Source organism: Dipodomys spectabilis, unplaced genomic scaffold (assembly GCF_019054845.1).
Source record: "Dipodomys spectabilis isolate Male_0828 unplaced genomic scaffold, ASM1905484v1 ptg000058l, whole genome shotgun sequence".
Lineage (NCBI taxonomy): Eukaryota > Metazoa > Chordata > Mammalia > Rodentia > Heteromyidae > Dipodomys > Dipodomys spectabilis.
The window spans coordinates 1241150-1313238 of record NW_024870735.1 but is presented as its reverse complement, the minus strand read 5'-3'; the positions used below and the strand labels follow the sequence as shown (position 1 = coordinate 1313238).

The 72089-nt window shown below is 37.5% G+C and overlaps 1 pseudogene; it reads left to right on the top strand.

Annotated features, from left to right (window-relative positions):
• Positions 1 to 38251: 38251 nt before the first annotated feature.
• Positions 38252 to 41666, top strand: LOC122108363 (annotated as a pseudogene).
• Positions 41667 to 72089: the final 30423 nt, after the last annotated feature.

The window sequence follows — 72089 nt, the reverse complement described above, 5'->3', positions numbered from 1 at the left end:
TAAAGGTCCTTTAAAATGATTAGGATTAATCTTGTGCTTTGTGTCCTACTCCCAAGAAAATGAGTTATTTTCAACTGTTAATAGTTTATAATTGAATCTTCACAAGAAAAATTTCAAAATGCAGTAGTATTGATGACTTTTTAAACCAATTGTATGGACAAGTTGGAGAGTCTTTAATTCATGCTTCGGTCTTGATGTCTATGATTTTTAATCCCTTGTTGCTAACATTAATGATAGCTCAGACGGCATTTTGGGGTATATGAAAGGTAAAATATTTATCTGGGGTCAAAGGTGATTTTTATATCAGTCTTGCTTTAATAACATTTTAAAGTAGTATATTTCTCTCAGAATGTTTGGTATAAAAAGCAATCAAAATACTTCTAATGGTAAAGAACCTAGGTGAGCTACAATGTGGAAATGATTGGTCCATAACACCTGCAGTCTGTTTCCATCAGGAATTGGGCAGGACACTCTTTCGGTATGACTGTGTTAAACAGAAATGGGATCCCCAGGCAGTTCAGTGTTGAGTGAAGGGATAGATTATGATTTCTACTATTTTGAGCTAGAAATCAAGAATGTTATACTTTAGCAGTTCCTTTCACCAGTAATGTATAAATTGTTTATGAACTTGGAGTTTTCATATTATAGCTACCTATTTTCTAAAAAAGATAAAGTCAAATATAATTAGAGTGTACACAATAATTCTGGGAAATTTTCCTAGAATTAGTAGACTAAGTGCTGGTATTTTAGTCATAAAATAAAATGAGGTTATTTGATACAGCAGGAGATGGGCCTCAGGCTAACACTTACCATGTGTGCAATGCTGTACTAGTAATTCCAATTCTGAAGACGTCAATACCATCATCTGAGAATTAAAAATGGAAGTAGTTCCACTTTATGGGATTATTGTGAGGATTAAGTTAGATACCATAGGTAAAGTACTTGGAAAAACTATAATTCATCATTTGATACTTTCTACCTGTTATTATTTCATGTGATGAAGTCTAAAAATTTTACTGTGATTTTTATATTGTGTCTATTTACAATAGGCAATGTGATATATTGATATTCATTGCATTGGTCAGTTTTCTGACATTATGAGGAAAATACCTGCAAAGAAAATTTCTGAGGAGGAAACTATTATATTGATTTATGGTTTAAGGGAATACAGTTGAAGATCAGATGTCTCCATTGTTTTTAATTATATTTTTATTAAATAGTTGTTCAAAGGAATTTCCATTCCACAAATCAGTTTATAAGTACAATGGATCTTTAATAACTTTCTTATACCCTTCCAAACCTCACCCCACTTTCATGTTTTCTAGTTTCATACTATCTGCATTGAATATTACGCCTTCACTCTCTTCCTCCATAACTCTCTTTATTCCTTCCCTTTGACTTCCGCTCACATCTTTCAAGTGATAGATTCCTGGTATTCATTTTGTTGGATTAAAAGTTCAATTTTATAAGAAATTACACCTTTTAAATACTCCTCTGCAAATAGCATGCTTTGGTTAATACTGTTGTGTAATTGTAACCCCTCTGTATGGTATTTTCACAATAAAAATCTCAGTTTTATGGTCAATAGATTTTGAAAAGGATGCCATGACTTTATGAAATAAAAATAGAATTTTAAATGGTTGTTGTGGCACTATTGTCTCCCTCTATTTAAAAAAATTTCTTAGACTACTACCTCAATCCTTATACAAAAATTTGAAGTTTTTAAATAGAAGATGATTATCAAACTAAATGTGAGATGTAAAAACATAAAACATAAACATAAAAATTCATGGCATTGGATCAGTAAAAGTTTCTAAAATATGACATGGAAAGCATTAGTGGGTACAGAAAAGCAAGAATAATCTGGATAATATCAACTTATAGTCTTTCATAATTCAAAGGACAATATAACAGAAGTGAAAAAATATCTAACAGATAGAAGACACATAATTGTTAATGCTACAATGTTAATGCTACAATGATTCTGAGTCTAAGTATTTTTATATCTTCTAATTCTATATAACTTTTCCCAAAATATAAAGAATATATGTAGATAGTAGGAGCATATAAAATAAGTTCCTCTTTAGTATCCAAGAAATAATAAAGAGAAAACTCACTAGTAGGACTATAATATAAAAAGGTGACACAAAATATAGTAATGCACTTGTAGAGAAATTGATATACTCCACATAGCAAATGAATTTGTATAATACTTCAATCATTAAAGCAAGCAAGTTTTCAAAAGGTCAAAGAGAATTGAATAGGTTCTATCCATTACACGTCTATGTATGTATTAAAGAGAAGTAAAAAACTTGTTTGGACAGGGAATGTAGTTCATTGAGATTGCACTTGAATACTTTGTGTGAGACCCTGAAAAATAATCCCCAAAACCAAATTTTGAAAAGGATCACTATCGAGGATGTATGCTGGACAAATTCCTGTAAATAAATCTTATATCTACTTTAATGTCTGTTCTAAAATTTACAGCATTTCTATTTGAAGAAAAGCAAATTTGTGAAAATTTTAGGCTTGGAAAACCTATGATTGTGCAATTCACTTCCAAATCACTAAAATGCATACAATAAAAGGAGATAATATATTTGAGGTGAATTACATGTCAGCAAAAAAAAAAGCTATTGTTAAAATACTTCACACAAAATGTAGAATACGCAAGAAGATATTTTCTGTGTTTGCTTATAAACTTTGTAAACTGCAACATTTAAAACAATAATATGATTTCTGTTCATTTTAAGTATTTTTAATTGTTTATTTTAAGTTTATTCAGAGATAACTAAATCAAAAAGTGTATGTGATAACTGGAATACCTAGGAATTAAGCAACACTTATAAATAATTGATAACCTTTTCTGGAAGAAACTTTTGGCAAATGACAGAAGACACAAATCTATGCATCTCCATCTTATGAAAGCCATATGTTACTTGGTCAATCCAATTGTTTTTCTCTACTTTGCTAGGGAAAAAGTATTCTCAAGATAAGAGCCAATGGCAGTGAAAAGAAACAAAATACACTATCATCTTGATTTATTTGTGAAAGTAACAAATGAAATAAAACAATTCCACTTAAGGGACTCCAATATTAGTATCTATGAAGATGTTCCTGAATGCCAACATCCATTGAAATTTTGGAATTTTAATTTCTATGTACATATGAAAACTAGAACAAGAAAAGAAATATAGTCTTAAAGCAAACCAGCCGTGGAATAATTTTCTCAATTGCTTTGAAATTACGTAAGAATTGATATTGCTTTCCATTGGAAACATTTAAAAATGTTTATCATTTATTATAGTTCAAATATAAAGCAAGAGTAATTTAATATAATCATTATAAATATCATAAAATAGAATAACAAACCAGTCCCAATATATTAACTACCCATCATTATTCTTAATTCCTAATCATTACCAAAATATCTTAAACAATCTAAATAGTCACGTCTTTAATATAAACGTAAATATTCTATACTTTTTACTTAACATTTTCCAGCGGCTTGTATTCATGTTTCTAAGAAAGGTTCACAGCAGTTAAAAGATGCTTTTGTGAAATTAATGTGATACATTTTGTTGTTGTTGTTATTGTTTTTTGAAAGGCCTGGGCATTATCCCTAAGCCTTTTTATCTTCAAGGAGAGCAATCTACAACTTGAGGCACAGAGCTAATTCATGTTTTTGGTGGTTAATTGGAGATAAGAATCTAACAAGTACTTTTCTGTCTGGGCAACTTTCAAACACATTTCTAAGATCTCATTACTCAGAATAGGTGGAATTATAAGAGTGAGTCACTGGCACTTTTTGATGTACTTTTTATTTTAATTATGTTTTAAGATTTTTGTTTCACTATAGTGTACATCATTCTACCCATAAATTTAGATATGTATATATTTCTGATGACAATCTCTAAAAATTTCATTCTACACATAACATTAATATATATATATATATATATATACACATATATTTCTGAAGACGTACTCACTCTATTTTTTGCTACTATTTTTGACCTTTTACATTTCAAAGATATACAGTCTATTTTTCTAAAAGTTTCCTAGAATAAAATAACTAATATTTCAATAGAAAGTAGAGCTTTTACTTTCAAGGGAATTTTAGATACACATATGACTTTGTAGTAATATTTATAGTATATTACTTGAAAAAGTTCTGTCCAAACTCTTAAATATTTGTTTGTAGTGAGGGGAAGAGAGGAAGTTAATTCATACTGGTTAGGAATTAGCAATGCTTCAAAAATCTATTCCATAATTTGTTATAAATACATAGTCAAGCTACCTGATATGGTTTAGTTTTTTTTTTGTTTCTTTATTTGTTCAAAATTTTAATATGGATGCATGCACAGTGTTACCATTAAAAATATTAATCAAAAGAAAAATAATAGCAAAATCATAGGCACATATAAGATTTTCATTAATTAGTACTTATGATGCTAATAATAATTTTGATGAAGATGATGATGATGACCACAGTGTAGCCTGACAATGATAAGGTGATTGAAAAGGAAAAAAAAAACTTTACACTTCTTTGAAGCTAGTGTTCCCACATTGAATACATAGTTATAATAATAAACTGAATTGGATTACATACAACAATAACAAGAGGAGAGTTTCTATACCAAGAAATAAAATTACATTAATAGGTAGAGACAGTAAAAACCCTAATGTTATTCCTGCAGTCTCTCTAATGTATACTCACTTTTCTTGCTGGTATTGTGTTCTTATAAATAAAATTTTTTACTTCCACATTTTGATGGACTAAGATATAGTGTTCAATTCAGTGTGATTAATTCAAATAACATTGTCTTATAGGTAATATTCAATAACAAATGTTTCTAATAATTTATTAAGAGTATGTCCTTCAGTACAGCTGTAAACACGTGACACAATTTACATAATACCACTTACATATCTGAAGTTACCACAAAATGACATAGGCCGTAGTGCCAGGTGTTAAAATTTATTTTTATTTCTGCATAAAACAACTTTTAACTTCATACCAACAAACTAAATTTGACTCTTTCCTTATTTGTAAGCTAAAGTGGAAAATGTAAGGGTTCTTCACTTTTTTTTCTTGTTCTAGAAGTCAACAAATATTCTTCAATATTTCTGGTAGATTACATCCATTTACAGATGAGAAATGTAAGGCAAACAGTCAATGTAGTGAGTAAATAATGATACTAGAATTATTGTCTGGGCTCTTCACTCTGTGTGCTTACAAAGAGAGTAATTTGGTGATGGAGAGGACCAATATGAAAAGACTCTGGGGAAAAAAAGCATAATTTGTAAGCGGTTGTTTTAGGACTAGTTTACCAGTGATGAATACTTGTAACAGGCTGGTGTCATGGGCATAAAAAGGAGTACATAGAAATTGCATTAGTGACAGAAACTGAGAAAATCTTAATCATTCATCTTATCTAAGGGGAGGGTAAGAAAGGTAAAAAGAAAGGTAAGAAGAAATCTAAAATGCATCCACATCTCTGACTGGCAACTGTTAGTTATATTCTTGGTGAAAAGGACTACAGATGGAAAATATGGACTTAGAGAAAAAAACTCTCAGTTCTAAGGTTTATGTTAAAGAGATGCAAATATATGTCTGTTTAGACATCATCAAAATATCCACGACCTTGAATATGCAAAAGAATAATAAAATCGGGGGCATTATTAAAGTGAGGAGGAAAAGGAAAATTCTGACACAAGTGTGAGCAATGTGAGCACCAGTGTGGACAAGATTGGATGAAAGAGATAAATAAGGAAACAAGAAATAAACACAGATTTACAGAAGTAAAGGAAGGAAAGAATTTGCAGGAATATTTTGAAGGAAATATTCTACTTGGATTTGAAAAGTAAAAGGACATAGATAAGTTCAATAAGAACAGTGTTTTGGTGAAAGTCATATTGATAAAATTTTGTGATATGAATGTGAAGCTATAAAATTTTGGATCCATGAATTCAACAGATCCTGTTGATTTTAAATGCTGGGAACAAATGCTTTTATCCTGACCTTAGAAGAATTATACAGTTATAACTCTCATAAACTTTCCTTAGAGGTATTTTTTGAATATGTTTCAAGACTGTTTAGACAGGAGTTTAGAGATTGAACTACAGCACAGACAAGCTTAATTTGTCCTACAGTTCCAGTGAGTGATTCATGTATCCACATCAGTTTGGGATTTTATTGAAATATTGTTTGGATATCTTATCAGCCTAATCATCACAAATGTAGGACAAGTAACACCAAGTATTAGGTTAAACATACAGCTTTACTGATGTGACTGAAGACTCCTTGAATTGATTCTTCTTTATAACAGAAAATGCCTCAATAAACATTAACAAATCATAACTGCCATATACCTTATTTAAATCTAATTCTTGTTAGGGATATCTCCATGCTTAAGTAACCCTGTCAATCAACCTGCCACAAATTCTTTTTTTTTTGGGGGGGGGGGTCCGGTCGTGGGGCCTGAACTCTGGGCCTGGGCACTATCCCTCAGCTCTTCAGCTCAAGGCTAGCACTCTATCACTTGAGCCATAGCACCACTTCTGGCTTTTTTTCTTTTTGCTTATGTGGTACTGAGGAATCGAACCCAGGGCCTCATGCATGCAAGGCAAGCACTCTACCACTGAGCCACATTCCCAGCCCCTGCCACAAATTCTTATATGTAGGAAGTGCTATAATAAACTTCAAGCTTTTATTGAATGGAAGAGTTCAGACATTAACCTCACCATTTAATCCAAATCTTTCATTTTCTCATACACATTGGCAAATAGGGAAGAATTCTGATATAACAATAATACAATGGTGACTTGAATTAACACAACTTCTAGGATCTAGTATTAAATTGATTACTTACTAATTAGCTCCAAATTTTGTGGATATTTATATTTCTCCTGGGAAAACTAATGAGCTCCAAGCAAATTTCCCTAGGGAGGCTTTCACTTCTAATAACACTGTTTGTCCAAACTGCTTTAAATTCTACACCCTCTAATGTGGGCATAGGGTTATACTGTGCAATTTTTTCCTCAGAGAGTGAGTACTACCCTATTGTTTATCATAGACAAAGTACCTTGATACATACACTGGGTGTGTGCAAACAAGAAGTGGTAGTTGAACAATGTTCTTATTAGTAGTTTATAAAGATGAAATTGAAATAGAGCAACTATGAACTCAAAAGGAATGTGCAAAAAAGATAAAGACACAAAGTAGAATGTGCCAAGGAAATGCTGAAGTATAATTTCAAATAACGTACTCACATTTGAGGGTGTGTTCAAAGTACAGCTTCAGACAATGCAGTTGGATATCTTGGGGGAAAAACTGCTTTAAACTATTTTGGGATAATTGTACAAGTAGAAGCCCCTAACTCTGACTCTAATCAGCCACAACATCTTCAACTTATGGACTATTTTCCAAGTGCAATGTGATAAAAAGAGGGCTCATCACAATTAATGTTCTGGTTGAAGTAATGGCAATCACATAACTTTTCTTATAAGTCTTTATTTTGGAGCATTAAAGTAGGAAAAAGCCAAGTAAATATTTTGCATGTACCTAAATTAAGTGGGACGTATTATATTGGTCTCCTTTTAACTGGGAAGTTATAGATTATTTCTTCTTATACTCTAACTTGGAACAATGATCTGCTGTCAGTTATTTCTTCTCTTCCTCTTCTTTTGCCCTTCCACTTACATAGTTTTTATTTAAAGAGACATACTTGAATTTTCATTTCTAAATTCTTCAAAATTATCTGAATTTCTTCATATTTCTGGAAGCCTCCTAAATCTTTCTCAAGGGAATATTTTGTCACTAGCATTTTTATCCTATATGATGTCTTCCTGCCTAACTCAGTGCAAGAAATACATTAGACTTATTCAGGTATCTCAACACTTGTCCCACCATCAAAAACTATCTTACTTAGAAATCGTGATTTTAGTATATCTGGGGAGGTGGCATCTGTCATTTTTGTATGACCCTAATGATACTTACATGCAATCATGATTTAAACCAATATGCCACTCAGAAGATGAACAAATCCATTAAACACACACACGGTGGAATTCTATGCTTCCAATTAATAAGGAAATGGAAAGACTTGGAAAAATCCTACTAAGAAAAATAAGCAAGACACAAAGAAACAGATTCCATGGTTTTCCTCATGTGTAATAATTAGGTAATGGCTAAGATAGTCCTAGCGGATGAGCAGAATGGCTCAATAGCTATGTATATATAACCATATAAGAGGATGCTGAGCAAAATGAACTCCTAGACATGGAAAGAGAGGTTTTTCTTTGTGGTTATTGTTTTTACAGTACTATGTGATTTCTTTTAGGACAAAGGGCAAACCAATGCAATAGCAATACTCACAAGACAACATGTAGGATATTCACATTACAACTTGTGAGGGATATTGGGGTGAAGTAAAAGTGTGAGAAAAATGAGGGAGGGCATAAAAAGTTCGACTTTTAGATATTCACTACCTTGCAATTACTGCAACACCTTCTATATACCACCTTGACAATAAAATTAAACTTAAAAATAAGCTACATAAAATATAATTTCACTATATTTCTATAGTAAATAATATTCTATGTGTATTACATTTTTTTAAAAAATGAACAATATTTGGCTTCTAATTTGAATTAATTGCCCCTTTCTTTTTCAGATGGTCATCAACTTGAATGCTATCAAACTATACAAACTTTACAGAATATATTGCCATTATTTTTTTAAAAAACATTATTTTAATATTGCCTCATATTAAATAAAAAATAGTTCAATTCTCTGAAAACTCCTAATTATTAAAACTGAATATTTGTTAAGAGGACAGAATATATGTGTTCTACTAACTACTCATTTTTAAATTCTGAGTATGCCATACCAGAGATATTTAAAACAGTGCCTGTACGCATTTTATCTAATTCTGCAAGAGATGCAATTTCCAATGGGGCATTACATATTTAAATGTCAACAGAGAAACTAGCCACATTCTGGTAGAAGATAAAACTATGAAGTATCTATAATAATTAATTCCTCTAGAGTAAACATTTGTTCATCATAGTAAGCTATTATTTCAATGACAATCAATAGCAAAATTTTATGCAGTAAAGTCATTCTAGCCCAACAGTTTCCACCTTGTAAGCTGCACCTTAAAATTCCCTAAATTCACAGCATGACTAGCTTATCACTATTGTGAAAAAATTCTACAATTCTGTTAATGTTATACCCTTTTCATTGTTGAAAGAACACTACACTAAATTTTGCTGCATCGTTTTTCGTCAAGTGGTATTCTTGAGATCAGAAAACTTGAAAATATTATTTATACTTATCTTTTCATCTACCATAGATATTCAAGAGGGAAAGATCTGTATATTATGGTTCAAAGCCCACCCAGCCAGGAAGGTTCCTTAGATTCTTATCTCCAATAAACTGCTCAGGAAAAGCCAGACACAAGTAGCACTGAGGATCTAGTGGTAGAGCAGTATCCTTGAGCAAAAAACAGGCTCAGGGACAGTGCCCAGGCCCAGACGTCAAGCCCTAGGACAAACAAAACAACAAAAACAAAATGAAAACAAACCCCAAACCTAGTATTTTTCTCATTGTATACAGAGATATATAATTAAGGAAATTTCTTCCTATGTTATGTACAGGTAGAAGAAAAAAGATTTCAAACAATAATTCTCTTCATACCATGTTATACAAAAGTCACAAAACATGGCTCTTTTTCTAAATTTATAAATTAATACCATCCATTTATTGTCAACTTTTTCTAGATTATTCACATTATCATGTTATACATCTACTGTTGGAATTATCTATAAACTAAGTCCTAATTACAACTCTCTTGAAAGAATATTCTAGACAAATAGAATGCCAGAATCATTTGTGAATTGGTAAATTAAAACTTCTACTTAAAAAGTATTTTGTAGTATCCTATAGAATATGAAATTACAAGCAAAAGATATTTATTTTAAATCTAAATTCTAATTTTGTAAGGTCTACAAAGTCCTACATTAGATAACTTTGCTGTTTCTCCTGGCTTAAGCTTTTGTATTCCTTCATTATTTCTTTGGAATCCAACAGAATGATGCTAAATTTTTAAAATTTTTGGTTCGGAATCATGACCGATTTTGCATCTAGAAGTATTCTGTAATGAAGAGAGCATTTAAAACATGACTGAGGATGATATATGAGTTGTATTTCAATAGGAAACTTGACTTCTCAAAACATGAAAAAATTTGCCCAAACTTCCAACTGTGAATTCCTTTCTTGTTCTTTGGTTTGTTTTATTGAAACAAAATTATACTACCTAGTCCAGGGAAGGTATTACTATTTAATCCACTCTCTAATCTCCTGTATTAGTCTGAGTGCTAGAATTCCAGACTTGTATCGCATTGCCCTGCCATAGTTTGTTGGTTTATTTGATCGAGAAACATACTAGTAATTCTGAACTTCTCTGATGATCTTATCCACGACTGACTGTTCAAACTGTTTCTCTACAATTTTCAAAGATGTTCTAACATTTGACACAGGATATAAACATTTTCAGATGCACCTGCAGGGGTATCTGATTCATTCTTCCATGGATCCGATCCGTTTAATAATTATTACTTGGCTCTTTTACTATCTCTGGTCACTACTTATGTAATAGTCTCATGCTTTTGGGGGGAAAGTTCACTTGACGACTTTCTAATATTAAAAATTATCACTTGATTCTAGTCTTACTCAGGACATATTTTCTATTGTTTTCTAACTTTTCTACACATTTTGAGAATTGTTTCATATGTGTGTTTGCACATATAAGTGCTTCTGTGTGCATGTAAATGTTTGTATGTATGTATGCAAAATCCTCAGGCTATTATTCAGCACTCTTGTTCATAACTAGTATCCCATCACTTGAGCCATCATCCAATGCAGCTTTTGGCTGGTTAATTATAGGTAGTGTTGCAAAGATTGTTTTGCCCAGGCTGGATGCAAACTGAACTTTCCAGACTCTTTTATATTCTTAGTTTTTATTTTTTCCAGGAGTATTGTTTTAAACTACAAACATTTTTGTGAATGTAAAGTCTAACCTGTAGCCTAGATTTTTAACTCAAGAATTCATACAAAGATAGATGAACATACACATTACACATCCTGAGTGTACACTGCTAGAAATGTGATATTAAGCCTGGTACTGGTGGCTCAAAATTTTAATCCTAGTTACTCAGAAGGTTGAGATCTGAGGATTGCAGTTCAGATCAAGCACCAGTACGAAAGTTTTCTGAGGCACTTAACTCCAATTAACCACCAGAAATCTGGAATTGGCACTGTGGCTCAAATGGTAGAGTTCTAACCTTGAGCTGAAGAGGGGAGGGACATCGCCCAGGCCCAGAGTTCAAGACCCACAACCATAAAAAAAAAAAAACTGAAAAAGAAAAAGAAATGTGACCTTATCCACTAGCTCATTGCTACTATATTTCCTGCTCTCTCAACATTGCCTTTTTTTCCAGATAAGTCCATGCTCTTATATCTGACTTGTTTTGGAACCAGAATTACTCTTCTGTTCTAGTTTTTAAAAATTTGCATGATTAGCTACCATGATTTAGATCTAGTAGAAAACAAGAGTGGCCTCATCCTTCATGTTCCACTTAGTAGTAATGCTTTCCCTACATCACTCCCATAGATCTACATACTGGCCTTGGATTTATTGTTTCAAAGTTGTCTTACTTGAAGTGTCTTCTATAGTGTATTGAACCATTATAATTAAGCACAAAACTTCTTTTTCTCCTATTATTCCTATTGTTTCTCCTACTGCTAACTTATGTACACTTGGGAAATAATGCACAAAACACACTCACAAAAATTTTTCTGAGAATATTCTTCCCACATAAAATTGATCTTAATTACAGAGCACTTAGAAAATTTGAACTTAAATCAGTCCAAGATGTTTTTTCATGTTTTTTATTGTACAAATGGTTTAAAGAGGGTCTAGAGTTACATAAGAAAGTTAATGAGTACATTATCTATCAAGCATTGTTACCTCCCCTTTGGTTTTTCTCCTACAATACTTTTCCTCCCCACCAACCTAACTCCCTTGTCCTCTCCTCAAGTTGTAAAGCTAATTTTCTACATAGTGCCATGTACAACTCATTGTTACAATAGGTCATACTGTATACTTGATTAAGCATTTTGTTATTTCCCTTCCCCTCCCCACATTAGAAAAATGTATATGCAAGATGCAGGTCTCTGACAATAAATATAGTGAAATTCGGGGTTATACCATGGAGGAAGAAAATAGAAGAGAAACAAAAAAATCACATACTACATGTTAGATACATTAAAAAAAATAACAAGCAAGAAAAAGCAAGTTGTGTCCCTATCTTGGGTTCCATTTCACTTAACATCATCTTATATGGCCATATGTACATGAATAAGGTTTTATAAGCCATGCAAATTCCATATTTTCTCGTTATGAAGTTATCTCTGAAACACATGTTACCTCATGTCCAAAGATATAACTTGTGCTATTTCAGTGAAGCCAGAAAATACTCATTTTACCTGGAGCAGCACCATAGATTGTTACTGGAACTAAGTGGAAGGAACTGTTATTGCAAGTGGAAACTGATCCCAAGAGAGGAATTGAACATAGAGAAATGACAAATTTCAAGGTAATTTGTGCTGTCCTTTTATGGTACAAGAAAAGAATCCAAGGCCTGAAGGAAACTCTGTCCCTGACTTTGTCAAGTGTGTCTTTACTTATATAAAACTTGTCTGTAAACTCCTAGTTGAGAGTATAACAAAAGGAAACAATATGCCATTTGAAGGCCAGCATAGAATAAAAGGAAATAAATTTGTTTTAAAAGTGTTCTCCTGCAAAGAACAAAGATTTGGGGGTTTTAAAGAGACTTATGCACGGATATTTCATTCCTGAGATGATTCTCCTGTTGCAGGAGTCAGTTACCCAATTCTTTAGTCTGATCCTGAGTTCTCCACAGCAATAAGGATTCCAAAAAGCAGGATCCAGTGAGTACGATCAGCAAAAGGAGCCTCTTCTCAAACCAGCTCTTTAAGGATAGTCTCAAAGAAATATGTGGTTTTTTTCATTTGCTTGTTTGTTTGTTTAGTTTGTGCTTGTTTGGGGGCTTGAATCCAGAGGGTGGACCCTGTCCCTGTACAGTTGCCTTTCCTGTCCACCTGCCCCCAAAGCTAGTACTCTACTGCTTGAGCCTAAACTCCACTTCTGGCTTTTTTAGTATTTAATTACAGATAAGAGTTAGACAGACTCTCCTGCCTGGGTTGGTTTTGAACTGAAATAGTAATAAATCCAATTGACTTCAACTGTATGGACTTCTCTTTTGAACCAAGAAATATTAGATGAAGTTTATTATAAAGCTAATATTTGACAATTTTTAAAAGAAGAGAATATGTCCAGAAAAGAAACCATAACTTAAATAACTCAACAATAATAGGTGCACTTAATCATTTTGGAATTATTTTTTCTACTTGGAAAGATTACTATTGACTTTGTGGTTCCTTTTGGGGAAACTTAAAGTCAAATTTGCACTTTTTTTGTTGGTCGTGGGTCTTTAACTCTGATACTGGACCCTGTCCTTCAGTTCTTCAGCTCAAGTTGAACACTCTGCCACTTTTGGTACAGCACCACTTCTGGGTTTCATTTGGTTAATTAAAGATAAGAGTCTCATGGACTTTCCTGACCAGGCTGGTTTTGAACCACAATCCGGTGGTCTCAAATTTCTGAGTAGCTAGGATTACAGGTGTGAGCCACCAGCATCCATCTTATATTTGCATTTATGTGCACTTATTGACACTATGTAGACAAAGAATGGAAATTTGAATCAAATGATGACATTGCAAGTTTTCAGAAAAATTGAGGTAGCAATAAATTTATATCCTTTTCCATGTTGTTACATTAATGATTCATGTGTCATGGGACTCTTACATTAGCATCCTCTGCTGTCTGCATTTGTCAACTTAGTATCAGAAATTGTTCGTAGAGAAATATAAAAGACTGAGATTTTTAGAAAGCAAAGGAGTTCAGGTATGAAAGTACAGCATAGAAGGATATACAACCTATCACACAGAGATTAAGAATTATCCTAATTACTGGAATGCTAAAGGCAATGAGGAATAATCCTAGTTGATGACTAGTTCTTTAATAACCAAAAATGGTTCACTAGAACATTTTGTGGTATAACTTAGTTATTATCATTTATTCCTTCCATCTGGAGTTATTCTTTCTCTTCTGTAAAAACTATTAATTAGCCTCTGCGTTTTTGGTGCCATGACTTACCAAAAAGATTTCCAAATCTCACTTATACTACCCTTCTGATTGTGATTAGCAATGACCACCCAAAAGCCTGGAATCTTTGAATTTCCAGAATTAATCTTCACCTGACATCTAAGCACATTCTTGGCATTAATTGCCATGATTTAATGAACAAAAGTTTTTGTTTTGTTTTTTTTTTCAAAATTTTATACTAATATAGGTAAAGTACGTGAATTAGGGACTGTTGTCAGGTATCAGTATGGAAGGAGCAATGGTATATTTCAAGTATGAGTTGTTTATTTTGCATTTACTAACTAAATGTTTGTTGTTGTTGTTGTTGTTTTGCCAGTCCTGGGGCTTAAACTCAGTGATAGGGAATTATTCCTCAGCTTTTTTTTTTTGTTGTTGTTGTTGTTGTTCAAGGCTAACCCTCTACCACTTGAGACACAGCACCATTTCCAGTGATTCTTTTTCTGTTTATGTAGTACTGATGAATTGAACCGAAGTTTTCATGCATGCTAATCAATCACCGTACTGTGAAGCCACATTCCCAGAGCCCTAAATGACTTTCTTAAGATGGCATTAGTTTTTCATTCTGTAAATATGTATCATAATTTTAGCCCGAAATTTTTGCTAGAAAAGGTCATTGAACACAATACTGAGTCCAGTAAGTCTAGATGGACAATGAATAACCGTCACGGTCTAGCCAGAGCACAGAGGGGCTTACCTCATGGAGCTGGAACAACAGACTGAGCGAGACAACTCCTGACCCACAGCCCACCACCAGAATGAGAGGGCCACATTGGTTCCAGCCACATGGGGATGCTGGGCCACCTCCTCCAGCACCCATTCAATAAGTTCTTGAGAGAGAGAGAGAGAGAGAGAGAGAGAGAGAGAGAGAGAGGAGAGAGAGAGAGAGAGAGAGAGAGAGAGAGAGAGAGAGCATCAGAATTACACTTAAGTCAGGCCTATAATCCTAAGTACACAGGGGACTGATATATGAGGACCATGGTTTATAGACAGCCTGGGCAGGAACATCTGTGAGACTCATCTCCACAGAACCACCAGAAAACCGGAAGTGGTGCTATGACTCACGTAGTAGAGAGCTAGCCTTGAGCTGAGGAGCTCAGGGACAGTGCACAGGCCCAGAGTTCAAGCCCCACGACTGACAAGAAGTGGACTTCCCACCACAAGAAGTGGACTGAATAGCACCCATTGTCCTAGGGAGCATGGCAGAGAAGTCAGGCCGAGCTTCCTGTCAGCTCTCTCTTTTTTTTTTTATTATGAAGATGATATTCCAAGGGGTGGGTCACAGTTACATAAGTAATAAGTACTTTTTTACAGTGTTACCACTTCCTCATTTTTTCCTGCTTCCCCCAACCCTGATATCCCATTTCCCCAAAGTTGTAAGTTCATTTCTAACATAGTGTTTAGTGTATATCGCTATTGCTTTGGTTAATCTTTGTCCGAACGTTTCTGTGATTTCCCTTCCCTTCCCCAAATCAGATAAACTTGTATATAAGACAAAGGGTACCGCAATAAAAAAACAGTGACTACAGGGAATAAACCAAAATGGAAACAGTAAATAGAAATACATAAAAGTAGTTCACTATACAATCATCTTGTATCCATTTCTTGGAGCTCATTTCAATAAGCATCATTTTCTATGGTGACATGCATATAGCTATTGAGCTGTTGTGATCTTTTATAAGAATATCCTAGACATATTCTAGTTTTTTTTAAATGAGTGAAAACATGTAGCCTATGATTCTTTAGGTGTGGCTTGTTTGACGTATTATGTTTTCCAAGTCTTTCCATTTCCTTACAAATGGGGCAATGTCATTCTTTCTGATGGAAGCATAGAATTTTGTTATGAGTATATATGACATTTTCTTGATTGATTCATCTACTGAGGGGCATCTGTGTTGGTTCCATATCTTAGCTATGGTAAATAATGCTACAATTGACATAGTTGTGATAGTAACTTTAGTGTGGCCTTGTCTGTGGTCATTTGGGTAAATGTCCAGGAGTGGGATTGCTGGGTCATAGGGGAGATCTTCTGAGGAACCTGTATATTTCTTTATGGAGTATTTGAACAAGTATACTTTTCAACCAATAGTGCAGTAACATTCCCTTTTGCCTATATTTCCACCAGACCAGCATCTGTTATTATTAGTTTTCTTCATAATGGTCATCAAACTGGGGGGAGGTGGAATCTCAATGTTGCTTTTATTTGTATTTCTATGGCCAGAAATGTGGCATATTTCTTCACGTTTCAATTCACCATTCATATTTCTTCTTCAGAGAGGTCTCTCTTTAAATCTTTAGCAAACTTATTAAGAGGGTTGTTTCTTTGAAGATTTGTTTTTGGGGGGAGTTAACATTTGGGGCTCTAAATATATTTGAGATGTAAGGCCATTGCCTGTTGCAGAGCAAGTAACTAACTTCTCCCAATCTGTGGGCTTTCTATTTATCTTTCTATCTATGTAAGTTCTCTTCTTAGATTTGGTGTCTGTTAATTTATTGAAACAACCAATTCTGTTTTGTTGATCTTTTTATGTTTTAGTTAGTCTTTAGTTATTTCTGATTTTTTTTATTTGTTTCTGTCTTCTGCTTTGGGTTAAGTCTTGTTCCTGTTTTCAAGAATTTTGAGGTATATAATTAAAATACAGACTTCAGATTTCCCCAATTGCTTGATGTAGGCACTTAGAGCTATAAATTTTCCTCTAAGTACTGCACTTACTGTTTCGAAGAGGAGTTGGTATTTTGTGTGTTCAATTTGTTAATTTTCAGAAACTTTCAGATTTTCATTCTAATGTATTCAGTGCCCCACTGGTCATTCAGCAAAGTGTTGTTTAGTCTTCATGGGTTAGGGATATTTTTTTTGCTTTAGCTTTTTAATTCTAAGTTTATTCTGTTGTGGTCTGACAAGATATGGGAATTCAAATAATTTTTCTTTCAATTCGGATAGAATTTCTATGTGACATAGGATATGTTCTATTTTGGAGATTCTTCCATGTGCTGCTGGGAAGAATGTGTATACTGATGCTGAATGTATATTCTGTAGATGTCTGTTAAGGTGAAGCATTCAATGTAGTTATTTAGGTCTTCAGTTTCTTGGTTGTGTTTTTCCTGGATAACCTATCCATGCATTTCAATGATGTGTTGCGATGTGTTTTTAGGTTAAGTAGTATTTGGTTGATGAAGTGGGGTACTCCAGGATTCAGGACATTGATTCTTAGAATTGATATATACACCTAATGCAGATGTGCCTTTATCAATATATAATGTCTCTTCCTAGTAATTATATTTTGAATTCTATTTTATCTTATGTTAGTACTGTGGCCTGTTTATGGTGTTCATTTGCTTGAAAATTTTCCTTCCAGCCTTTCAGTTTGAGTATGTGTTTGTTTTTGTCAATAAAATGTGTCTCTTGTAGATACTACATGCGTGCGTCTTGTTTTATTATACTACTATATAGTCTGTTTTTTATTTGGAAAGTTAATTCCATTGATATTGAGAGTTAAGACTGTGAAATATCTCATAAGTCCTGCCATGTTATTCACCTGTTGTTAGGCTCTGTGTCTACTCTACTCTTAATATATTTACCTTGTTCACTGGTAGAGAGCATTTTATATAACCAATTTCTGTTCTTCATGATCTTCTCTGTGTAGGATATATTTGATTAACTTCTATCCTGCTGATTTGGTGGAGATACATTGTTTCAAGTTTTCTTTGTCATGAAATATTTTTATATATCCTTTTAATGTAAAGGAGAGTTTGGCTTAGGACCATATTCACGGTTGGTAGTTGTTTGCCTTTAATGTTTGTCATATATCAGGCGAGGCTCCCCTTTTTACCATATCAGCTAAGAAATTTGTATTTATTCTGACTGTATATCCTTTATAAATAATCAGTCTTTTCTCCTGACAGATTTAAGAATCCATTCACTGATGTCTAATGATCCTCTAATGGATTATGACGTGATGGTGGTTTGTTCTGTTCTGGTACACTCTGTTTGGTGTTCTAAAGGCTTCTCTTATCTGAATGAGCCTATCTCTTTGATTTCTCTGTGTTACAATTGGTTATTGTTTTAGGGCTTCTATCTCTTTATTAAAGCTTTATTTTAGGTCTTGTATGGATTTTCTTTACAACTTTTTATTGGGTGGGGACTTGGGAGGTATGTGTTTTAGCTGTGTCTTCTCTCATATCTTTTAACTAGGCATCCATTTTTCCCTTGGACTCTCTTGCCTTCTCAGAATTTATTTTTCTTTGTGTTTGGAGTCTCCATGAATTATTTTGCTGATCTTTGCTTGGTCTCATCTTGTTCACAAATTTCCTTGTAGAGGTTTTGTATCTTTTCATTAATCACAATTTCCAGCAGTATTTGTAATGTATTTTGAAAACTATCTTCTAGGTAATTGATTGTTCTAATGCCTGTTTATTTACTGTGTGAATTATGTTCCCTTGGCATGACTTTTGTCATATTTTTCTGATTTGTTCTGTCCATTTGAAGTATTTCTTGGCTTCAATTTGGGGGATCTATGATTTTAATAGGTGACTATCTATTTTCTTGGTTGATATGCCAAGTGTTGCTTTGGTTTTCTGTTGTGATTTGCTTTTCTGGAATTAGGTTTTTGTCTAGACCATTAAGTGTAGGAGAAGAGATCAGTAGGGAGAGATGTTGTCAAATGAATACTAATGGTTCCAACGAAAGTTCCGACTATCCAGTGGTAAGGTGAATTATGTGTGTTTATATGTGAGTGTCTCTGTTCATGATTTTTTTTCTCACATGGCCCTTTCATTTCCACACTGCAGTTGTGTTTTTGAATATGTTGGCCAACACAGTCACAGCAGTCACCTTCCTGGCTGGGTAACTTTTCATAGATTTCTGTTTTCTTGTGAAGACAGTATAAAATATTCTTTTGAATTGTGTATCCATATATAATTATACCTAACTTAGTGTGACACTCTAGAAATGGAGTACCTTCTAGGATTCTAAATCTCTGTTTCATTAGAGAAATCTAGGGTAATTTTCTGTTGTTATTCTGCCACTGTTTATCCTCTTCCTCTGGTTTATTTATGATATTGTGGATTTTTGTCACATGATTTAGGATTTGTGATGGTTGTATCAAGTTATTTTTGTTTTTCTGTTTGTGTTACTTTGAAATAGTGATTTCAGGCTTGTATGAAGAGTCAGTAATAATATGAAATGTGAAGAGCTTAAAGCTTAAAGAGGCACAATGAAGGCCTAAGTAACTCCATTACAGGCTAGCAACCATCTTGTGAGGTATGAATTATGAAAATAACCATGGGTTGGACCCAGAAATGACACAAAAAGGAAATCACTTCCTGGACAACTGAGACATAAACAATCCTTGGGAAAGCCACAGGAATTTTCTCGAAATGTATTTAGCAAATATTGGGTGGCCATGCAGGACACAGTGACCCAGTGGCCAGACACTTCCTGTCAATCACACCTCAATAATATTAGCCAATCACATATGTATAGCTTAGTTTGCTTAAAATGTTAATCAATCAAGTAATTTCTCATGTAAATCTTCCTCAAAGTTATTTGTTCAATACTCTAAAAGCTGTGCTGATTCTATGCTTTGGGTCTCTTAGTGTCATGGGTTACCAATTGCACAGAGTACCAGCCTGGAGCTTGCAAATAAAAGACTCCTTTGTTATTTGCACTGGTCGAGGTCTCTGGTGGTCTTCGGGTGGTCTTGAGTCTAGGTAAGACAAATGTAAGTTATTACATTGAAAGAAAGAGAGCAGACATTTTAACCTATTTGCTACAAGTAAATTAACATTAAACAAGGCTAATTAACTCTTATTTACTCTTCAGAGGTTGAGTATAGTACTCTTGGATATATTGGAGGAAAAGACTTTAGACAGATTACAATTTATGCCTTTCACAGAAATTACTGGCTAAACATTCTTCTTCAGAAAGGCAAATGCTCCATTTTTTTCATATTAGTATCATAAAATCATAACATCTGCATGTTGAATTGTTTTCCTCTGCTATTTTCAATACCATTCTTCATACATTAGGTATCTAGGGCTTGGAATGACCCGTTCCTTAAAATACCTATATTGCTTATATTGTGATATAAATCTCAGTAATATTAATATGAATTTATCTCTGAGTTTCATCGTGAGCTACATTCATATGTAATTTACGCAGTTTCAAGCAAGAAACCTATTTTACTCTTTTCTGTTCTTTAAACAATAAATCTATTATCTTTAGAAATATATTCTAAAGAAAGTATGTTCTTTTGTATTGTTCCAGTAAACATCATTTATTTCTAGTACTTTTACTGAAATAAATATAAAGTATGTCACATGGAGACAACCCCCCCTTATCACTTTAAAGTATATCCTTGGGGACTATTTTATATATAAAAATAAAAAAGTACAATGCACATGTTTATACATGAATCATCTAATGGTTAAGTCAATTAAACACAAGAACTATCATACCACATCAAGTCTCAATTTACTTAAAGGCACATTGTTCATGAATATCACTCATTTTTAGAAAATGACTAGTCACAACAAAGTTTATATTTCAAATTTAAAAATAAAAATTAGACCCAGATTTCATGTGGAAATGTATTCCTGTTTCCAGGAATACATTTATCCAGCAAACAGGGAAACAAAAATATAAGGGCTTGTCATATAGAAAGAAAGATGTAAAGCGTACTGTCTTTCCTTAAGATGATACATACATGCAAATCGTGTCATTTATTCAAAGATACTATAGAAATTCATGAGCGGATTTGTGATCAGAAGTGATAAGTAAGCAAAGTAACTGGAAAACAGTATTTGTAAATAGTGCTTTCAATATATGATGACGTTTTCAATAAATAAGCCTATAGATGATGATTTTGTATCTGTAACACACATCCAGTATTCTACATTTTAGACATACTCCCATTGTCTTCCCTAAGTTCTTGATCAATATTATTCTACTTTCATGATGTCAATTGCTACTAAAGTAACAAGGTGGGTGTTCCCTTGGTTTCCACATCCAATAAATTTTAGTATTTTGCAACGGTGTCTAAAGTCATGGAGTTTGACTTGGATGTGAAGTTTGAGGATAATGTATTCAGGGTATTAATTGGCCTGTAGCAGCCAGGAACTTATTGTGAATACACAGACACACGGGATACTAAGAATTAGGGACTTGATCTCGGGGAAAGATAAAGGTCCAGGCAAGATCTTGAAGCTGAGATAAAGCAATGCACCAAACAACAATCAACTATCATTAAAAGGGAATGGAACTTATCTCTGATGTCTGGTTGGCAGCTGTGTGTGTGTGTGTGCGTGTTTGTGTGTATGTGTTTGTGTGTGTGTGTGTGTGTGTGTATGTGTGTAGAGAATTTTAGTGTGGCTTCTATATTTACAGTCCATAGAGCATTACTTGCTAAGGAGAAGGTGCCTTTACCAGAGCTCCGATACCACTGTCATCACTTTTTACTGCAAAAAAACCACTTACTTAATCTCTAATTAAAAAGGGAAAAATAAACTAACATCTTAGATGATTCTTTTGAAAATTAATTGGCAAATTGAAGGCCAAAGGGAGAAATTGGAGATTAATATAATCTTTTCCCTGTCTTCTGATTATTAAACCACAATAGCTGTGATTTTCAGGAATCTCCTGTAATGTACTTACTGCTGAATTATTAATATGTTTAATAATATGAAACATATGATAGAGAAATAGATCAGCCAGCAAGCACAAAAAACTAGTGATAAGATCGAGCTTTTGAGCAGGGTTGCCACATCTATTATCAATGCAATTCCTTCATATGAATTTCAAATTTCCTGGCTTTCCTTGTGTGATTAAATGGCAAGAAAGTACTGTAGAAACAAAAATTCCTGTTCAGCCAAGAAGAAAGTGCTTATGTTCCCATCCTCTTGTGGCAAATTTCCATTCCATAAAGAGTCTTTGTTAGAATGCTTTCATTTAATATACTTTAGCACATCATCCTTCCCTGTTGGAGACAGGAAAAAAAATTTTGTTTGAATATTATCTCACGTAAGTAAGTGTGTACCGGCATGATTTGTATAATTACAGAAGTTTGTAATAAATATAAGTAGGGATCATGTCACAACTATAAAATATAATTAAAATCACATAAGACTAGAAGTCACAGAATTTTGTGCATGAAAACATACATTAAATTAGTTGCAGAATTTCAATTTTGAGACAGACTTTATATTAAAGTATAAAGCAATTTACTAAGGGTTGAAACATTTTATTGAAAAATATATATTTCTTAGAGATATTTTGCTTCATATTTTAAGATGAAAAATCGTCTCAAAGTAATTATTTTTTAAAATTTTTTCCCGTTTCCATGTGATTAACCTCCAAATTAGAAATTCAGATATTTAATTCAAATTAGCCAAAATATTTATTGAGTATAAGAACCTTCTGCTCTCTACATTCTTCAGACTAACTCTACCAAATATGATGAGTCTGAAATAATCAGTCTCTTTGTGACCTGTGTTGATATTATTTACAATGTGAGCAAAATGTTTAAAAAGTAGTATTTAGTTTAGCTTAATTGCCTTGAAGAGACAACAAATGATATAATCAAAGGCTAAAACTGAGTAGATTTAAAAGTTAGAATTCAGGAAATGTTTTTGACCACACTGGTTACTAACCATTATTAATTTTAACTGGAACATTGAAACTAACCATAAGCCTAAGTGTAAGTAGATTCTAAAATTAATAGCAATACTCTAATTCACATTCATTCTAATTCTTACCTGGCTTAATATGAAATTTACCTTCAGGGGCTGGGAAGGTGGCTCAGTGGTAGAGCGCTTGCCTTGCATGCTCGAGGCCCTGGGTTCGATTCCTCAGCACCACATAAGCAAAAAGAAAAAAGCCGGAAGTGGTGCTGTGGCTCAAGTGGTAGAGTGCTAGCCTTGAGCTGAAGAGCTAAGGGACAGCACCCAGGCCCAGAGTTCAGGCTCCACGGACCGCCCCCCCCAAAAAAAGAAATTTACCTTCAATTTGACCCTCATTTTTTTCTCTTACACTCTAACCCTAACCATGGATAGAATCCTAACCATAACCTTGACACTAATGTTATCTCAAATCTAAAATTTATGAAAAATGCTTGTTTGTGTCATCCTAACTGAAATTCCACTTGTAATTCTTGAAATAAATTGCAGGTTTTCCTAAACCCTATAGATTTTCTCACTCTTAACTTTGAACCTATCTTGTTCCATAAGAGGAATCATTATACCCATTGATCTCAAATCCTAATATTATGAAATACATTGTATTTCCATTATCCCAGCTATTCCTGAATTCCTAGAACCTAAAATAAGTTCAGATTTACTTAACATTTAACCCATTCCTTTTTTTTTCTTTTTGTTGGGCGTGCAGATTGGTTTCTGGGCCTGGGCAGGATCCCTGAGCACTAGGCAAGGGCAAGATCCCTGTGTTCTTTAGCTCAAGGTGTGCACTTTACCACTTGAGCCACAGCACCACTTTCAGGTTTTCTGGTGGTTAATTGGACATGAGTCTCAGACTTTCCTGCCAGGGCTGGCTTTGAACTGCAGTCCTCAGAAATCAGATTCCTGAGCAGCTCTGATAATAGGTGGAAGCCACCAGTTTAACCAAATTCTTTACTCTATCCTCAACCACCTTTAACCAGAAACCTAATCCTAATCACAATCTGAATTAACACCAAATGGTTAATGTAAGGAAAATTGTCTGGATTCTATTCAATCACACATTTTATTGCTTCTGCTTCTTAGTGAAAAACTAAATTTTACCCTGATGCTATCCTTCGCTAACCCTAACAAGAACTAAAACAGCAATTCATAATTTAAACCAAATCATATCTGAATGTTAAAAGCAACACAGACGTTGGTTTTCATTCATTCTAGCTTTGATATCATTCATTCTTCTTAAAATATATTGCAGTTTTACACAATACCTTACATCTTTTTCTCATCCAAACCCCATCTCTACCAAGAACACCTTGTTGAATCCTAAACCTACAGATAACTGAATCAAAATGTTAATAGCAAGCCTCTATTTCACATTTATCCCAACTCTTGCTAAGTATGTAGGTCTAAATTTTACTTGCATTTTGAACCTAAAGTTTAAAAGTGTTTTCCTATTTCCTGTCAGGTTTTATTTTACATTTTTTGAAATTTTAGTTATTGTAAAAGAGGCTGACATAGGGATTATGGTTATATGTGTAAAGTAATGAGTACACTTCTTGTTGAACATTGTTACTCTCTTCTTTTTTGTTCTCCCACTATAACTTCTCTCTACCACCTCTCTCACTCCTCTTTCCAAAGGGTGTAAAGTTCATTTTCAATATAGTGTGTTGAGTATCATTGTTGCAATGGGTCATCATGTGTTGAACCTAAATTTTCTTTTTCTCTAACAATAATTCTAATTCTGTCTGGTATCCTAACCCTAACCATAGTAATAACAATAGCCCAATTCAGAAGATAAGAAAAAATATTAAAGTTTTTATTCATCCTGTTGATTCACTGTACATATTGAATTAAGTTGCAGTTCACCTTAAATCTTCCAATTTAGATTATATGTGCATATTTAAAGATGTAATTTTATGTGAAAAACAGAAATCTTTGGAGGAAGGAGTAATGAAAAGGAAATAGAGGGAGTATAATCAAATGCTTTAAATATATTTTGGAAAGAGCATAAGGAAACTGCCACTTCTGATAATTAATAACCATTAACAAAATAACTAAAAATTAATAAGTAAATAACACACTGCCATCTAGTGTTCTTTAAGAGAGCCATAATATGTCTTGGGAATAAAATACTTGTGTGAAATAAACTTTGTTCATGCATAATTCATATTGCCATTGGCCAATTATTTAACTTAATCAATAAAAATATATCAAATAAAATTCCATGATAAAAAAATATAAATCAGTTAGTAATTGTTTGAGAAAAAGTAGTCATGTGCTGCTGAGAAAAACGCGTATTCTTATGCTGCTGGGTGAAATATTTGGTAGATGTCTCTTAAATCTAGCTGATCTATGCAGCTGTTTAGATCTGCAGTTTCTCTGTTGAGTTTTTGCCGAGTTGATCTATCTAGTGGGGAGAGTGGTGTGTTAAAATCCTCAACTATTAATGTCTTTGGATCTATGTGGAATTTGAAGGAAAGTAGTGTTTCTTGGATAAATTTGGGTGCTCCATTGTTTGGCGAATAGATATTTAGAATTGTAATATCCTCCTGCAGGAGAGATCCCTTAATTAGTATGTAGCGTTATCTCTTCTCGCCAATTTTAATTTGAAGCCTATTTTATCTGATATTAGGATTGCAACTCCCGTCTGTTTTGGGGGGCCGTGTGCTTGGTAGATTTTGCTCCAACCTTTAACATTGAGAATGTGTTTGTTTTTACGGGCAAGTTGTGACTCCTGAAGGCAGCAGATAGAAGGATCTTGTTTTTTAATCCAACTAGACAGTTTATGGCGCTTAATTGGAGAGTTAAGTCCGTTAATGTTAAGAGATAGGACGGAGAGGTATTTGGGAGTTCCTGCCATGTTATCCACCTTCTTGGGGGCTGCGAAAACTGGGTTCTTCCTATGGTTCTTGTATTCTCAGTTTGGGTGCACTTTCTTGGCCTTTATTGTGGTCTTGTTGGTTTTCTATGTGTAGGGCATCCTTAAGAATCTTTTGTAAGGCTGGTTTGTTGGAGATGTATTGTTTCAATTTTTCTTTGCAATGGAAGGTTTTCATTTGGCCTTCAGTTATGAAGGAGAGTTTAGCTGATTACAGTATTCTTGGTTGATATTTGTTTGTGTTTACAGCTTGGCATACATCATTCCAGGCTCTTCTTGCTCTCATTGTCTCTGCTGAGAAATCTGAGGTGATTCTAATTGGTTTTGCTTTATAGATGATTAATCTTTTCTCCTTGACAGCTTTAAGGATCTTTTCCATGGTCTGAGTTGATCCTGTGTGGATTATAATGTGATGGTGGGATGTCCTATTCTGGTCTGGTCGATTTGGAGTTCTAAAAGCTTCTTGTATTTGAATAGGCCTATCTTTATGCATGTTTGGGAAGTTCTCTGCTAGGATCCTGTTAAACAAATTTCCTAGACGGTTACCTTCTGATTCTAGGTGCACCTCTACACCCATTATCCTTAGATTAGGCCTTGTGATGGTGTCTTCCAAGTGTTGGATAGATCTATCATATTTCTTGGACTTGTCTTGGATGCTTGTATGTTCTTTCTCTATAATATCTAGGCTGTCTTCAATCCCCGAGATTTGATCTTCTGCATGGTCTAACCTGCTTTCAAGACTTTCTACTTTGTTTTTTATTTCTTTTCCTTCTAATTGGTCAGCAAAGAAAAGTCCAAGACCAGATGGTTTTACAGCAGAATTCTTCAAGGCCATCAAAGCAGAACTCACACCAATACTCCTCCAAATCTTCAATGAAATTGATAGAGAAAGTTCACTACTGAACTCATTCTATGAAACCATCAAAACCCTCATCCCAAAACCAGGACCGGACTCATCAAAGAAAAAGAACTATAGACCCATTTCTTTGATGAACATTGATGCAAAACTTCTCAACAAAATTTTGGCCAATCAACTTCAACAATTGATCCAAAAAATCATACACCAAGATCAAACATGATTTATTTCAGTGATGCAAAGCTGGGTCAATATATGCAAATCAATTAATATTATTCATCACATCAACAGGAGCAAGAATAAGAACCACATGGTTATCTCAATAGATGCAGAAAAAGCATTCGACAAGATCCAACACCCCTTTATGATGAAGGTTTTGGAAAAGTTAGGAATCCATGGATCATTAAGTATAATGCTGGCTGTATATGACAAACCTACAGCCAGCATTATACTTAATGGTGAAAAACTAAAGCCATTTCCTCTTAACTCAGGAACAAGACAAGGATGTCCACTCTCTCCACTTCTCTTCAATCTAGTATTAGAATGCCTATCTACAGCCATAAGACAAGATGCAGACATAAAGGGGATCCAAATAGGGAAAGAAGAAATAAATCTCTCCCTCTTTGCAGACGCCATGATCTTGTATTTAAAGAATCCCATAGACTCCAGGCCCAAATTACTCAAGCTGATCCAAAACTTTGGCAAATTAGTAGGGTATAAAATTAACCTCCCAAAATCAATGGCTTTTCTGTATGCCAACAATGAGAAAAGTGTGGCTGAAATTAGGAAAGCAACTCCATTTGTAATAGCCCCACAAAAAATAAAATACCTAGGAATTAACTTAACTAAAGAAGTGAAGGACCTCTATGATGAAAACTTTAAAATCTTGGAAAAGGAAATCAACACAGAACTTAAAAAATGGCAAAACCTCCCATGCTCCTGGATTGGAAAGATTAACATCGTGAAAATGTCAATACTTCCCAAGGCTATCTACAAATTCAACACAATACCTATCAAAATTCCAACCTCATTCTTCAAGGAAATAGAAGAGGCAACCCAAAAATTCATGTGGAGCAATAAAAGACACCGAATAGGAAAAACGCTCCTCAACGGAAAGAACACTGCTGGAGGAATATAAATACCAAATTTCAAACTCTACTATAAAGCCATAGTAATCAAAACAGCTTGGTATTGGCATAAGAACAGACCTCAGGAACAACGGAATAGAATTAAAAAGCCAGAAATGCACCTACACACCTACAGCCATCTAATCTTCGATAAGGGGGCTAAAACAATAGAATGGAAGAAAGACAGCCTCTTCAGTAAATGGTACTGGCAAAATTGGTTAACTACTTGTAGAAAACTAAAGCTAGATCCTTATATATCACCCTGCACCTGAATCAATTCCAAATGGATTAAAGACCTCGAATTCAAAGCAGACACTCTGAAAACATTACAGGATGGAATAGGAGAAACCCTAGGTCTCCTTGGCTCAGGCCGAAAATTTCTGAATAGAGACCCAGAAACACAACAAATCAAAGAATGGTTGGACAAATGTGATTGCATAAAGTTGCAGAGCTTCTGCATGGCAAAGGACATAGCTGGCAAGATCAATAGAAAGCCCAGGGATTGGGAGAAAATCTTTACTAGCCATACAACGGACAAGGGTCTCATATCTAAAATATACTTGGAACTCAAAAAATTAAATCCCCCAACAACAAATCCTCAAAGAAACAACTGCCCAATAAATAAGTAGGCGAAAGACTTAAAGAGAAACTTCTCTGAAGAAGAAAGCAGGATGGGCAATAGACACATGAAAAAATGTTCAACATCCCTAGCCATAAAAGAAATGCAAATCAAAACAACATTGAGATACCACCTCACTTCAGTTAAAATGGCAAAATTCAAGAACTCTAACAACAACAGCTGCTGGAGGGGATGTGGACAGAAGGGAACCTTACTTCATTGTTAGTGGGAATGTAACTTGTTCAACCACTTTGGAAAGCAGTATAGAGGTTCTTCAAAAAACTTCACATAGAGCTCCCCTATGACCCAGCAATCCCACTTTTGGGCATCTACCCAAATGTTTACAAACAAGACCACACTAAAGCTACCAGCACAACTATGTTTATTCCAGCGTTATTTATCATAGCTAAGATATGGAACCAACCCAGATGCCCCTCAGTGGATGAATGGATCAAGAAAATATGGTATATATACACAATGGAATTCTATGCCTCCATCAGAAAGAATAACATTGCCTCATTTGTTTGGAAATTGAAAAACTTGGAAAAAATTATATTTAGTGAAGTAAGCCAGGCCCAAAGTAACATAGGTCCCATGATTTCCCTTATTTGCAATATCTAGTATATGTATGAGTCAAGCCGAAAAGGTCAGATAATGTGATGTTAGGAAAATGAACCCTTAGATATGTATTTTAATGTTTTTTTTCTTTCATGCATGTGTTTCTAACGCATTTATAAGATTATTTCTTTGTTGCTTTGTATGTCTCTCCCCACAGTATAACCCCTGCTTTCACTATATTTGATGACTGTATAACTTGTGGAGGAGATGGGGAAAAACAAGTCGTTTAAGGATACAGGTGGACCTGTTTCAAGAATGAGAAGTACAAGTTGTCATGTCCAAAAAGAGCTTTATAACGTCGGTTGTTGGGGGGGGGGGAGAAGGACTGGGATTGGGGGGGAGGGGGGATGCTGGGAAGGGATGTGAAGGGTAAACAAAGAGGAGGCTGCAATGCTTGATGAGAAATGTATGCATTATCCTGCCCATGTAATTCTAACCCCTCTGTACAGTATGTTCACAAATAAAATAAAATTAAATTAAAAAAAAGAGAGAACTTATGAATGCAATAAATGTGGCATGCCTTTCTGGCTAAAGTCATACCTCACTTTGCATCAGATAACACATATAGGAGAAAAACCTTATGAATGCAACAAATGTGGAAAAATCTTTCACCAGAAGGCACTACTTACTGTCCATCAGAGAAGACACACAGTGGAGAAATCCGATGATTTTAACAGGTGTGGAGAATCCTTTACCAAGAAGGCAGTCCTTACCGATCATCAGAGAAGACACACAGGAGAAAGACCTTATGATTATATCAGGTATGTAAAGTCTTTCATCCAAAAGACAGACCTTCACATCCATCAGAGAATCCACACAGTAGAGACACCTTATGAATGTATCGAGTATGTAACATCCTTCACCTGGAAGGAAGCTGTTACTAATCATCAGAGAAAAAATACAGGATAGACATCTTATATATGTATCAAGGTTGCAACTTTTTTCACCTGGAAGGCAACTTTTACTGATCATCAGAAAAGACACACATAAGAAAAACCTTAGGAATGTTTCTCACCCAGAAGGCACACATTACACTCCATCAGAGAACACACAGGAGAAAAAGTTTATGAATATGAAAAATATGTAACGTCTGTCACCCAGATGGCACCACTTACTGTCCATCAGAGATGACAAACTGGACAGAAACCTTATGATTGTAACGTGTGGAAATTCTTTCACTTGGAAGGTACACCTTAACAAACATCAGAGAACACATACAGGATAGAAACCATATGAATGTGTCCAGTGTGGAAAATCTTTCACCCATAAGGCAAAACTTACTTAATAAAAACAGAAGAAACACAGGAGAGAAACCTTATGAATGTGTCCTGTGTGGAAAATCTTTTACTGAGAAGGCAGACCTTAACGTCCATCAAAAACACACACACAGGAAAGAAAGCTTCTGAATGTATTAAGTGTGGAAAGTCTGTACCTGGAAGCAGAACTTACTGATCATCAGAGAAGACACACAGCAGAGAAATTTTGTGAATGTAACAGGTGTGAAATATCCTTCAACCAGAGTCCAGACCTCAGTAAGCATAATGGAATTCACACAGGTGAGAAATTTTAGGAGTGTAATAAATTTGGAAAGTCTTTCTCCTGGAAGAAAACTCAGTTTGCATCAGAGCACCAACACAGGAGAGAAGTCTCATGAATGCAGCAACTTTACAGCCTTTTACCCAGAAGGCTCAGCTGAGCGTTCTTCACTGAACATTCAAATGAGAGAAATTCTATCAATGCAACAAATGTGTTTTTTTTTTTTAAAGTTCATCCCTCTGTTTGCATCAGAAACACACAGGAGAAAACACATTCTCCTTAATTTATAGAACACAGACAGGAGAGAAACCTGATGAACATTACCAGTGTGTAGAGACTTTCATCTGGGAGGCATACCTCATTGTTGATCAGAGAACTGACATATAGGAGAAACGAAATACAATGAATGGAACAAATGTTCAATGACATTTAATCTGAAGTCAGTCCTCAGTGAAATTGAGAAAATCCACGACAGAAACTGTAAATCCAACAAATATAGAAACACATTCAGCAAAAAGTTATATCTCAACAGGTATCAAAGACTTGGACACACAACAGAATCTCCGTAAATGTAAGCATTAGAGGAAGTCTATCAACTGGATGTCAACCTTCAGCAAGCATTGGAACATTAACACAGAAAAGAAACCCAATGTGGGAGAATTGTTGTCACAGATCTCCGTAATTTATAAAGAGAAATCCATCATTGCAGAGGTAACCTAGGTGTAATGGGAAATCTTTCCTTACTCTTAAGCATTCACTGAACCAAGAATTCCTATCCTTTCATTGTTTTGAGTAGGATATATATACTTGAATATTATTCAAAGGATTTGGACACAAGTGATGAGCATTATTACTTTCAGGCATGCAGAGTGATTAAAAGCATAAAGTTGTTGACTTGTGTCTCTATAATAAGCAATGACTTCTCATGTTAATTTTATAAACTCTTCTCATAAATAAGAGTTCCAGCCCTTTGAGACTGGAGTCAGATGATCACCAAGTGCTTTGGGGAACAATAGATGTGAAAACTGTCCTGAGTTAAGCCCAGGACATGAGAGCAAAGATTTCTCCACTCCTCCCCTAAAGTCTCCACTGTATGTGTGGTCCATTCCTCATAACACAGATGACACTTCTTCCAGTTCAGTTTTTGAATGGAAGATCTTGTTTATTACAAAATGTGCACGAGCCTAAAATCTGTCTGGACACCATTTATCCCTAGATCATTCATATAACATTCAAAGAACATGGAAGGACAGATATTTGGGAACACATTTTCTTTGTGTGCGGACATATATCTTACAATTTAAACTCAGAGTCTAGGAACTGCCCTTAAACATTTTTGCTCAAGGCTATTGCTCTACCATTTGAGCCATAGATCCACTTTGGGTTTCTTTGGATGGTGAATAAAAAGAAGAGAATTCTGCATTTGGTTATGGATGAGTAACACCAAAATTATTTCAGTGCTTAATTAATCACTGGAGATGAGCCACTTGTAATTGACTCACTCTTAACTTATTCTGCTGTTCTGTTGAGTGAGTTATAATAAAATATCAGTATGGATGATGGTAAGAGCCTGATTTTTCTCACTCTTCTGGAGGATGAAAGTGGAGTTGTTAGGAAGATGAGTATCTCTCTATCACCACTGCTGTCCCTTAACCTCGCTCTCTTCTGATAACTTATCAAATCACTATTAAAAATAGTTTTGGTAAAAATTCTGATAGCAATGTAAAAATTAGAAACTTGGCAAAAGAGAAGCTTGTTAGATGATGGTTGCAAAAATCCAAGGGATGAGAGAGATATAGATAGAGGTAGGACTCTGCTAGATGTTTAGTATGGTAAAATTCAAGTAAAAAGTGATTCTCATCACTTTCTATTGCGTAGATAAGTACATACAGCAATTTGATACATTATTATATTCCATGTTTTCTTGATGCATTGATTTTCTATCTAACACCTGGAACACATATATTTATTGACTTATTTGCAGTCATTTGCAATCTCATGAAAGACCATGGAAGGTAGTCCATTTAGTGAAATTGCCACGCAGAGAAAGACATTGAACAATCTCAACAAAAATGGAAACTGTCAAAAATAGAACCAATTTCCTAATGAAGTTGAGAGATGGAGTCATGGCGATATTGATCCATTTCTACTTGATTCTCTGTTCAAGATTTTGGTATTATTCTTCTGTTGGTCAAATTGACCCAAGTAAGATTGTGCTTTTGAAGGGTTTCCAGTGTGGTATGCACTTATATATCACAGAGGAGTTATGTGGTCAAATGCCCTCATTTGGAGAGTTCACATAGAAAGAACAGACCAGACATGATATCCATGATAGACTGTGGAAATGTTGCCCCTGTCTATGTTATTCACATTAGATAAACCTGGGAAAAGACAAGTGAACCTTAACTGTTCTTCCTTTATATGGTTATGTAATTTGGAACTCATATATAATGTCTATGTTTTCCTATGCAACCTCTTTACAACTGTCAATAGTATTAATAATGCTGCAGTTATGCTGAATGTGCCAATATCTATTTAGGATCTATTTACATTCCTTGTTTCCTTACTTCTTTCCATTCCTCCTTCCTTCCTGTCTCTATGTATATCAGGAATTGGATTGCTAGATAATAAGCTAGTTATGCTTTTAATTTTTAGAGTGCTTTTCATACTGTTTCCCAAGGCAACTGCACTATTTTATATCTCTACTAGAAGCGAACAAAGGTCCCATTATTTTGTTGGTCATGGGGCTTGAACTCTGGGCCTGGGTGCTGTCCCTCAGTTCTTTAGCTGAAAGCTAGTGCTCTACCACTTTAGCCATAGCGACACTTTTGCTGTTTTGATGGTTTATTGGAGATAAGAGTTTTACAGACTTTCCTGACTAGGCTGGCTTTGCTCCATGATCAGACCTCAGCCTCCTGAATAGCTAGGATTACAGGCGAAAGCCACCAGTGCCCAGCATCCAGCATCATTTTATTTATTTTTATATTAGGCATCCTAAGGAGTCATTGACATTTTACTTACATTTCCCTACTGTTTAGTAATATTGAGCATATTTTCATACATTTGTTAGCCACATACAAAGATTTATGTATCTTCTTTGTAAAAACGGTGAATTCCAGTGTTTTTCTCATTGTGTGTTCAACTTAGTCTGCCATAACAAAATAGTATACAGTGAGTTAATTAAATAAAAATTTATTTCTCATATTTCTGAAAGCTTGAAAGCTCAAACCAGTATGCTAGTGTGACTGGGTTCTGGTGAAGGATCTATTTTAGGTTTATAGATGGCCTATATCTCATTGTGTATCTACATGAAATCTTGGTATGTTCATGACTGGGAAAGGAGGAACAGTTGAGATGGAAAGGATCTTTCTTTTCTTTTTCTGTGAAAGTTAAATCCATCTGGGGCCTCACCTCCATGATGTCATCTTACCCTAATTACCTACCAAAGGCTCCATCTCCAAATAATATTTTGAGGATTGGGAATTCATCTTATAATTTTGAAAGAATGAAATGCAATCCATAGTGCCCATTTTTAAGTTTATCATTATCATCATCATCATCATCATCATCATCATTGTCAGTCCTGACAGTTGCCTTGAGTGTTTCTCTGACCTCTTCAACTCAAGGTGAGCACTCTACAACTTGAACCACAGCACCACTTCCTATTTTCTGGTGCTTAATTGGAAATAAGAGTCTCACAAACTTACTTGCCCAGGTTGGCTTTCAGTTCTATTTGAGGTTTTATACTTTTCATTATAGAAGTCTTTTACTTCATTAGTTAAGCACAATCTTAAGCTAATTTTTTGAGACTATTGTGATTTTTCTGATTTCTTTTCCAGACTGTTCATTGTTGGCAGACAAGCTAATGATTTTTACATTTTGATCATATATTCTGGCACATTTCCAATAGCATTTATAAGATCTAGAATTTTTCTGTGGAAATTTTTAGGATCTTTTAAATACAGGATCATGTTATCTGTGAACAAGCATAATTAAAATGTTTTCTTCCCTTTTGTCCTATTTATTTCTTTCTCTTTGCTTATTTCTGTGGCTTGATTGCATTCAACATGGGAAAAAAGTGAAAAAATAGACATTTGTGTCATTCCTGCTATTAGCAGAAATGATTTAATTTTTCACATATACCCATAATTCTATCGAGATATATACCCAGTATCACTAGTTTCTTCAAGGCTTTTATGATAAAAGAATGCTGACTTTAGCTGGGCATTGGTGGCTCACACCTGTAATCTTGACTTCTCAGTAGACTGAGCTCTGAGGATCACAGTTCAAAGCCAGCCCGGGCAGGAAAGTCCGTGAAGCTCTTACCTCCAATAAATGACCAGAAAACTGGAAGTAGTGCTGTGCCTCAATGATTGAATGCTTGCCTTGAGCTGAAGAGCTGAGGGATAGCATCCAGGCCCACAGGTCATGCCCCACAACTGACCAAATAAAAAAAGAATGTTTACTTTTGTCAAAGGCTTTTTCTGCATCCAGAGAAATGACTGTGTGAATTTTGTCCTTGATCTGCTTATGTGCTGCATTGTGCTTAAAGATTTATGTGTGTTAAACAATCCTTCATCACTGAAATGAAACTAAGTTGACCATGATGTATGCTATTTAACTAAATAATCTTTCCCTCTTGTTTCTAATTTGCTTAGTGTTTCTTGCCACCAAATGTCAATTAAATTATAACAGATAGCTTATGAACACAGAGTGAAGCAAAGATGGGTTTTGTCTAGGTTTGAAGAAATTTAAGAAAAAATATAAGGACAAGCCTTAATGATAATTCAGAAAACATTTTCCTAAAATAGTCTTTTCTCTCTGACTGAGATTTGCTATCAAAAATGAGAATCCACAGTTTGGAGATATTTTGTAACCAAAATTCCGATTTCTCATCACTTTTAGTCAAACCTTCTTGGGTGACCTTCAGAACCGAACAGAGTAAGCGTCAGAAGATAAATGTCTCCCAAATTCTATTGATGAGTAAACTTTCTTCATGGTTCCAAGTAAGAGAAGAAGCCCTAGGAACATCTGCTTCCTTTTCCTGATCTCTTCTGTTCTTATCATATTCATTCTAAGATTCAATTCATATCCACAATAATCACTACCACTTATTTTATTTTCACAATATTTTAGACTTTATTTTAAATGTCCCATGAACAAATATATTTGAATACTACAACAACATAATGAGGCAAATAGTAAACTATAATCACTTATGTGATGAGAAAACTGAAACCTAAAAATGTATTGTGTCTGAGATAACACCTAGTGGTGGTGAAGTCTACCAATACATTTTCTCTAAAGGCACTTACAAGTTCATAAATACTTACACAGCATTATAAGTCTTAGCTATCTTAGCCATACACCTTCACACCATTCACTGAATGATTGTTCCAATCTCTGTTCCAACCTCTCTTCATTTTGTTTTACCAAACTGATAGATGCACCAATAAATCCACACTATTTGTAAGTTTTAAGGAAAGTTTACCGATACCCAGAAAATTCCTTCTATTGTAAAAGGACACTTCTGTTAAGAAGCAGCCCCCAGCCCTAAGGAGTTTCAAATTTGATGGCTTAGAAGTGACAACTAAAAAAAGTGACTTAATATTTCACATAGATACATATCCTTCTGAGGCTAATTTCAAATCTCAATTCTGTGAGGAAGAGGAGGATTGGTCCCCTCTTCTGAGCTTTACTTAGCTGATTCTGGAACTTTCCATAGTTGTTTGTTTAGCTGTAGCCTTTACATGTGAGTCTTTTGAGTGGTTGGAAAATAACTGATCTTTCTTCAGATGTCTGAGGTCTCAACTGAACCCCCCTCAATATTTTCAGGATAAACAATAAGTTATAATCAATATATGAAATAATTAATCAGTTTGGAAATTTAAGTAAAAGTAACAGGCTCGAGAAATACTGAAGTTAACATCTTCAAATTCAATTTCAACTAATTTATTTCAACTAGAGATGTCACAGAAAGTAAATTTATATCAGAGCTCAAAAACAAATGATTAGGGCCTTGGAATGTAGCTTAATAGTTGCATGGTTGCATGGTTGCATGAAGCCCTCAGTTTGATTACTTAGTACCACATAAACAGGAAAAGCAAGCTGAAAATGGCGCTGTGGCTCAAGTGGTAAAGTGCTAGCCTCAAGCCAAAGATGCTCAGGGAAAGGGCCCAGGCCGTGGACTGGAAAAAAAAAAGCAGAAAGAAATGCTTAGTCCCATTGATGCTGTATTTTAATAATTCACAAGATTCTTTGGTGAAATTTTTTTGGTGCTGGGCCTGAGACTTACAATCAGCACTTAATCACTGTTCCAGATCCTTCCTTTTGTGCTAGCAAGGCTAGCACTCAACAACTTAAACCACAATACCACTCCTGGCTTTTATGGTGGTTAAGTGGATATGAGTCTTACTACTGCTTGGGCTGGCTTCCAACCTTAATCCTCAAATCTCAGCCTACTGAATAGCTAGGATTACAATCACGAGTCACCATAGTCTGCCTGATGAACATTTTCTTTTTTTACCGTATCACATTTTTTTTACCTTATCACATCAGAAACAGACATGTATACCAATTTATACAGTTATTAGATGGTACATACTTTTTCAGGCAAAATTACATAGAAAAAAGTCAAACTAATTTCAAAGTCATCTGTTATACCTAGTTGCAATTTGAATGTACTTAATTGTCCATATAGATTTCTGCCAATAATTTCTTCCTATTCTCACTGCTCTGTCATATCTTTTTCCAGCCAAGTTTTGTAATTCTCCACTTTCCCCGTGTCCTCTTTCATTAAATGTCTCCATTAGACATGTCTTCTTCCAAGCTTCATTTCCTTCATTCACAGACCTTGTTTGCTCTTCGGTTTGTATTCTCAAGTGCTCTCCCTCCCTCAGTCTAACTTATATGGATTTGAGAGAAAACTGATAGGAGATGAAAGCCTTAGGAATTAGATTCTAATTCTATATGTGACTTTCATTGAAGGGAATGCCCAAGACAACCTTAGGTAAGGAACCTAGTTTGAAGAAGTTCTCAGGAATTATAAATTTCTCAAAGTCAAGTGGATTAGAAGAGGCACAGAAACCAGGGTTCACTCCTGGAGAAGCAAATACACAAGGACAATACTGCAAACAAAACTTGGGTAAGAGAAAATAACTTGGGAAATTTACTAATTTTGGAAATTCTAGCAAGGTTGATGAGGGTAATCTGACTATGTGAGGTGGACTTTGGAAAGTTCAAACATAGGCTGAACTAAGCTGTGGAACTAGTAATTAGGTTTCCAATGAGCAGCACATAAGAATTTGACAATGAAGTTACACACTTGGGTTATTATCCACATGGAGGCACTTACGCCATGACACATTTTACAATCTCCCTGGACTTCTGAATGTTAATCTGAAGAACATGGATAAAGATGCACAGACTGCACTGGGAATGTGGCTTGTTGTAGCGTATGTGTCTTGTATGAATGAAGCCCTTGGTTCTATTCCTTAGAACCACATGAACAGAAAAGGCCAGAGGTGGCAATGTGGCTCAAGTTGTTGAGTGCTAGCCTTGAGCAAAAGAAGCACAGGGAGAGTGCCCAGGCCATGAGTTCAAGCCCCAGGACTGGCAAGAAAAATATGTACAGCCTGCATGTTGTCTGAAAACGATAAGTAAAAGGTAAAATAATAGATACACGCAAAGTGTCTAATAAATCTGTGACCACACATTTTCAATCCTGTATGTCCAGGTCTTTGCTCAATACTTAACATAACCTCAACAAATATTCTGAATGAATAAATTCATCAATGACCACTTTATAAGAAATTTAATGAAGTAGAAATTAAACCTGAAAATGGGAATGGTCAAAACTTAAAATTGAATTAGAAACCTGTAGTTAATGTTAAAGTGAAGTCTTTGTATCTCTGAGTCAAAGGTTAATGGGGGACCAGAGTATGTGAGAAGAATAGATGATAATTTGGTAGTAAGAGATTTTACTTTTCTGAAGAAATAGGGACAAACATTGTTGATCCCCAACTTAACTAACCATTGATTTTTAACATGGACGTAGGAAAAAGGAGGTAAAAATGAGCATATACAGCCTACAGGAAAGAAAGAGTTATGCTTATGGAGATATCCCTAAACCCCAGGATGATGATTACCTGTGTAAGTAACCCTCTGTGCTTGGTCAAACAGAAGGCAAATGTGCTTTTATAATAATTCATCAGGTCATTCGGCCCCCAATTACTAGTTTACTCTAGTAACTTCACATGAAGAACTAAGTGACAATGATATGCATTCTGTGCTCTTTCTCATGATTGTTAAATCTGAGAATGTACATATTTCTTTATTTTTTGGGGGTCTGGTCATGGGGCCTGAACTCTGGGCCTGGGCACTGTCCCTCAGCTCTTCAGCTCAAGGCTAGCGCTCTACCACTTGAGCCACAGCACCACTTCCAGCTTTTTTTCTTTTTTCTTATGTGATGCTGAGGAATCGAACGCAGGGCCTCTGGCATGCAAGGCATGCGCTCTACCACTGAGCCACCTTCCAAGCCCCTGAATATACATATTTCTTTACTAATTTTTGCTGCTCTTGCCTGAGATTGTGAGCAGTGTCAGAACTTCTTCATCAACAGCTACACTGTTCATGGGCCACCTATATTTGTAAGAGACAATGTGGTGGACAAGGGGCATTATGACCATTCAGTCCTCAGTCTGCCCACTGGGCTGAGAATTCGTCAGTACAGTATTCCTGAGGCTGGGCTTAGAGTATGGAATGAGGAATCTGATCTGCCATTGGGTTTGCAGTTTAGCCCCTATGAGGGCTAGATCATAGAAGATGAAGATGCAGACAATAGGTACTCCTGGATGGTAAGAAATGCCCTCCCTTTCCCCACTTTCTCTAACTCCATGTGTCCCCCTGTGCCTCCAATGAAACATTGCTAGGACATGGACAAAATAGTTGTATGTGTTTGTGGAATCTGCATAAACATGGACATTCTGATTTAGGATCAAAGTATAGTGCATATAAACAGAGTGTGTTAGAGGCAAAGTGCATCCATGCTTAAGGAGCCTCATTTAGGACTATGATAAATCCCCTCAGATGTGTAGACGGCATCCTATGTGTTCACAACTGCTGAATCCATGCAGGCTCAAAGAGCATCACTGGACTCAAGTAATGTGATTTTGCTGAATATTACTCAAAAGCCTTTAGCTTGTCTTTCTGAAACTCAGATCACAAAAAGGAGAAACCGCTATGTGTAGATGCAAAAGATAAATCCCCGGCCATCTGGAGTGAGTCCAGCAGTCATTTTCATGGTTCCTAAGAAGATATTCTCCTCACAAGACTTGCACTGTGATCATCACACCTTTCTCAATGGATTCCCATATCTCCATTTTTCTTTTGCTGTACTTGGTGCTTTCAAAATTATGAATGTTTGAGGGAAAAGAAATAAAAATATGAATAGTATAGCTGGGTTCCATAGCTCAACCTTTAATTTGGACTTTTGAGATAGAGATGATGAGATCTCAATCTGATGCCAGTCCTAGCATAAAAGATTATAAGACCCCAATTACTTCCAATGGCTGAGCACGTTGGTGCACATTTGTTATCCCAGCCACAGTGGAAGTACAACGGCTGGATAAAGTGAAGTATCTCCAGCAACCCAGGCAAGCACAAGCAGGATGGCAACCCAGGCCAGCACAAGCAGGATGGCAACCCAGGACAGCAGGGGAAATAATACCTCAAAAATAAACTGCGCATTGGTGGCTCAAACCTGGAAGTAGCTACTCAGAAAGCTCAGATATGAGTATCATGGTTCAAATCCAGCCCATGGAAGAAAGGCTGTGAAACTCTTATCTCCAATAATCCACCAGAAAATCAAAAGCGGCGCTGTGGCTCAAGTGGTAGAGCGCTTGCCTTGAGTTGAAGAGCTGAAGGACATTCAGGCACAGAGTTTAAGCCCCTGGACAGACAAAAAATACCTCAAAAATAAACAACACAAAAAGGGCTAGTGGTTCAAGTGGTAGAGTATTGTATTGCAAGAGTTAAGTTTAGTTACTGAGTTCAATCATTAGCTCTGCTATGTATGTATGTATGTATGTATGCATGCATGTATGCATATATATGTGTACTGTATCAAAATAAAGATTTCCATGAGAGACAAAATTAAGACATCAGAAGAAAAAGCAAAGGGCCTAACTTCATTCATAGATCCTGCATCTATAAAGCACATACTGTATACAAGTCAAAGAATTACCCTCAGTAGTTGAATAAATCATATTCCCTGAGTAATTGCGAAACACATGTAGAGACAGAAATGACAATTTCATTGTAGGAGTATTTAACTATAATTTTTCTTCCTAGTTTTTGCAAATTACATAGTGCCCTAACAACCTACAGGAAAGAACTTTAGTCTATTAGGGTACACTCAAACACGTAGAAGTAGAGTTGGAGCAGTGGTGAGGTTCAGAAAGCAGTGGGTCTGTGATATGTCCTGCAGCCCTGTGCCATGGGGAACCATTGTCTTATCATGAAACGACATCATGAATAAACAAATTTCCCTCTATTGTCTTTATAAGACAAAGGGTTCTCTGAATTTCTATGGGAACATAGTGGTGACAGGTGCATGAGTGAGTCCAATCTAAGGAAAATTACTTGGGCCAAATGTCAAATGATGTGTGCTAATCTAGAAACAGAGTACATGTCCCCAACCAAATCTATGACATAAACTTTAACTCAATTTAGAGAATATGGAAATCAATCTATTTTTGACAAATAAGGATTAAGAGAAGTCTGGAACTGGGCTTTGAAAACAGTGCACTTAGAGTTCTAGAGTGGATGAGTATTAGGAGTAGATCCAAAGGGAGCAGAAACTTACCCTCTTATGTTTCCTTCCTGTGCCTGCTTCAACTTTAGGTATATGAACTGTGGCAGGTAAGCTGAGAATCAGAATCCGAGGGCCTTTCTGTACGACAGGTAGATCTTCTACCAAACCTGTCATATCATCAAGGCAGGATGTGAGGTGCTTGTCTCGTATGGGGATGAGTATTGACAGCAACTGGGCAGTAAGTGGAAGAAAGAGCTCACAGCAGAAACAGATGGACCTCACTATGGTTCCTTAAAAAGGAAGAAAAGAAAAAAAAATTCTCTTTAGGAATTTTCCAATATCAACTCTTAGGTAGAACAAAAGGCAATTTAACGTGAGAAAAATTTCAAGTTAAGTACTTCTGAATTGAAAGATGCAGTTTGTGATACTTTATTAGGAAAATTTCCTTATTTTTAACTATTTGTCCTGATTTTACATTTTAAGAACTTCATATGTTTGAATGCAATACAAAATACTGTGCTAAAAGGCTTAGAGGCCAAACAAAGAACCTACCAGCTCTCTTTCAAGGAACCAGTTACTTCTGGCCATTGCAGTTTTTTCTTAATTCCCTCCATATTCGCAAATATTATGCATATGTCATTGTTCATTCATTACATAGTCTACATATTCTGTGAATATATTACTGGGAAGAAAATCAGTTAGAATGAGAGTTCCCATAGAGACTTATGTCTTTGACAAAAATGAATCCATCTTTTCTCAGGGCGTTTTGCTCTAGCCATGGTCCTCAATTCTTGGTTCCATGGCTGCAACTAGGCCTTACTTTTCTTCCTCACTAGAAACAACTAAAAAGTTTTTAGTAAGGATGTTCTTTCAGTAGAAAGGCCTGAGATGGAGAGAGGAAACAGCCCTGTGAATACCTCTGAGATGGCCTGTCATCAGCGTGGAGAAGTTGACTCCTGTAGTTGGACGTGTCAGTGAGAGGACAAATAAGTTGGCAGTGATTTCAGAAACTCTAAGGAAAATATCTGCTACTGGAAAAAGAGTGTCAGTTCATGTTCTAAGAAAATGTAACAGTAAAAATAACTAAGAAATCAGACAGCCCTGATCTGTCCAGGAATCTCAGACTGCCCTGACCGATTATCTCCCAACTCTATCAGGAAGCAATGTAGGTCGGGAAATAATCCAGGAATAGCGCCCTCAGCATTCCTGTGATTGGCCCCACCTACCCCAACTTATAATATGCTTGCTATGTATGATTTAACCTATCCTGCAACTGCTAAGTTAGAAAGTCCCTGCCCTTACTGGAAATGATCATTCCCCAACCAATAAACTTAAGACTAGATTTACTCCGAACCACCGACCTATCACAAAATCAGTGTTGTAATGATCCTTCCACCTGCTTCATACACAATACAAAAAACATGCTGAACAAGAGATTGGGGCTCACAATTTCTGACCTGCTGTGTCAGGGAAGATTTGTGAGTCCAGCTCGAGCCATAATAAACGACCCTCCTGCATTTACATTGGCAACGGCTCTCTGCTGGCCTTTGGAGGGGTCTGTGTCCTGGTACATCAGCAGGAAGCAGGAGGACAGCGAGAGTCCAGAAGACAGGAGAGGCACAGGAATGAATGCACCTTTCCGTGGAGATGCCTGGGCCATGCTTATGAAGTTCCTAACATGCACGTGTTGGCCACCACGCAAGTCCCTGGAAGTCCCACTGGTCTGGGGCACACTGCCTGTTCTAGATCTACAGTCCGAACTTCCCCGGTGGCCCTGGACCTGGCTGGGCTGGAGCTGCACCCACCAGCCATGCTTCCTCCACCCTGTTGCGCATAGCCTCCCAGCCACTGCCTGGTCTTCAGCATCTATGCCAGTCTGGCTCTCTGGGGCAGGCTGAGGCTGAGGTGACCATTCCGGGTGCCCGTTCAAGTCAAGTGAGGCCAAAGCTGTGGTGGAGCCAGTCCTCACACACTTCCAGGTATGTCCAGAAAGGATTGAACGCCACTGGCCCAGTGCTGCCGTCCTCTCCATCCCCAGAGTTTACCTCCATGTCCCCACCTTTGTTGTTGAAATTGTTCAGCCACTGTGATCTTAATTTTCATTGTCCTCCTTTGCAGTACTTGAGACTCCTTCCTCTTCTCACCAGGCCACCAGGCCCCATGGGATCCGCCCCAACAACCCCTCCTCACAGACACTCTCCACAATCAGGCAGCCTTTGGGCACGCTGCTTTCTGAGCCTCTGGCTTCCTGCCTCTTTCCTCGCTTCACCAGCTTCTGCCAAGGCCTCCTCTCCCCTCCACACTGCACCAAACCCCAACCCCAGTGTGGCCTCCCATGTGGCCTACACTCATCTCCCTACCATGCCCAATCCAACCCCAGTGTGGCCACTGCACTGGAGAAGACAACTAAGGTCCAGCAGCAGCAAAGATGCCACAGTGTACAGCTGGCTGAGAACGGGAGGCAGCATAGGTCTCTCTGATCATCTTCTCTTCACTTACTCAGGTATTAATTGAATTTAGTATTTAATTTTTGGTACACAAAATCTCATAAGTATCTTCTTATTAAGCCTTTGCAGAATAGCTGGTAGAAATGCAGTCCCAAAATTCCGATTGTGTGTTGTTTAATTTTTTTTGAGATTCAGAGATGTTTTAAGTAGTTATAATCATCATGAATTCTCATTTTCATAGCAGAGCGCTATTCGGAAAATAATTATTTATGCATCTATTATCAATTATTTACATGACTTGAAACTTAAAGTTTCAAATATTACAGGAAGATCTTTGATTCATGTTGAGTCTATGTGAGTAGGTTGAGCTGTTGCATACATTCATTGTGTGTGTGTGTGTGCGTGTGTGTGTGTGTGTGTGTAGGGGGTGTATATGTATTAATGAAATCAGGGATAAGGATGAGCACTGGTCTGAACTTGTTTCCTTTTTCTGAGATATATGGTATTTCTGTGTTTGTGGTAGGCTCTGACTGCTTGCCTTTGCCGGATGTGCACTTTGCAGTTTTTTTTTTCAAATAAGCTTCTTATTTCTTATTGAGCAGATAGGGCTCTGATATTGCTTTGCCTTTAATCTGCCAGCTAGGATCTTATTTTTCTCTTTAAAAATTAACATACAATATAAATTTTATCCCCTGTCTGATTTTCCCTTTAATTTACATTTTGAAATAAGTAGTATAAGAAGTTTGAGCTCTGTATTCATGAAGTTTGAATTTTCTGTTTAATGTAATAACTGCACACATTTGTTAGCACAAAGATCTTAAATTTCTTTTGTAGTTTTAGTTTAAAATACCCTCCTCCATGTTTTTAGCATGGGAAGACAAACAATTCCTAGTAAAAATGCTAACAATTTATCCTTTAACTATCAGATAATTCATAATTAATGTCTAGTGGCAAATGAATACATTTGCTGAATAAATTTCCTTGATAGACCCGTGCACAAAAATACCCCTCATAGGTGCTGAGAAGGTAGATCAGTGGTAGACAGATTACCTTGCATGCATGAGGCCCTGGGTTTGATTCCTCCTCACCAGGTAAGCAGAAAAAGCCAGAAGTGGTACTGTGGCTTGAGTGGTAGAGTACTAGTCTTGAGCTGAAGAGCTGAGGGCAGCGACCAGGCCCAGAGTTCACCACCAGCGACAAAAATAAATAAATAAACAAATAAATATATAAATGAATAAAAAAATAAAACAAACTCATACACAAGTAAATTAATTTCAAAGGTTGATTACTATTTTAGTTAGGGGCAGGGTGCCAAGATATAGCAGACCTCTGTCCCAAAGCTTCAAGAAGGATTTCAACAGTTGACAAATATTGAAAACAAAAAGTAAAAAATATAGCTCTGCTAATAACATATAGAATCTCCATTCAAACAGAAAGAAGTATTATGAATGAAATACTTTTTATAACATTTGTTAAGAGATTTTGGCTCTATATTAATTATCATATCAATTGACCTTTGAAAACTCTATAGGTGGGCCTGTATCTCAAGGGCCTCTAACTAAAACTGGAGGAGAGAATCATCAACCTGGACTTTTAAAAATTTTTATTGTTAATGTAGTGGACATGCGGGTCACCATTTTGTAATTTAGATAATGAGTTCATTTCATGTTCCATAATCTCATCACTTCTTTACTCTCTCTCTGTTTTTCCCTCCTTTCCCTGCCCACAAGTGGTATAGTTGATTGTCAACATAATATCTACAGTGTATCACTGCTGCATTTGTTTCCTCGTTCTCCTTGAATTTCTGTGGCTCCCTCACTGCCCAGAAATGGATAAACAAAAAAAGAAAAATCCATCGTTTCCAATTCCTTTAATTCATTTCAATATAAATATCAGTAGTTTTATGAGATTGTCAGGCTCTGTCTGCACATCCCGAACACTTATACTTCCTATTCCCAGTCATAACTCCCACCAGATTCTAAGATCCCCAAAATAATTCTGTTCACTTTCCACACAAGAAGAAGCTGAGATTCAGAAAGATTAAGTAACTTACTGGAAATACTGGGCTGAGCATAGTGGCTCACTCCTATAGCCTTACCTACTCCAGAGAGTGAGATCTGAAGATCATAATTTGAAACCAACCAAGGTTGACATATACCTTACATGTTTATCTCATTAACCAGCAGAAGTCAAGAAATTGTGTGATTCAAGTGGTACAGCTAGAATGCCACCAGACTTGAATGGGAAACCTAAAGATAGTGCCAATAGGATGATTTTTAAGAACCAATGCTGCCCCATACAAAAATCTGAGACACCACACACACACCTTTAAAAAGATGTTAGTACTGAAACCCAAATAGTTTTTTTAATTTTTATGTTTAGTTATTACCTTTATTGAGATATGACTTGATAGTCTTTGCTGAAGAGCCACAATTTAGAACTTTGTTGTAATTATATCCATGTCTGTGCCAGAGAAACATTCTCCTAATTGTCTTCCCCCGTTTCTAGCAACAATAAGTTGTCTCGTCTTGGCCCAGTTTCAAGTTCATTGTTCTAGTAGATCACAACCATCCTAATAACAAGGGTTATAGGTGGTAACTACCGTACTGGACAATACCTGCCTTGGGAAAATTGTTCAAATTTTTCCATTCAGTGGAGGTTGTTAAGATACACCCATGATTACTTTGTGCTCAGTATTGGGAACTTTTTAGGTCCAGGAATTCAGGGCAAGCACTGTGTGCTATTTCATACTTGTTAACTTTAATTTCAGCTTCCTATTATCTACTTTAAGCATTGTGTGAAGAGAAAAATTGCCCCTAGGAGACAGAAACACAGTACTAACTGTTGTTCTCAAAACACAAGAGGAGGGAAAGAAGTTCTGAAAGAGGCATATAGCTTAGACAATGAGTTCTTAGAAACTTGGGCTGCCTGTTAATCTTAACTTCAACATAGAAAGTCAGAGCCTGCAATGGCTTGTAAGCTCCATTTATATTCCTGAGCATGCGGCTCCCTTCCCCTCAGCCCTTCTGATCCTTTACATCAGGGTTTCTTAGTGTGTCTTAATGTGTTCCTGTTAGTTCAGTGCACAGGTTAAAAAATTAAGCATGCCCAACCATGGGTTTCCATTGCCCTAGTAGATGTTTTGCATTTTAGGACATTCCTTCCAGGGAACTCTCTTCTTGGGCCCTCATGTGCATATGATCACAGAAGCGAATGTCTCACAAACCATGGAACGCAGTTGTTCAATGATGTTAACTCACACAGAGGCTCAGCCAGGTTGGTTTAGGAGCCTTTGTGAGAGGCCTTGGACTAGGCACTGTGGCAACATTGACAGTAATTCCTCAGAGCAATACCACTGATTAGAGGGCTATGGAGAGGTAAAAGGAGAGTGAATTTAACCAAGTTCTTATCCCAGAGAGAGAGAAATAGATTAGACAGAATGATAGGAGAATGATTTAAAAGAAAAGAAGAAAAATGGAAATAAAAATTTAAATTTAAACAGTGAAACACTTAAAAATTATGTAAGTTTAAAGAAATGGTATTGAGAGAAGGATAGAATCAGAGGAGGTGAGGGATAGGAGACATGAAAAACTAAAAAATAAAAGTGCTTAAAATTAGTTATTAAAAAATTAAGGCTGGGAAAGTGGCTCAGTGGTAGAGTGCTTGCCTTGCGTGCATGAGGCTCTGGGTTCGATTCCTCAGCACCACATAAGCAGAAAAAGCTGGAAGTAGCGCTGTGGCTCAAAGTGGTAGAGCACTAGTCTTGAGGTGAAGAGCTGAGGGACAGTGCCCAGGCCCAGAGTTCAGGCCCCATGCCCAGCAAAAAACAAACAGACAAACAGGAAATTATATAGGTATAAAGATATAATATTGCTACTAAAGAATTATGCCTAAGAGCTTATGAATTGAGTAATAAATTTCTGGATTAAGTGTATATACCATGGGGTATAAGGTCTAATAATTGATGATGGGTATATATATGGGGATGAGCAGAATATCAATTAAGTCACTCAAAAAAGAAAGAAAGAGTAAAAAACAGAAAATAAAAAAGTACCAAAAGATCAGAAGATATAAAAAAAAGCACACACACACATACACCTAAAATAAAAATTATGAGAGGAAAAGAAAGATTAATAGAAAACAATTTTTAAAAAGGTACAAAAAGAGTTATTTTTTGGACAGGGGATGGGAAGATCCTTTATCTCCACTGTGTCCATAACCAGTCTCTTGGTGCAGTCTCAGGTCTGCTTGTGGTGTTTGGTTTTCCTGTGGCTTGATTGGATTCTTAAGTCAGTTTGTTTGAGCAGGCAGAAAAATGCTGTGATTTACCCAGGATTTTGTGATCCTCTTTCCAGGCTAGTTCAATGGGAGGGAGATCTGCTTTGAGTATCACAAAACAGGGAGATGGCTGTTTCCTCTAGTTTCGAGATGCTGTGATGAGGATAGGTTCTGGGTAGGGTTGAGGTTTTTCAGCAAACTAGCTTTTCCCTGAGGGGCTAGCTCCAGAGACACTCCAAGAGCCCAGCCTGGATCCATTCTCAGGGTTTGTGTTTACTGAATTTTAGTTGATTTTCTAGGCTGCTGTAGGGAGGGGCAGCCTCTGGTTCTGTTTACACAGTGAAGAAAGTCTCTCCTAAGGTGGGAGGCGGATCTTCCTCTGTCTGGGCTGGGTGATTTTCCCCTGGGTGGAGCTGAGCCTGGCAGGTTAGGTCAGGTTCTTGTGACCTGCTAAATGACTCTTTTCTTTTCTTCCAAGGCCTGAGTTGTAGCTAGTTGCTCAGAGGGGCCTTTGTCAGTATGGAAGATGGAGATCTCTGGTGGTTGGGGAGGGATGGCTTTCCCTCCTCTGCTCCCTGAGAAGGAGTGAGGATGTCAGGTTTCTACTCATTCCAGAGTGTTGTTTCCTGAGTTGTCTCTGGTGTGTGATCTGCAGGATGAAGATATCTGCTCTTTGTCAGTTCTTGCTGGTGATGAGTAGAATCTGCTCACCCTCTGTGTCTGGTGCTGTTTCTCTCTGTTATAGGTATGGCCACTACGGCCACTGTCACTGCCGCCACATCCGTTGCAGCCTTGGCTACCGGCAAGAGCTCAGTTTTGCCTCCTTGTGTGGATTTTCCCTCTCTGGCCAAACTCTCTGTACCTGATGGCACACTTGGGGTGATTCTGTAGCCTAGAACTGTTCACTAAACAGTGTTTTGGAACACTAAAACTGCTTTCTATGCTGGAGCTTGTTTAGCCTCCAGCTTCTCCTTTGCCATCTGCCTCTGAACATCGCTAATGAGATTCTTATCTCCAATTAGCAATCAGAAAACTAGAAGTGGACTCTGGTGGAGTGCTTCACTTCAGTTGAAGAGCTCAGGGACAGCACCGAGAGTTCAAGTCCCATGACTGATAAAAAATAGAAAGAAAGAAAACAAGTGAGTGCCCAGAGCCAGTGGCTCATACCTGTAAGTCTAGTTAGTCAGAAGGCTGAGATCTAAGGATCAAGGTTCAACACCAGCTTGGTCAGGAAAATCTATGAGATTCTTATTTTCATTTAACCACTGAAACCCATAAGTGACCATGTAAATCAAAGTGGTAGAGCACTAGCTTTGAGCACAAAAGTTCAGGGGCAAGATCCAGGACCTGAGTTCAAGCCCCACAACTGACAGAAAAAAAAGAAAAAGGAATGAGAAGCTACCTTAATGAAATAACTAGACAAGTACAATATACAGAATAATTCCTCCCTTCCTTCTTTTCTTCCTTCCATATGTTCACATCCTTCCCTCGGTTTTATCCTAGAACTTAAACTCAGGGCCTCATGTACTTTAGGTAGGTGCTCTACCAGTTCAGCCATACACCTGGTTTTTTTGCATTAGTCATTTTTGTTTTTGTTGGTCATGTGTCTTAAACTCTGTGCCTGGGTGCTGTCCCTGAGCTCTTCAGCTCAAGGCTAATGCTTTACTGCTTGAGCCACAGCACCACTTCTGGTTTTCTAATTGTTTATTGGAGATGAGTCTCACGGACTTTCCTGCCTGGGATGGCTTTGAACTGTGATCTACAGATCTCAGCCTCGTGAGTAGCTAAGACTACAGGCATGAGTCACCTGCACCCAGCTCTGCTTGAGACATTTTTGTGGTATGGTTTTATGTTTATGACCAGACCATCATGGACCACAATCCTTCTTTTTACCCTTTCTGAGTAGATGAAATAGAAAGCACAATGCATTGGTTTCAGATATTGATTGAGATCCAATATTGTGAATGTTTTGCCTGGGCTAGCATCAAATCATAGTCCTCTCTGCATTAGTCAACACACAGCAGATAGCATTACAAATGTGAGCTCCCATGCTTGGCTCAAATTTCTGACGACTAAAACATATGAATAAAATTTTAATAATTTCAAATGATGAATTTGGGGACAATGGGTGCTCTTACTTGCCTAGTTTCAAATTTCACCAAAAGTCTCAAATATTAACTTTTGATTTCCTGGAGTAAATCAAATAAGAAGATAAACTTTTATTTTATTTTATTTTTTCTTTTTTTGGGTCCGGTCGTGGGGCCTGAACTCTGGGCCTGGGTGCTGTCCCTCAGCTCTTCAGCTCAAGTCTAGTGCTCTCTACCACTTGAGCCACAGCACCACTTCTGGATTTTTTCTTTTTGCTTATGTGGTGCTGAGGAATTGAACCCAGGGCCTCAGGCATGCAAGGCAAGCACTCTACCACTGAGCTACCTTCCCAGCCCAAACTTTTAAAAGCAATTAACTAAAGAAAAAAGTTAAACAGAAAACATCCTTACCATTACAACTTTGGATTTAACACCTTGTCAAACATTGCTTATATCATAGTTGTTTTTTTCTGGGCAGTATATTCCATACACGAATCACGCCACCACCAAAGTCGAGGGCTAAACAGCCTATTGGCTGTAGGTACACATACAAGGGAAGGCATGGCCCAGCAGCATTGTAGGTGGTAATGTCCCAACATAGGACTTGAAGGGTTAGGGCAGCTTAAATAGAGCTTTTTCCTTAGGAATAATACTCTATTAAGCCACACCTCTTTTTCTGGGTTTATCACTGATTAATTGGAGACAAGTCTCATGGACTTTCCTGCTTGGGCTGGCCTGAAATCATGCTTCTCAGATCTCAGCCTCCTAAGCTGTGAGGATTATAGGCATGAGCCACCAATGTCTAAATCAATTATTCCTTTAACAAAAATCAAAATGGCTACAGTATGGTTTAACAGAGAGCTTGAATCCTTATCAGTTTTGCTCCTGACCTGCTATTCTAATAGGACCCCACAAAATTCACATTCAATTCTCCACTGAAGTAGAGGGTTTCCATTGCATGCTCTGCAGCATCATAAATCACTTGCTGGTGAGGACAAATACCTCTTTTCCATAGGAAATGCTCAATAAATTCTGATTATTGAATAATCATAAACCTAGGAGATGGAAAATACCACTATCCAATCACATATTTTTTTTGTTCATTGTGGTACTTGAACTCAGGGTCTGGGTACAGTCCCTGATCCATTTTCTAGCACTCTACCACTTGAGCCACAACCCCACTTCTGTGTTGATTTTTTGTTGTTATTGTTCATGGGGCCTGATATCTGGGTCTGGGCGCTGTCTCTCAGCTCTTCAGCTTATAGCTAGCACTCTACCAATTGAGCCTTAGCACCACTTCCAGCTTTTTCTGCTTATGTGGTGCTGATGAATTGAACTCAGGGCCTCATGCTTGCAAAGCAAGCACTCTACCACTGAGCCAACTTCTTAGCCCCCCACTTCCGGTTTTTGAGTGATTCACTGGACCTAAGTATCTCATAGGGACTTTTCTGCCCGGGCTGGGTTTAAAACATAATCTTTCCATCTCAACTTCCTGAGTAAGATTATAGGCATGAGCCATCTGTCCATGGCTCCATCCACATTTTTGTACAAGTGAATAAAGCTCAGTGATAAAGTGTCTTCCTCTTTAACCAAAAGCAGGTAAATAACCAAAATTGAATTTGAAATTCAGTTGAATCTGAGTCTATATTCTTAACAACTAGGTTGTAAGTTATTTGATCTTTGCACAGGTTTGTTAGTAGATACAGCACAAATGTCATGAATTTTCTATTTCAAATGGCCCATGACACAAAGTTGGGTGTAGTATGGTAAGCCTGTAATTCCATCACTTGGGAGGCTTAAGCAGAAGCCTGGTAAGTTCAAGACCATTTTGGCTATGTAGTAAGATGCCATCTCAGAAGGGCAGAAAGTAAATGGCTCCTGAATATATAAGCCTTGGCAGTTACTTTCCTATTTTCTGTGTCTACAATGAGAAGCTTAAGACTCTCCAAGGCCAAACAGAAAGCATGACCCAAAAGACTAACCCAAAACACCTGGATACCAGTTGTGTCGACTCATTCTTGGGCCAATAAAGTGTCATCCAAAGGCACTATTGAATAGTTGGGTCTATGTCCCCTCTTCTTCTCTCCAGAAGAGCCATTTCAAAATCATCATTCCTAGAAATGAGAAGACAGCAGTGATAGTAGGATTTCCATTCCAGCATATTTACAGGTCAGTGAGCACTTAGACATTGGCAACTATAATATTAAGTGACTAGCAAGTGGCGCACAGTACCTGAAGAAACTCATAGTTCATAGTATATGTTCTGTGAATTAGAACTAATTAAGTTTGCTACCATAGCTACAGCAGGTGCAGTACCAGTTTAGGGATGGCAGCAGCATCCTTAGCTCCAGCCCCTTGACCTCTGGAGTGCATCATGAAACCCAGCCACCCTTCACAAAGGCTGAGAGAGAAGGGGGCCACCATAGAATGCTAGGCTCTTATGGTATGTCATGAGACCATCACCTCACTTCTGTTTCCTGGCTGGATAAGTTGGGGCTGCGTGCCTGTGTCACTTCACTCCTGATTCTGGTCTGGGTGGGTAGGTGCCGTGTGCCTGTACCACCTCACTCTCGCTTCTGGTCTGGCTGCTTGGGGGCCCGTGCCCGTGTCACCTCACTCCTACTTCCAGTCTAGGTGAGTGGGGGGTAGTGTGCTTGTGTCACCACACTCCTGCTTCTGGTGTGCATGAGTAGGGGAGTAGGGATCATGGTGCCTGTGTCACCTCACTGCTGATTCTGGTCTGGGTGGATAGGAGCCATGTGCTTGCACCACCTCACTGCTGCTTCCTGGCTGGATGAGTCTGGACTAATGCCCTTTTCACCTCACTCCCGCTTCATTTCTGGTGAGTGGGGGCCATGTACCTATGTTTCCTCACTCCTGCTTCAGGTCTGAGTGAGTGGGGGTTGTGTGCCTGTGTTACCATACTCCTGCTTTTGGTCTAGGTGAATAGGGGAGTAGGGGCCATGTGTCTGCACCACCTAACTCGTACTTCCAGTCTGGGTCAGTCCGATTAGCTCTGAAGTAATTACTCTCTCCAGATGCTGTTTACCATCATGGACTGCAGCCCATGCCAGAGGTTAGACTTTTCCAATTCTCATAGCAAAGCATGACATTAAGGGATTAAGATGGCACCATGCTAGGTTTAAGAACTATGTTATAAAATTGTGCATGTGTGTGCGCATGTGCACTGGTCTTGGGCCTTGAACTCAGGGTCTGAAGTGAATCTGAGATATTTGATTAAGGTAGAGCTCTACTGCTTGAGCCACAGCTCAACATATTGCATTTTTGTGGTTAATTGGGAATAAAATTCTCCCAGATTTTCCTGTCTGGACTAGCTTTGAACATTATCCTCGGATCTCAGACTTTTCAGTAGCTAGGATTTACAGGTGTGAACTATGGGCGCCTCTGCTTGATTGCCATCCATAGAGAATTGTCCTTAGTAAGTGTTCTGGAGTAAAAAGATTTGAACTCTTCAAATGAGCAGTGGTGAAAATACTCAGGTTCTAGCCTGGCATTGGTGGATCAGGCCTCTAATTCTACAGATTCAGGAATGTGAAATCTGAGAATTGCAGTTTGAAATCAGTGTGTGGAGGACAGAGTCCTTGAGACTCTTTATCTCCAACGAACTACCACAAACCCGGAAAGTGGCACTGTAACTAAGTGGTAGAGCACCAACCTTGAACAAAAACGCTCAGGGACAGCACTTAGGCCGTGAGTTCAAGTCCAATGAGCACAAAAACGAAACAAATCAAGAAAAAAACCTGGGTTCTTCAGTAAGAGTTTTTCATTATAAATATCACTTTCCCATTATATTAAGCTCTGTCATAGGTACATGAATTTTAGGGTATTAAGAAACTTAGCTAAAAATATAGGCAGCATTGTGTGTATGTGTGTGTGTGTGTGTGTGTGTGTGTGTGTGTGTGTGTGTGTGTGTGTGTGTGTGTGTGTGTTTGCCAGTCCTGAGGCTTGAACCTGGGTCCTTAATCTCTTGATTGGATTTTTTTCCATTAAGGCTGGTACTCTGCCACATGGTCCACAGCTCTACTCCCAGATCTTTTTAATTCTTATTTGGAGATAACAGTTTTACACACTTTTCTGCCTGTGGAGGCCGATTCTGGAATGTGATTATTTGAATCCTCCTATAAAATATGTGTGTGCATATAGCTCTACTATAAGGCTGACTTACGTTTCTTCAGGTGTATATGTAGGATTAATAGGCATTCTGCTTTGCATTTCCTTGATTATTAAAGATGTTGAATATTTTCATGTATTCCTTAGACACCTATATCTGTTTTGGGGAATGATCTAATCAATTCACTTGCCTATTTATTGATAAGATTGTTCTTAGGTTGTTTCATTTTTTTGAGTCTATACATCTAGATTTTAGGATTTCTTCTGTTACTCAAAAGGCAGGAGTTTAGGCTTATTTTACTTAATCTTAGCAAAGATGACTTGTGAGCTTCAAATTATTTAATAGATGATTGATTAAAAATGATCAGAAGGATGTGGCTTGCACAGGAGAGTGCCTGCCAACAACTACAAGTTCTGAACTCAGACTTCAAGGTCTATAAAAAAAGAGATATATTTTATTATTTTAAAACAATAAAATTTAATCAGTTATATACTCTCAAAATATGTAATTCTAAATATTTCATTATTATTCATGGTAAAACTATTGCAAATTTTAGCATAAGCTAACAATTTTAGTTTCTATTTTTTCCTTGGTAATCATTCAAGCCAACAAAACTGATAAAATACAGCTTTGGCCAGGTGGTGGTGGCTCATGTCTGTATTTCTAGCTACTCAGGAGGCTGACATCTGAGGATTGCAGTTCAAAGTCAGCCTGAGCAGCAAACTCTGTGAGGCTTATCTCTAAATAACCACCAGAAAAATAGAAGTAGTGCTGTGGCTCAAGTGGTAGAGTGCTTTCCTTGAGCTGAATAGCTGAGGGACTTCCCCCAGGCCACAAGATCAAGCCCCATGACCAACCAAAAACAAAACAATACAAAACAAAAATCCAACTTTATAGGAAGAGGAAGAATCTCCAAGTTTTTATTCAAGATTTTTTAATGCTTGTGGCAAATGATTTATCCAGTAGAAAGTGGACAGCTTATATCTGAAATTGTGATAAAATTGTTACTATGTGGTTGATTTTCTCCCATTTATAATTTCATTCATCTAACATTGTTGAAGATGAAAAATCCATCAAGGACATGGCATACTATTTGGCAAAACTGGTAAGTTGAAATGACTATTTTTTTTCCCAAGTTTGGCAAAGTAACTGTGGTTTTCCTTCCCTCCCCAGGATTTGAACAATGAAAAAAATTTTCCCAAAAGTGAGGAAGACAGCTCATATTCAAATAATTTGAAGATAATGAAAAGAATGTTTAAGACAAATAATATATTTAATTTTGAACCTTCCTCTCAAGAAACTTCCAATAAACTTAGCAAAAATTGGTTATAGGTATATATATCAAAGAGCTCACTGCAGGTGCCTCATACCTATAATTTGTTACTCAGAAGGATGAGATCTGGGATTGAGATTGGAGCCAGCATGGAAAAGCAATAATTGCATGGATGATGTCCCCTGCTGTTAGATCATATGTGCCTTCCTCCCATCCTCAATGTGAAGCTGTCTCCCCACATTACCATCCTCCTGAAATATTGACATTATCATTGTAATTTCTGGTTTTCTCCTTCAGCATGAAAGGTTCATGGAGCAGGCCACTTGCAGCTGTATTCACATCTGTTTCTCCAGTTGCCTACAACATTGCTTGGTCCTTAGTGCTTAGTAGCCTTGTGTAGATGAAACTGCCCTGCTCATGTAATCTCAGAATTCAGTCAGGAAAGCTCATCAAGCTGTGATCTTGTGGTTAATAGTTAATTCTTCTAATTATTTTTTTCTTCTTTGTGTATCTAAAGTCCATGTAAGGGTGAGATCAGTGGCTGACACCTATCTGTTGTAATGGCAAAGTTGACTGTGACATCATAGAAGTTTATTGTGAAGCTGCATGAAGACTCATCTACCAAAGCACTGCAAATCGTAGCCTTCCACATCCAGGGGTAGATTTAACAGCTCTGCAATCAAACCATCATTCGCTCTCTGCTGGATTCAGACTCAGCCTCCTATTTAAAATAAAGAAAAATTCAAGACATGTTTTTTATGTCACTGAATTATGGAAATGTCCCTCCAAACAAAAAAATAAGAATGCGATTAGTGGAATGTAAATACAAGGCAAGGAATAAAACAAGCATAAAATTTCCTAGGGAAAAAATCAAAAGTTGCATCTGCTACAAAAGTTGGTCCTTAAAACTAGGACTGGATTCTGACACCAGTAATCCTAATATAATATAAGGTAATGAAAGTTTTATTTTTGTGCCAGTCCAGGGGTTTGAACTTGCACTCAGAGCTCTGAGTTCTCTTGCTCAAGGCCAACAATTTACTACTTGAGTCATAGCTCCACTTCTTGTATATTTGGTAGTGTAGTGGTAATAAGTATTTCCCACATTTTTCTGCCTGTGCTGGCTTCAAACTGTGATCCTCGATGTCAGCCTCCTGAGGAGGATTACAGGCATGAGCCACCAGTACCAAGCTAAAAGTTACTTTTGTGAAATATAAAAATAAGATATATAAAGCAACATAAACAAAAAAAACATTAGAACAACAAAACTGAAACAAGTTATATAAAAGATATAAAAAGACAAACACGAAGGCCCCGACTTCAAACTTCAGGAACAGCACAAAAGAAATAAAGAAGTGTAGAAGAAGAGAAGAAATAGTCAGTGACAGACTTTTAAATTAATCAATCACAAAATTTTGCAAAGTAGCAGGGTATAAAATTAACCCTCAAAAATCAATGGCTTTTCTGTACGCCAATAATGAGAAAAGTGTGGATGAAATTAGGAAAGCAACTCCATTTGTAATAGCCCCACAAAAAATAAAATACCTAGGAATTAACTTAACCAAAGAAGTGAAGGAACTCTATGATGAAAACCTTAAAATCTTGAAAAAGGAAATCAAAACATAACTTAGAAAATGGCAAAACCTCCCATGATCCTGGACTGGAAAGATTAAAATCCTGAAAATGGCAATACTTCCCAGGGCTATCTACAAATTCAATGCGATACCTATCAAAATTCCAACGTCATTCTTCAAGGAAATATAAGAGGAAATCCAAAAATTCATATGGAACAATAAAAGACCCCCAATATAAAAAATGCTCCTCAACTGAAAGAACACTGCTGGAGGAATATCAATACCAAATTTCAAACTCTACTATAAAGGCATAGTATTCAAAACAGCTTGGTACTGGCAAAAGAACAGACCTCAGGACCAATGGAATAGATTTGAAAACCCAGAAATGAACCTACAGACCTATAGCCAACTAATCTTCGATAAGGGAGCTAAAATAATAGAATGGAAGAAAGACAGCATCTTCAGTAATTGATGCTGGCAAAATAGGTTAACTGCTTGTAGAAAACTAAAGCTAGATCCTTATATATCACCCTGCACCAGAATCAACTCCAAATGGATCAAAGACCTCGGAGTCAAAGAGACACTCTGAAAACATTACAGGATGGAATAGATGAAACCCTAGATCTCCTTGGCTCAGGCCGAAATTTTCTGAATAGAGAGCCGGAAACACAACAAATCAAAGAAAGGTTGGACAAATGGGATTGCAAGGAGTTGCAGAGCTTCTGCATGGCAAAGGACATAGCTAGCAAGAATTATAGAAAGCTTACGGATTGGGAGAAGTTCTTCACTAGCCATAGAACGGACAAGGGTCTCATATCTAAAATATACTTGGAACTCAAAAAATTAAATCCCCCAACAACAAATCCTCAAAGAAACAACTGCCCAATAAATAAGTGGGCTAAAGATTTAAAGAGAAACTTCTCTGAAGAAGAAAGAAGGATGGCCAATAGACACATGAAGAAATGCTCAACCTCCCTAACCATAAAAAAAATGCAAATCAAAACAACATTGAGAAACCACCTCACCCCAGTTAGAATGGCTATAATCAAGAACTCTAACTACAACAGATGCTGGAGGGGATGTGGACAGAAGGGAAACTTACTTCATTGTTGGTGGGAGTGTAAACTTGTTCAATCACTTTGGATATCAGTATGGATGTTCCTCAAAAGACTTCACATAGAGCTCCCCTATGACCTAGCAATCCCACTTTTGGGCATTTACCCAAATGTTTACAAACAAGACCACACTAAAGCTACCAGCACAACTATGTTTATTCCAGCGTTATTTATCATAGCTAAGATATGGAACCAACCCAGATGCCCCTCAGTGGATGAATGGATCAAGAAAATGTGGTATATATACACAATGGAATTCTATGCCTCCATCAGAAAGAATGACATTGCTCCAGTTGTTAGGAAATGGAAAGGCTTGGAAAAAATTTTATTAAGTGAAGTAAGCCAAGCCCAAAGCAACATAGGTCCCATGATTTCCCTTATTTGCAATATCTAGTATATGTATGAGTCAAGCAGAAAAGGTCAGATAATGTGATGTTATGAAAATGAACCCTTAGATATGTATTTTAATGTTTTTTTCTTTCATGCATTTGTTTCTAACCCATTTATAAGATTATTTCTTCGTTGCTTTGTATGTCCCTCCCCCACAGTATAACCCCTTCCTTCACTATATTTGATGTCGGTATAATTTGTGGAGGAGATGGGGAAAAACAAGTCGTTTAAGGATACAGGTGGACCCGTTGCAACTATGAGAAGTACAAGTTGTCATGTCGAAAACGAACTTTACAACTTCAGTACAAGGAGTAGGGGGGATTGGTTGCGGTGGCTGGGGGAGGCCAGGAATGTATGTGAAGGGTAAACAAAGGAGGAGGCTGCAATGCTTGACATCTTGCCAATGTAATTGTAACCCCTCTGTACAGTATGTTCACAAAAATTAAAATTAAAATTAAAAAAATAAATTAATCAATCATTGGTGGCTTACACATGTGGTATTAACTACATAGGAGGATAAAGTCAGAAAATAACAATTAAAGGTAAGCCGAAACAGGAAATTCCATTGGCCATTTTTCTGTGTGTGCTAGTCATGGGGGTTGAACTTGTTCTACTTTACTCTAGGCTGGAGTTTTATCAGTCTCATTAGTGGAATCACTACCAGCTAATTGGAGATAAAGAGTATCATGGAATTTCCTATGCAGTCTGGCTTCAAACTTTGATCCTCAGATTTCAGCTCCTTAAATCATTCTGTAATTTCCATTAGACTGCTATGTCCAATGATCCCCCCAAAAGAAGAAAGAAAACAGCTGGAGCTTGACGTGTGGCTCCAATGGCAGAAATAAGACAATGATTTCGGGGACATTACCAACACCTTTAGATCAATCTCCAGGAACAGTATACACAAGAATAAAATAAATAAGTGAAAAGAAAGGTGGAAGAAGAAAAGAGAGAACCAATTTCAGAGGTTAAAATGAGCAAAACTGAAATAGGTTACACTTGTTCTTGTAGTTACTCAAGGGTCTCACATCTGAGGATCAGTGTTCAAGGCCAGCCAAGGCAGGGGAGTCCATGGACTCAACTCTAATTAGGCAAATATGGTTTAAAAACAAAGCCCCGAATTGAGCTGTGGCTCACATATTAGAGGTCTAGCATTAAAAATATAGTGGGACTGAACTGGGAAGCTGACTCAGTGGTCGAGTGCTTGCCTTGCATGCATGATGCCCTGGGTTCAATTCCTCAGCAACACATAAGCAGAAAAATCCAGAAGTGGCACTGTAGCACAAATGGTAGGGCTCTAGCCTCAAGTTGAAGAGCTGAAGGACAGTGCCCAGGACCAGAGTTCAGGCCCCATCATGGGCAAAAAAAATAGGTGGACCCAGTGCAACAATGAGATGTACAAGATGTTATGTTTAAAAACAAATTTACAACATTGGCTCAGGAGGGTGGTTGTCAGGGCGATGGGGGTGTGGTAGGAAGATGGCTAGGGATGGGAAGGGGGAAACAAAGGGGGAGGCAACAATGCTTGATAAGAAATGTACTCATTACCTTGCTCTTGTAATTGTAAACCCTCTGTATGGCATTTCCACAATAAAAAGAAACATAAATAAATGAAAAAATAGATGAGAAAAAAATTACTGGGACAATACATAGGCTCTGATTTATAGCCCCAAGCCCAGCATACATGTGGAAATAAAAAAGATAGAAATTAAAATATGTGTTGGAAAATCCAACTAAATTTTCAAAATGAGCATGAGTTTTTGTTTCATGTGTGTAATCCTAGATACAAAGATAGATAAAATCTAAGGGTTATGGCGTCTCATCATCAAATCACCAGCAAAACAAACAAACAAGAAAACAGAAGTGAAGCTGTGATTGGAGTTGTAAAGCACCAGTCTTGAGTGAGAAAGCTATGAAACAGTGCCCTGGCGCAGAGATCCAGCCTCAAGATCACAAAAATAGTCATAAGAAGAGAACCTGGTGCTGGTGACTCACGCCTGTAATTCTAAAACCTCAGGAGACAGAAATATGGGAATCCAGTATAAAGGCCAATCCAAGCAGGATAGTCCAGAAGACAGTTGTTTGTGGGCCATCCTGGGGCTAGTACTGTACTTCTCCCCGGTTTTTGGAAGTTAATTGGAGGTAAGGATTTTAGACTTTCCTGCTCAACATGGCTTTGAACCATGAAGGTCAGACCACAGCCTCCTGAAACTGTCCAGGAATTGCATGAGTTCCTGCTCCAGGAGCAGCACACCCAAAACAATGAAATTAATAAATGTAAAGAAGGGTAGAAGAAGAAAAGAACCAATAACCGAGGCTTCAATGAGCCAATCAGCCAATCATTGATGGCTCATAATAACTCTAATTCTAGTTACAAAGGAAGCTAAAATCTGAGGATAATATTTAAAGGCCAGACCAAGTAGGAAAGTTCATAAGACATGTGTGTGTGTGTGTGTGTGTGTGTGTGTGTGTGTGTGTGTGTGTGTGTATGTATGTGTGTGTATGTCTGTGTGTGAGACCTGTTGCTTGAACTTGTACTGTTTTGCTTAAGGCTCTACTAATCTCAGCTTTTTAGTGGTTATAATTGGAGATATCATGGACTTTCCTACCCATGCTGGTACAAAATTTGATCCTCAGATTGCATCCTCATGAATCAGGTCTGGCTCTACATGATAATCATTTCTAATTAACCATTAAAACAGAAAAAAAAACAGGAATTGAGCTGTAGTTCTCCTGGCAAAACTGGGAAAATGTTTCTGGGACAGCACCCAGACCCTGAGTTCAAGCCACAGGACAAACACAGAAGAAATAAAAGGAGAACAGAAGTACAGAAGGAAGAGTCAGTGAGAGTAGTTGAAATGAGTCAAACATTTGTTGTTCACACATGTTATATGAGGTAGTCAGGAGGATGAAATCTAAGGATCACGGTTCATGACCAGCCCTGGCAGGAAAGTCCATGAGACTCATATATCTAATTTGCACCAAAAATAAGTTACAAGCTGTGCTTTGGTTCATTCGGTTGAGTGGTAGTCTTAAACAGAAAGCTTGGAACAGCACCTAAGCCCTAAGTTGAAATCCTAGACACACATTTCAAAACAAAAACAAAAACAGAAACAAAAAAGCAGAAACTAAAAATGATGGGTAAAGAGAAACATAAAGTTTCAAAATGATCATGGGTTTTGGTGCATGATTATTCCTAGTTATTCACTTTCAAAAAGACACTTACAAAAAGAAAGAAAAAAGACCACAAATTATAAAATATGGGAGAAAGCGAAAATTATAATTTCAAAATTAGCCATGGGTTTTTGGTTTATGTGTGTATTTCTAGCTACTAAGAATGTTGAAATTGAGGATCATAGCTCAAAGCCAGCCTGGGCAGGGCAGTGACTGAAATTTTTATCTCCAAGTACCCAGTAAAAGCTGGAAATGAAGGTGTGATATTAGTTGTAAAGTACTGAAATTCCATGAAAAACCTGGGAAACAATTCCCAATTCAGCCCTAATTCGACCAAAAACAAAACTGAAAGAAGAGAAGAAATTACCATTTGAGATTTAAGCCTGAGACTGGTGATTCTTGCTTATTATTTTAGCTATTCAGGAGGCTGAAGTCTGAAGATACCAGTTAAAAGCCAGTCTAAACAGGAAAGTCTATGGGGCTTTTTATCTGTGTGTGCCAACCTTGTGCTTGAATTCATGTAGGAGCACTACCACTCCCAACGTCTTGGTATTTAGTTGATGAAAATAGTCTCATGGACTTTCCTGCCAAGGATGGCTTCAACTACAATCCTCAGATTTCAGCCTCCTATGTCTTGCTGGGCTTTACATGAGACTCTTATGTCCAATTAACCACCAAAAGGAAGAAAAATAAAACCTGGTGATTGAACTGTGGATCCAATGGCAGAAATGAGAAAATATTTTCTGGGACAGCATCCAGACCTTGATATACACCAACACACACACACACAAAGTATAAAATAAATAAATGTAGAGAAGGTAGGATAAGAAAAAGACAATTTCAGAGATTAAAATGAGCTAAGCATAGGTGGCACACACCTCTAATGGTAGCCACTTGGGAGATTAAAATCTGAGGATCACATTTGAAAGCCAGCCCTGGTAGAATTCATGGACTCAAATGTAAGTAGCTACTTAAAAGAAAACAAAAAGTAATAGCCACAAGTTATGTGGTGGTTCGTGTCCTAGTGTTCTAATCTTGAATAAAAACTTCTGGGCCTGCACTTGATTTTTAGACCCAGGACCAGCATACACAAGGAAATAAAAATACAAATAAATAGGTATAAGAATGGCGGGGAATGTGGCTTAGTAACAGAGTGCTTGCCTACCATGTTTGAATCCCTGGGTTTGTTTCCTCAGTATCTCATAAATAAAAAAGACTGAAAGTGGCACTGTGGCCCAAGTAGTAGAGTTCTCACCTTGAGTAACAGAAGTTCAGGGACAGTGCTCAAGCCCTGAATTCAAGCCTCAGGATTATGAAAAAGAATAAAAATGTTGTGAGAAAATCCAGTTAAAGTTTCAAAATGAGCAATGCATGAAATTTTGGTCAATATATGTAATCCTAGTGAGTCAGAAGGCTGAAATCTGAAGGTTGTTGTTCATAGCCAGCCTGGACAGGGAAGTGCATGTCTGCAACTAACCAGCAAAAAACACCAGAAATAAAACTGTGGTTGTAGTTGTAAAGCAACAGCCTTGAATGAAAAGCCAATTGAAACAATGCCCTGGCTCAGAGATCCAGCCTCAGCATCACAACAAGAAAATTAAATGGTTGGAAGTAGAGAACCCAGGACTCTTGATTCATGTCTGTAATTCTAGAAATGCAGGAGGCTGAAATATAAGATCTTATGTAAAGGCACACCCAATCAAGAAATTCCAGGAGACTGTTTTGTGTGTGGTGGCCACACTGGGGATAGGTTTTTGTTGATTGATTGGAGATAAGAATTTCATGGATTTTCCTGTCCAGGCTGCTTTCAAACCATGATGGCCAAATTTCAGCTTCCTGAGTCAGGCCAATACTTGCATGAGTTCGAGCTCCAGGCCCAACACAAACAAAAAGAATGAAATAAATGAAAAGAAGGGTGGAAGAAGACAAGAAAGACCAAGTAACAGAAATTTCATTGGGGACTCATATTTGTAATTCTAGCTACTTAGGCTAAAATTTGAGGATACTGTTTAAAGCTCAGCTCAAGTATAGGTGTTCATAAGATGTGTGTGTGTGTGTGTGTGTGTGTGTGTGTGTGGTGTGTGTGTGTGTGTGTGTGTGTGTGGTGTGTGTGTGTGTGTGTGTGTGTGTGTTTGGCAGTCCTGGTGCTTGTACTTGCACTATTTTGCTCAATAATCTACAACTCTCAGATTTTAGTGGTTCATTGGAGAAAAGAGTGTCATGGACTCTCCTCAATTTTCAACCTCCTGAATCTGGCTTAGCTATACATGATTATTTTCTCTCCAATTAACCTCCCCACAAAAACCAAATGTTCTGGTTGGTCCCATGTATGCCCTGAGACAACATCTGAGCTTCAATTTCCACTCCAAGGAAAAGTAAAAAAGAAAAAAAAAAAAAGAAAAAAGGTGGAAGCAAGCACATATTAATGTTTTAAAATGACCCAAATGTTGATGGTTATATGTGTAATCCTTTTTACACAAGAGGCTGACAACTGACAATTGCAGAGTCAAGTCAGTCTAGGAAGGAACATGCTTGAGATTCTTATCCCCAGCTACACAACACAAAGCCTTGAGCTGTGGCTGAGGTGGTAAAGCACCAATCTTGAGTGTAAAAGCTAAGATATAGGCCCCAATGACAGATGTCAAGCCACAGGACCCATAAAATTTTCAAAGGACAGAGGATGAAGATAGGCTGAAATCTGAGAATCATTGTTCAAAGCTACCCCATGCAAGAAAGTCCATGAGGCTTTCTCTGTGTATGCATCTGTGTGCTAGGTTTGGCTTGAATTTATGCTGTTTTTTTCAAGGATAGAGCTTTACCACTCCGACTTTTTCAGTGATTAATTGGAGCAAAGAGTCTCATGGGATTTCCGGCTTTTGTTGGCTTTGAACCGTGATCCTCAGATTTCAGCCAACTGATTCATGCTGGGCTTTGCATAAGACTCATCTCCTATTAACTACCAAGAGTTAAAAAAAAACCTGGAGTTGAGCTGTGGCCCAAGATGCAAACTGGGCAGTCACATTCTAGGACAGCACCCAGGGTTTTAGTTCAAGCACAAAGACAAAACAAATATTGCCACGAGCTATACTTTGGCTTATGTGCAAAGCCACTACTCTTGAAGAAAAAGCTCTGGCATTGCATCCGCGCCCTGATATATAGCCCCAGGACCAAAACATATACAAAAAAAAAAAAAAAAAACAAGGAAAATTTTAACAAGATAAAGTGGAAAAAAACATATTAATATTTTTAAATGACCAATGGGTTTGTGGTTCATGTGTGTAATCAGAGCACCTCAGGAAGCTGAAATCTGAGGATCACGGTTTGAAGCCAGAATACCCAGAAAAGTACATTAGAAACTTATGTCAAATAAACAAAAAAAGCTAGAAGTGAAGCTGTCGTTGAATTTGTAAAACATTGTCCTTGAGTCAAAAAGCTAAGAAACAGAAGGGCACTGCTGGCTCTACACTGTAATCTCAGGAGGTTGAGATATGAAGACCATGGTTCAAATCCAGCCTTGTCAGGAAAGTTCATGAGACTCTTGTACTCCAATTAACCACCAGATAACCTGAAGTGGCTCTGTAGGTCAACTGTTAGAGCATTTGCCTTAAGTTGAAGACCACAAAGACAGCACCCATGCCGAGTGTTCAACCCCTACCCCCCTTCAAAATAACTAAGGAACAGCAATGTGGCCCAAAGATCAGGTCTACTGGACAAAATAAAATGTACTGAGGTTGAAGGCAAGAAAGAGCTGGTTAAAAATATTAAAATAATCTGGACACCAGTGGCTCATGCCTGTAATCCTAGCTACTCAGGAGGCTGAGATCTGAGGATCACAATTCCAAGCCAGCCCAGGCAGCAAATTCTGTGAAACTCTTATCTTTAATAAAGCACCAGAAAACTGGAAGTGGTTCTATGGCTCAAGTGGTAGACTGTTTGCCTTGAGCTGAAGAGCACAGAGACAGCAACTAACCCAGAATTTAAGCCCCACAAATGACCAAAAAAAAAACAAAAATTAAAATGTCTGCTGTTGATTTCTCATGCCTTTAAATCCTAACTACCCAGTAGGCTGAAATCTAAGGGTTGTAGTTCAAATCCAACCCAAGCAAGAAAATCCATGAGACTTGTTAATGTAATTACAATACTAGGGCTTGAACTTGCCCTGTTTTACACAAGGCTAGATACCGTTCTACTACCCGCAGCTTTTTGGTGATTAATTGGAGATAAGAATCTCAGATTTTACTGCTCAGACTGGCTTCAAATCAAGATCAGATTTCAGCCTCCTTAGATTTGCTGGGCTTTGCATGAGACTTTTCAAAAGAATGAAGCTGGAAGTTTATCTGTGGCTCAATTGGCAGAACTGAGAAAAATCTCTGAGACAGTGGCCAGTCCTTACATATAAAATTTTTCTTTTTTTTAATTTTTATTTTTTATTGTGAACATACTGTACAGAGTGGTTACAATTACATGGGCAAGATAATGAGTACATTTCTTATCAAACATTGTAGTCTCCTCCTTTGTTTCCCCTTCTTATCCCTTCCCATCCTCTCCCACTCCCCTACCTAATCCTCCCCGCTACCCCCCTTCCCCGCACCAAAGTTGTAAAGTTCATTTTTCGATATAACGACTTGTACATCTCATTGTTGCAATGGGTCCACCTATATCCCTATTTAAACGATTTGTTTTTCCCCTGCCCCTCCACAAATTATACCGACATCAAATACAGTGAAAGCAGGAGTTATACTGAGGGGAGGAGGGACATACAAAGCAACAAAGAAATAATCTTATAAATGTGTTAGAAACAATCGCATGAAAAAAACATTTGAATACATATCTTCGTGTTCATTTCCCTAACATTTTCAAAAGTAAATAATAGTAGTTGTATAATATAGAAAAAAATCAAAAACCATGTTTAATATGATACAAAGGAAAACTATGTTTCTTTTTAAATGTAGCAAATGAGAACATATATGCGGCGAACGCCTTCTCGGCCAGCAAGGAAGAACGACCACCACACCAGGAGTCTTCTCAGATCACACTTTATTGGAGAGCCTTTTAGTTGAAGGGAGAGCTTGAGCGCAAGAGAGCGAGCAAGGAAATGCAGCCGCTTATATAGGGTCTGGAACACGGGTCGCTTCAGGATTGGCTGTCCGCCTTTTGCCGTCACCAGGTGCCACGGGATTGGCTCAGGATTTACAATGATGGCGCATGCGCAAAGCTAGGGACCCGCAGTCCCGCCAAGCACTTGCCTAATATGGAGTCGTTTACCTCTAAGCTGAAAGGAAGTGGGCGCCATCTTGTAATGGCGTTTGTCCCGGCTCCCTGCAGTTCCCCCTTTTTGTTTTGGCAACAGGCAAGAGTAGAGGTCGGGCCTCTGCCTCAAAAATAGGACCTTGCACTGGTCTTCGCCTGGGGGGCGCCTCCCCAGTGACGACCAGGCCCGTCCGATGCCTTTTTTGCAGAGGTGGGATCTTGGGCATCAACCCACTTGCAGCCCAACGTGCTCTTCTTGAGAGGAAAATTCTTCTCAAGTGCAGTGCGTTTGCCTTACACCCTGTTCCAAGTTATCAGTCACATACCCGTCCCGGTGCAATGGGATCCCCAGATCCCTCGGGGTGCTAGGGCTATGCGAAATGATAAGGCTTAATGACCTCTCAGGGCCGACAGCCAAATTTGGGGTGAGGATCCACTCTCCAAGGCGGCTAATGCTTGCGAAATAACAACTTTGTCCCTACTGGTTTGGGCTCGAAGGCGACAGACCAACCATAGGCAGACCACGCATCCGCCCAAGCAGCAGGCTAAAAACATTCCAACTCCCACCCACTCCTTAAACCAGGAAACAGCGGAGGAAATCCAGGACTGGAGCCCCTCCACAAATCCGGGATCCATTCGCGTTGAATTAACAATCACAATGGCAATCCGCAGCTGCTCCAGCATCTCATCAAACTCGCCAGTCCAATTACCTAAAAGATAACTTGACAATTGTTTAGACAAATTTGCAGCTCGGGTAAAATTATCATATTGAATGATTGAGCTTGAGCCTTGTCATGAACAATAGATCGAAAATCAAGAAATTGCCCATGGTTAAGGCAGGTGCGGGCCACCTCGAACCAGTCCGTAGGCATCATAGCATTAACAGTCAGTCTTCGGAGTAAGGCTATGGTATAATTAGCCGTCACTCCATAAGTCCGGACTGCCTCAACTAAATCCTTAAGCTGGGAGTAGGAAACCGGCTCAAAATTTCTTTCATTAGTAATTGGATTTTCAAAAACTGGAAAGGCGGCCGCCAGCCGCGACCAGGTGCTCCCTTTTATAAAGTGACTCCGCCCCGCTGGCGGGTACGGCGGGGGAGGGGCCGACGGGTGAGGGCCAGCTCCCTTCCTCCTTTCTGGCTGCTGCGGTACTCTTATCGTTTGGGGACGCCACCCCCCATATCTGTCTGCCTCATACTCAGCCGCAGCCTCTTCTAAGTCTTCATTATCAGCTGGATCGAGCTGCTCTCCCTCCTCCTCTAACATTTCTTCCTCTGAGTCACTCACAGGATCACTGCGTTCTTGGTCCTGCCCTTCCACATGTAGGGCTGAGAACCGGTTTGAAAATTCCTTCAAAGAAGGGTACAGGGGTCTCCTTGAAACCCCCTCTTTGTGGTCATCCCCACAACGCAGACAGGCACAGAGAACCACCAGAAAGACAAACCACAAAGGAAGCAGCAATGCAAACAACCAATAGTCCATAGTAAAAAACAGCATACCTAGGGATACTTACCGACGTCTCCTCTCCGTGTGTTGAGTTCTGGCTCCTGTTCGACCTCTTGCGCAGGTCCCGGGTTTCGGCACCACTTGCGGCGAACGCCTTCTCGGCCAGCGAGGAAGAACGACCACCACACCAGGAGTCTTCTCAGATCACACTTTATTGGAGAGCCTTTTAGTTGAAGGGAGAGCTTGAGCGCAAGAGAGCGAGCAAGGAAATGCAGCCGCTTATATAGGGTCTGGAACACGGGTCGCTTCAGGATTGGCTGTCCGCCTTTTGCCGTCACCAGGTGCCACGGGATTGGCTCAGGATTTACAATGATGGCGCATGCGCAAAGCTAGGGACCCGCAGTCCCGCCAAGCACTTGCCTAATATGGAGTCATTTACCTCTAAGCTGAAAGGAAGTGGGCGCCATCTTGTAATGGCGTTTGTCCCGGCTCCCTGCACATATATAAAGCATAAAGTTTCAAAATGACATGCTGAGAGTAAGGGAAAAAGGAAAAATTTAAAAATTCATGTAAATATTAAATACAAGCTGACATGACCAAAATATAATGTGATCAGCAACTTATCTCTCAGTTATCTATCACTTGCAATTACTTACAAATAATTGTCCCTCCAGTTTCAGCAGCAACCATGGAAATTTAGACATAACCTCTCTATGCAGCCTATACTGTGTAAGGGTCTTCCTGTTTTAGCCTCTTGAATTAGATCTGCAGGCATTGCCCTCATTTTAATATATGAGGTTTCCTTTAAAATTTAAAATTAATATTAAAATAATGGATTGTCTGTAAAGCATGACTAAACATCAGAGATCCACCAGAGATCCTCTGAGGGATACAATCAAAATATTAGAAAAGCACCTACCACTCAAGGTAGGTAACAGAAAGAAGATTTAGCATTTTTTGGATGTGCTGGGGATGAACGCAGGGCCTCATGCTTGCTAGGCACGTATAAAATTCAGTGACATTAATTATATCCACACCATTACCTCTATTTGTGAACTATCTTGTTGATACTGATGGAATCCACACAATCATTGAGTAATAATCACCCCAATGACCTGCCCCAGAAATTTTAATCTTCCATTTTCTCTTATAAAATGGTTTAGTCAATGTTTCACATAAATAGTAGATTATTTTTTATGTCCATCCGTGACAGATATATATTAATTGCAGCATTTTTGTGGATGTCATAATCCATTAATGCTTACCTCATATTTTGTAAACCTGTATATCTGATAGACAATCCAGGTAATTCCAGCTTCTGACTATTGTGAACTTTGCTGTTATTATTGGCATATGAGCTATTAGTTTTTTCTTTTCAGTTCTTTTGGTTACGCAATGAGCAATGGAATTGCTGGGTAATGTGGTAATGCTATGTTATGTTAGAAGAATGTGTCATATTGTACAATAATTGCTATATCACTTTTCATGAGCACAGAAATGTACAAAAGGTCAATAAAAATGTATTTCAAATGTATTTCAAACCTTCCACAGATGTGCCCTAAAAAAATCTTTTTTTTTTTTTTTTTGCTTTTTACTTGCTTTTATTTAGGCCATGCAGGCCTGGAGCTATGTAGCCTTGTCCAGAGCTGAAGTGAGAACAATTCCAAATGACACTGACCTAGCCTCCAAAAACATTTAATCTAGTAGCCATTTTCTCTAGAGATAAAATTTAGTGATTATATGCATTTTTACTCTTCTAAAATAAGGTTTTGAATTTTAAAATGACTTACATAAATGTAACGCCTCTGTGTACCTTCTTTTTATTAAGAAGAAAAATTATATTTATATATATATATATTTTATATTTATATTTATAAAGGACAAAAAAGCTTCTCAGCAGGAAATTACATTACAATCACAGTCTGATTCTGACCCAAGCACATAAAATACAATACAAAAAATAATACAATAAGAGCTCATCTAAAGTAAAATGAAGAGTAAGGCCAGGCGCAGAGGTCAAGTGGTAGAGCACTAGGTTGCCCAGCACCAGCCTCTGAATCAAAACCGCAGTATTGCCAAGGGATAAAATAAAGTTAAGGAAACATGCAGATAAAATATGATGGACAACAAAGAGGGACACACCTGTAATCACAACACTTGGGAGACTAAGCAGTAGAATTATGAAATTAAGATCAGACTTGGCTACATAATGAGACTGCATCTTAAATAACACAGAATAAAATAAATCAAACAAAAATTTTAATGACTAGGGTGTAGTTTAAGTGTAATTAAAGTAGTTTTGTATGCACAAAAATTACATGCTTTGATAACTACAACTTTCAGTTTACACTGCAGTACAAGGTGCTCAGTGGCTGGAATCCCTCCTGAGGAAATCTATGGCAGTTGATGCACTTGTATTCTTGGCTGGACTGAGGGTTTTGCTAGGCAAACAGTGTTTTGATCTCAATTCGTGGATCCCACTTACAACTCTTTTTTTTAGTACACCACCTACAAATCTCTCCCATCTCAATAACAGGGCCTTCTGGCTTTCAAGTGAAGTTATCTTTGATATCTCTTAGGGTTCTCCTCCACTTTGTCTGGAACTGCTCTGTTCCTGGGCCCACATTCAGCAGCTTATTCTGAGAAGAGTTGTAACTATATGCTAGCCATCTCTATCCATTGCCATCTCCACCTCAAATTAGTCTTTGGTATCAGTATGAGTCTGGTCAGAGGATAGAGCCATTCTGGGCTGGCTTTGAACCATGATCCTCAGACCTCAGCCTCTTGAATAGCTAGGATCACAGGAGTGAGCGACTGGCACCCGGCCATCATTTCTTTCTTCCAGGAAAATTTAGGAGGGTGGAATAGCACAGCAGCACATACATTTGATAGCAACTGCCCCAGGGTGAACCAGATGCTCAGATAAAATCACAGACTTTGATATTGCCTTTGGTATCCAACAGGATATTGTCGGAATTAAGGTCTCAGTGTGTTTCTGTTCTGGTGTGGGTAGTGAACAGCACTTACAATTTGTGTGAAGAGCCTCTTGGTTTCATCCTCTTATAGGCGGCAGGATTTTGAGATCCACCCCAGAAGGTATCCCCTACTGGCCAGTTCCATTGATGAGATACATATACTCTTCCTTCTCCATCACCTGGTACAACCTGATGGTGTGTTTGTGTCATACCTTCTTAAAAATGTCCACTTCATTCTTTAACTGATGACTGGAGGACTCTCGCTGTAATGCCATGGTTGCAGGACCTCCCACCCGCCCCCCAAGAAGACCACCGAGATTCAGACTCTACAGCTGTTTTATATAAACGGGCTGCAGCTTGGGCCTCATCCTACACTCTGACACAGCGGAGCCTAGGAGGAGAGCCCTGAGCTAAGGATTTGCAGGTCTTATAAAGGCACACAATCAACCAAGTGTTTGGATTACCACCACGTGTTGCTTTGCTAGACAGAAACTAGCAACAAGTGGTCACTGTCTCAAACTTTAGC